This window comes from Rhododendron vialii, chromosome 10a (genome assembly GCF_030253575.1).
Source record: "Rhododendron vialii isolate Sample 1 chromosome 10a, ASM3025357v1".
NCBI classification, from domain to species: Eukaryota; Viridiplantae; Streptophyta; class Magnoliopsida; order Ericales; family Ericaceae; genus Rhododendron; species Rhododendron vialii.
In genome coordinates, this window is record NC_080566.1 from 31505841 (window position 1) to 31576634 (window position 70794).

At 40.7% G+C, this 70794-nt stretch overlaps 7 protein-coding genes across 7 annotated transcripts; 3 read left to right on the forward strand and 4 right to left on the reverse strand.

Moving 5' to 3' along the window:
• The first annotated feature begins 9614 nt into the window (after positions 1-9614).
• Positions 9615-11488, forward strand: LOC131303947 (uncharacterized). Its single transcript, XM_058331018.1, has 2 exons — positions 9615-10672; positions 10752-11488. The coding sequence occupies exons 1-2, from the start codon at positions 9756-9758 to the stop codon at positions 10828-10830; spliced, it is 996 nt and encodes a 331-aa protein (XP_058187001.1). The 5' UTR covers positions 9615-9755; the 3' UTR covers positions 10831-11488.
• A 6943-nt stretch (positions 11489-18431) lies between these two features.
• LOC131303117 (bifunctional dihydrocamalexate synthase/camalexin synthase-like) lies at positions 18432-19410 on the forward strand. Its single transcript, XM_058329911.1, has 3 exons — positions 18432-18661; positions 18899-19228; positions 19296-19410. The coding sequence occupies exons 1-3, from the start codon at positions 18432-18434 to the stop codon at positions 19408-19410; spliced, it is 675 nt and encodes a 224-aa protein (XP_058185894.1).
• Positions 19411-20342: 932 nt separating this feature from the next.
• Positions 20343-22260, reverse strand: LOC131303946 (uncharacterized). The gene has a single exon (XM_058331017.1). The coding sequence runs from the start codon at positions 22170-22172 to the stop codon at positions 21018-21020; it is 1155 nt and encodes a 384-aa protein (XP_058187000.1). The 5' UTR covers positions 22173-22260; the 3' UTR covers positions 20343-21017.
• Positions 22261-32232: 9972 nt separating this feature from the next.
• Positions 32233-34462, reverse strand: LOC131303118 (uncharacterized). The gene is made up of 3 exons (XM_058329912.1): positions 34346-34462; positions 32576-33104; positions 32233-32456 (listed from the first exon to the last, which is right to left on the reverse strand). Exons 1-3 carry the CDS (start codon positions 34460-34462, stop codon positions 32233-32235), a joined length of 870 nt encoding a protein of 289 aa, XP_058185895.1.
• A 2026-nt stretch (positions 34463-36488) lies between these two features.
• On the reverse strand, positions 36489-37043 carry LOC131303119 (probable LRR receptor-like serine/threonine-protein kinase At3g47570). The gene has a single exon (XM_058329913.1). It carries the CDS (start codon positions 37041-37043, stop codon positions 36489-36491), a length of 555 nt encoding a protein of 184 aa, XP_058185896.1.
• Positions 37044-45133: 8090 nt separating this feature from the next.
• LOC131303950 (putative receptor-like protein kinase At3g47110) lies at positions 45134-48860 on the reverse strand. The gene is made up of 2 exons (XM_058331022.1): positions 45974-48860; positions 45134-45855 (listed from the first exon to the last, which is right to left on the reverse strand). The coding sequence occupies exons 1-2, from the start codon at positions 48660-48662 to the stop codon at positions 45425-45427; spliced, it is 3120 nt and encodes a 1039-aa protein (XP_058187005.1). The 5' UTR covers positions 48663-48860; the 3' UTR covers positions 45134-45424.
• Positions 48861-57530: 8670 nt separating this feature from the next.
• Positions 57531-59161, forward strand: LOC131303120 (uncharacterized). The gene is made up of 2 exons (XM_058329914.1): positions 57531-58236; positions 58680-59161. The coding sequence occupies exons 1-2, from the start codon at positions 57531-57533 to the stop codon at positions 59159-59161; spliced, it is 1188 nt and encodes a 395-aa protein (XP_058185897.1).
• The last annotated feature ends 11633 nt before the right edge of the window (positions 59162-70794 follow it).

Sequence of the window (70794 nt, forward strand, 5' to 3'; positions counted from 1 at the left end):
TTTATCTTTGACCCTTGTTCAGGGTTTCTCTTTGACGAAACCTCCAGGTACAGACATGTCTCTCATCTCACATCAACCGGTAATTACCGGACCTAAGGCCTAATGGTAACCTCAAGGGAAAGACTGAAGTGTGACTGCTTCTGAAGACATTGATCTCAATTCCAAATGAAGACCATCAAAGCATCACTAAATGCAGTTTTCTTCAACTGAAGAATTGAAGGGAATAGGGGAAAGGTACCAGCAACTTACCCTGTTGTGGCAAGTCATAATGGTTTTGAATAACCACAGATTTATTGCATTCGGTCATCGGATTGAACCTTTGTATTAGCTGTATGTTTTTGTTCACATTTGGGTTATTAACAAGTCCTTTCGACTTCACCTGTAGTTAGTAGGCCATCGGAATTCTTGCCCCCTTTCAATGTGGTTACAATAAGAAATCCACTAAAACTATACTTGATTTTTTGTTTTAAATTTCGCTCTGTTATTGTATTCAACCATTTACTTGCACAGCCTATGCTCGTAGTTTGTGCGTGGTTGGAAGTAGAACTTTATTTATCTTGAGGCGTATCTGTTATTCAATCATTGCTTTCCAGATATTCAGCAGACAATCTTATTCTCATATTCCGTATTTTCGGATAGCATGTGCGCATACACATGCAAACGGACACATAAAGAGCTACAACTCCCAACTTTCACCCGGGTATTCACCCTTGATGCTGCATTTTATAGCTGCGGGGGGAAATATTGCTGCGTGGAATTTGAGATATTTGTAAGATAGGAAATTATTGCATATCGGCAGAGGAATTCCGTTCTTTGATTGAAACGAAACTTAATGCTGCGCATAATTTGAGATATTCGTAAGATTGGATATTATTGCATATCAGCAGAGGAATTCCATTCTTTGATTGAAACGAAACTTTTTCTCCGCTCCGGACTAGACTACTTCCCAGTTTATGTTCCAGCCTACTGCTGCTTTCATAAGAAACCTGAGAGCGAAAGCTGCAAATTTGTTTGAATGGGTAGAGTATTAGCACTCCGTCCTCTATAAACTTTATCTTGACCATCTGATAGTTTAACGGGATGATTAATGCTCTCAGACTACTGCCCGGTTAATGATCCGGACAGAGATTTTTTTTTGTAATGGTTTCTTGGCAAGGAGTTTTTTTTTAGGAACTTGTAGGATGGCTTTGAGTTTGAATCAGAATCTGAAACTACAAATTCGTAAACAGGATACCGGAAGAACAAAAGCTGGTAAAGAAAGCTAGATCCATATGAACCCAAACTATAACTGCTGATCCGATCGACAACAAACCTTAGAAATGCATGAAAAACCCAAAACGAAACGAAACGGACATGAAACTGACTTCCAAGATAAAGATACTCTAAGAACCTTGAAATTGCTAAGTTCAATTATAGATGACGAGATGGTTGAGAAGAAGTTGCGTCTGCTTTCTGGCCGACCTTGGCAGGCACATCTTTGTAGCAAATGTGAAAACACTGGCAAACAAACTGGTTGTCATCTTGGCATTTCCCCCACCCTTCTGGGTGCAGCTTCTCGCAAAACTGTTCACAATTTGGTTGTTTGCAGGAGAACGGTGGCCGAGAGCGCTTCTCATCCTTGCATATGAGTGTCACTCTGTAACTTTCACCTGCGTGGAAAAGAAATTCAGAAACACCAAGACGAACGAAATAGGATACATTCGGGATAGTTTAAGTCTTAAGTTTTTGAAACCGAGTTACTTCTTTGTGTTTCAGAATAGGATGTTAGAGGGGCAAAATGAAGGGATCGATACTCAAGACTCTTCCTGTTCAAAAACCCCAAAACTAAAAACATTCGAGAATGTGTCTGTACCATAATGCAATGAGATAATAACCATGACAAGGACTAAAGCTGCTACAAAGGGCTTCATCTTCTATGACAAGATTTTGTTCAGAGAGAGAGAGAGAGAGAGAGAGAGAGAGAGAGATGAAGCTTTAGTCAAGGGATGAGAGAAGAGGATGAGCTTGTTGATATATATCTTCAGATTTATCACTAGAGAAGTGGAAGGGTCGTATCAACCAAATAATGGAAATTAATGCGAAGTAATGCGTTTGCAGACTAAGGGAAGTGGAAGGGTCATATACGATCAACAAAATAATGCATGGTTTTATTGGGACTAGGAGTTTCTGTGGTGCGACACTGCACTTACAGGCTTGTAGGGCGGCGTTCCGAAAGCAACATTCGGCAAACGATCATATCACGGTCCAATTTTGTCATTGTATAGAATTTGCTAAGAATTTTATTGTTGTAAAAAATCAAATTGATCAGATAGCCACATTATCAGAGAACACATGCTTTTGAAAAATGAACGGTTGGTATGATTCAGAGAATGAACCGTAAAACAAATCTAACTTGCTCATATTTTAGAAATGTCTTATGAACTTGATTTCTTGTACAAGTATAGTGTTCCGCAAACTCTAAAAGATGGCCGATACGGATCCTGAAGATTATCTCTAGAAAAGCCATATTTTTTGTGGTCGTGGACTTTTTGTTCGCAGATAAACAAATAAATCAATTTTCTTCTCATTTCTCTCGTCTCTCCTCACCATTCAATCCAACATCAGTAGTCTCATCGTTACAGCACCAAACCTTCAGCATGATTGAAATTCACATAATATGCTGATTTGAGGAACTTCCAAAACAGTACAGATCTCGATCTGTCTCCTGCTCAGCTTTGAAATTGTCAATGTAGTTTCTCTTTAGTTATGGTTGTTCAGCCTTGTTGAGGTTGTTGATTTTAAAATTTTTGCGAGAGTGATGAGACAGGTGGAACCGTGGAGGGACGAAGAAGACGCGCGGTGACAAATTGTATGATTTTTTTTTTGTTGATGCTCTGTTCATTGTAATCGAAGGGCAGTATAACACAGAATTAGTCAGTTTTGTTGTTTTACTTTTGGTTCTTCAGTCCATCATTGTTCATGCATGTAAAATGGTAACATGAGTCACGAGGATAATGTTCATTACATTAGAAGGTGCCACAGTGGGATGATCATTTGCCACAATACAAGATAGAAAAAATTACTCACTCCGTCCTCTCTTTAGAGTCCAAGTACACCATTTTAGGTTGTCTCTTAATAAGACTCCATTTTGTAAAGTTAGTGGGTAAAAGCCGGCGGATTTTCCATTTCGCCCGTAAAAGTAGATTCTATTTTGAAAAATTAATGAGTAAAAATGTAATTATGATATCTCCATGAAGGGTAAGTAGAGAAAGTGGACGTAAAAGCTGATGTGAAAGATATAATTATGATATATCCTTAATAAATTGGAGTTACGAAGCTAACACTTAAAAATGGATGGAGAGAGTATTCAGTTTCCTTGGGACACCACCAAAGGTGTTATAGGCCATTCCTGAGCACACATACATGTAGGGCCAATATATCGGTGCCAACTTATCATCCTCAGCCATCACGCCCTCCACGAAACCATTCCTCCACCATTGAGCCAATGAAGCCTTCCACCACCCACTCCTTCCCCAACACAACCACCACTGCGACACATCCACCTGAAACCCTTGCCATTGAAACCACCACCTAGACCCCCACTCTCGATACACAACCACTACATGAACTACCACTAGAACACTTGCCCGGGTGCCTGCGAACTTCCGAAAAATACTCACACCTATCGCCATTCACAAATCCGAACCTAATTTTGTTGGCATCCAAACCACCCCATTGTAGCCTCAATCTAGGCCCTAATCCCTACCAACGGCTCACCACAAAAATAAATACTAGCAATTATTTAATAGTCCAAGAGTACTGCCTCGTGATACTCTAGATCACTTTATGACCACTCGTTCTCATGGGATCCATACACTTAGTGGTAAACCCAACATGATTGTATGATTGTAAAGTGGTTTGAAGTAACATGTGGCGGTAGTCCCGAATTATTGCATAACTTCACATAAATAAAGATGAGAGATAAAATCCATACAAGATTGGACCCAATATCGCTGGCCCACCTGTCTAATGGACCTATCTAATGGAACAAGAAATATCAAGGAGGACCTTTCTATCACATTTTTGCTTTTTAACAAATTTCTTGTTTCAAATGAACACATGTAAGAAAATGCTTTTTGTTTTCCTTAACTTTTTACGATTTCTTCGAAAACAATTTTCGTGCAATTTCTTGATAAGTAAACAGAACCAATAGCATCTCCAATACAATCTTTTAAAACATATTTTTGCCCTAAAAACACCTTTTTGAAATCAATTTCTCAACATTAAAGGAAAGATAGTGCTTCAACCTATTCTATATTTGAGAGGATTGTACATTCGTACTATGTATTAGAAGTAGGGGTGTGCACGGGTCGGACGGGTCGGGTTCGGCCCCGGCCTCGAACCCGAACCGACATGCTGGGTATCAATGTTTTTGGCCCCGAACCCGAACCAAACGAGTGGGAATAACCGTCCGCGTGCCCGATTTTTTTGGTCGGTCGGGTCCGACCAAAACCGAAGTAATCTATATGAATTGGTCGGTTTTGGTCGGGTCGGGTAAGAAAAACAGCACCCCGAGCCCCGAATTGAAAACTGATTTTTTACAAAAAAAAATGAACTCGTACCCGACCGAACATGTGAACCACATGTTCGGTCCCGCCAGAGACCCTTCGGATTGGGTCGGGTTCGTCGGGTCATGGGTTTTTTTTGTTGGGAAAAATTCGGCAATAACAGAAATTCCAGAGAACAATCTCATTGATAACAACATGATTACATGAACGAATCAAGTTACAAAATACATAACAGTAGACAAATTGTAAGTACGAGATACAAACAAAATTTTCGGATCAAGAATCGAGTCCTGTGCGATACCACAGTCACCTTAAGAAAGATTCGCCGCCTACCGAAGGTGTTGTAGGTTACGTCGGCGTCTTCCTCCCAGGGTTGGCTCGGCTAAACTGCAAGCCATCGGAACACCACCGTTGACCGCCTTGGCGAACTGACTACCGCCTGCCTCTCTCTCTCAAGAACGAATTTCAGAATTTGCTGGAAAGTTGTGAGTTTGCTTATGCTCCTCCAAAACGTGGAGCCTCAATTTATAGGGTGGAGGAGGGCTGAATAACTCCTGCAATGAATTCTGCCCATTGAATTCTGAATTGATTTCTGCCATCAAGAGGGAGGAGTAATGCTGCCATCAAGGTGGAGGGGTTACGGGAGTTACGATTACACACATCAATACGTCTATTGATTGTGGTGCGTCTAGATTCAACGAACTCGGGACCGATTGCCTCGGAAGACCCTCCAAAATCCCGGTTTCATTCACCCGAAATTCCATAAATTTCCAACATTTTTCACACCCCTAATTAGAAGGATGAAACAAGTTCATATTCCATATTTGAAGGATTGACAAAAAAATAATTTGGGGATGCGTTTTTATGAAATTGAGAGAAATAAACAAATCCTAAAAATACACCTTTGTAGCTATCCTCCAATTCCAAAAAGAACTTGTTCACAGCCCTAACTTCAAAAACCCTAAACCCTAACCGATCTCTCTTCCTAACAAAGATGCAAACTCTCTTCTTAAAAAGTCTATTCCCTAAACCCAACAAATCAACCTTCCTCTGTTTCTTCTCTTCTCTATCGTCTCTTACTAACTCTCGTACCTCAAACCCATCCCTCTTCAATTTCCTCTCTAAAACCTTGCAATTCTCTGAACCACAAGCCATTTCTATCTCCAAACGCTTCGCATCGAGAAAATCCCTAGAAAAGCCACACTCCGTGTATCAATTTCTCAGACAATTCGGCTTATCCGACGTTCAAATTCAATCTTCCGTTCGGCTCACCCCAAATATCCTCTTCTCCAACGTAGACAAGACTTTGAAACCCAAGCTGCAGTTTTTTCAGTGATCCTGACAGTAACTCTCTTACTTTTATAGGAGTTATGCCATTGTGAAAATACGATATCTGGGCTCATATTTTTTGTGTCCCAAACAAATGAGGAATGTTAATATCCATTTGCTTATATTTTTGCCCATAATTAGCTTTGACTGTTTGTCTATGTTATGTTTTTCTATTTTTCTCAAGTGGATGTGCCTCACTTCAATAAGACTCACACCTCGCCTTGCTCCTAATAATGGATTTTTGGGGCCTCAGTGTGCACCTAGCAACGAACTTTTGGGACCTCATTACTATGTTCCATTCTCGTCCATTGCTGAGTAAGGAATATCTTTGCCTTCAACCTAACAATGAACTTTTGGGGCCTCAGTGTGCGCCTAGCAACGTACTTTTGGGGCCTCATTACCATGTACCATTTGTTCGTTGGTAATTGAGGAATATCTTTGCTTTATATGTGACATTTAATTCCCTTTACTTAATCCTGGATAGCCTACATCCTCGCAAACATAAAAAACATACACAAAGAGGCATAGTAGTGCAAGTGGAATTCCAACTGCTCGCACTATCAATATATATTGCATCATGCATGTTATTTGAGATATTTGTAAGATTGTAAGTAATTGCCTTGAGCAAAGTACTCTTAGGAATTGCATTGAATTTTGGTAACCTCCGTCTGGAGGAGAGTCACATCCGTCAAGGTTTGCATGCGAAACTATATTTTATTTGTTTGGATCCGTGGCTTAAGTCTGTTCGGATGCTAGGACACGAAATTAACGCCGTTAAGTTAGTTTGACGGTTTGACCTATTTTCCAGGCTCTGCCATATAAAGAGACGTTGGGGAGTGCTAGGCTTTTGTGCCTTGGGTGAGATATTAGGGTTTTGGGTTTCTCTTTGGGTTCCACTAGGGTTTTGTTTCCCTTTGGATTCTGCTGGAGTTTTGTCGCTAATATTGTTTGGTGCTTTTTGAGAGTTACGGATATAGCCAACTCTTTGTCATCTATCCTCGTTCAGGGTGAATCCTCTCTTGCTCCTTGCATGTGGAGTACGTTTATGCTTATAATCAGGCGGAACCATGTAAATCTTTGTGTCCTTGTTTGATAGCTTGTTGGTTTTTTTTTTTCTCTACTTGTCAATTGTCATAACAAAATGGTATTAGAGATCAGAGTTTCATCCTAGGCATTCGTTTGTTCTACTTGTACTGATTGTCAATGTGGACTTTGTAACTTGACACCACATACTTGGAGAAGTTGGGTTTGGGTGTTTTTTAGATCAAATTTTAGATTCTAACTACTTGAAAGCCGGTTTTCATCTTTTATTGCAGCATGTTTATTTGCTTCTACTCAAGTTTAAAATCTATAATCTGCAGCCAAATTTGAAGTTATAATCCAAAATATGTAATTATAGCTATCGTAAAGACGCCTTTAGGTTCCATGTTTTGTAAAAGTTACTCCCTCCATTCCTTTTTAAGCGTCAAGTTTCTTAATTCCAACTTATTTAAGAGACATCACCATTACACCTTTCATATACAACTTTTACCTTCACTTTCTAAAATTATTGTTCACTTTTACCTATTAACTTTTCAAAAGGATAAAGTTATAGTTGCACAAATTTTTACCCAGTAATTTTTTAAAACTGACTACTCAAATTGGAATACTTGACTATTATTTGGGAATGTAGGGAGTAATTTTTTCAATTTTTTCTCATTTAAACAGAGCCAGTTTTTTTTTTTTTTTGCAGCTTAATCATAATAGCATATATATGTTTATCTGCTTATACTGTAATCCAAAATCTACATCTACAGTAAAGGTAAGATAAGAGTCTCTTAATAAATATAGTCACCGGGTCATGCCCACATGGGTTGTCAGAGAAGGAGCTCTCTGGATATGGGGTTGTCGGAGATGGAGGATTCGGAGGGGGAAAGGTGTTTTGTCAGAGAGAGAGAGAGAGAGAGAGAGAGAGAGAGAGAGAGGAATTCCTTTTATATTTAAACTCAGTCATTCATTTTCAATGGCTGAGAGCCTGAGACGTTGTGTTAAATGTTGTAGTGTCTACGAAACCGGCGCCTAATTTATTTTGCAGATACGGAGTGGATTAATTATATCATTGTTTATTGATTTTTTGGAGAATTGTTGTTGTGCTAGACTTTTGAGGATTTAGGTCCATATCAGTTATACTATGAGAAAGTCTACTCGCAGAACTCCAGATGCAACTGTATCCTGAGTAATTATGTCCAGAGTTGTGGTCGAGAGTGAGTTGTATACGTAGCTCATTTCACATAATACTATTGAGGACTCATTTGTATTTTCGAGGTAGTAGTGCACTATTTAAATTTGTCCTCTTCACTTGTGCTGATTCTTTATTTCTCTGAAATCAGACATAGCACAGCTAATCCTGTTGTATTACTTGTCTTCTCAACCGGCCAACAATTCCACGATATTCAGTTCTCTGCTGAACAAATCAAAAATCATAATTCACCTCTTTATCTTCTCCTGCTTTCTCTACTCTTGATAAGTATGGTAATGAGTTCATTTTCATCCACAAACCAATTAATCCTTCCTAGGTTATCGACAATGCTTCAACATCACTGACCAATTGGCAGAATGAAGTTACCACACGATGGAAACCACCGAGAAGAGGCGCTGTGAAAATAAATTGTGATGCATCCATGAAAAAGAACAATACCACGGCGTCTATAGCAGTCATTCTACGTGATTGGAAGGGAAGACTAATAGATGGTTTTGCAAAAAGAATTCATGCCACCTCAATATTCTACAAGCTGAAGCAATGTCTATTTGATATGTGCTTGTGTTCTGGCAAAAGGCTAGGAACTTGTTGAGCATTTAGATCCAGGGAGACAACGAAGAAGTTATTCAGCTCTGCATCTTGGGGGACGACCCTCCATGGGAGTGTGCCCCTATAATTTTCAATATCCGAGAAATGGCGTTGGAATCTAAGTTCTCTTTCTCTTGGTGTCCAAGGAAAGCCTAATGAAGCTGCAAATGTTGGCAACTTGTGGTCGTATGATATCCCTGTTGTAGTGAGATTTGCGTTAGTGGTTTGCGCAATTAGGGTGCACAGTTTCATTCAGGAAAGACTGAAGTGTGACTGCTTGGGATAATTAATTGCTGAAGAATTTATCTCAATTCCAAAAAAAAAAAAAAATGGAAATCAAAGCATCACTAAATGCAGTTTTCTTCAACTGAAAGGAGGCTCTCTGGCATTTCATCTTCGGGAAAATGACCGTCCAGGATGCATTTTGATAATTAATATCCGTCACGGACATAATGAGAATATTTGTTAATATTAAAATTTTAACTTTTTAACAAATTTATTGTTTCAAACAAACACATGTAAGAAAATGCTTTTCCTTTTCTTTTCCTTTGTTTTTTTTACGATTTCCTCGAAAACTGTTTTCATGCAATTTCTTGACAACTGAATAGAGCCAATAGCATCTCCAATGCAATCTTCTTAAAACACATTTTTGCCTTCCAAAACATCTTTTTGAAATCAATTTCTAGATTTTGAAGAAAATTTGTCTGAAAAGATTGTACATTCGTCCTATATATTTGAAGGATGAAAAAAAGGTCATATTCCTTATTTTAAGGAATTGACAAAAAAATATTTTGAAGGATGAGTTTTGAGAAAATTGAGAGAAAAAAAACCAAACAAAGCCTTAACTTCACGAATAAAAGAAACAAAGCCTTATAATTTCGGAAAACCCTAAACCCTAATCTCTCTTCCTGCAAACCCAACAAAGATGGAAACTCTGTTCTTAACATATCTCCACCCTAAACCCTAACATATCTCTCTCTCTCTCTCTCTCTCTCTCTCTCTCTCTCTCTCGCGGGATATGTGAAATTGTGAATCAACAAGTTACTGCGAAGATGCAAAATCTGTGCAGAAAGGTTTCGCTCTCACATTTCCGTTCAAGAACTCTCTTCTGTAAGCCCAACTACTCGCCCTTCCTCTGTTTCTTCACTTCTGTTTCGTCTCCTACTCACTCTCGCACCTCAAATCCCTCCCTCTCCAATTTCCTCATTGAAACCTTGGCATTCTCTGAACCACGAGCCGTTTCCATCTCCAAACGCTTTGCATCGAGAAAATCCCTAAAAAAGCCACACTCCGTGGTTCATTTACTCAGACAATTCGGCTTATCGGACGTCCAAATTCAATCTTCCGTTCAGCTCAACCCAAATATTCTCTTCTCCAAAGTAGAAAAGACTTTGAAGCCCAAGCTGCAGTTCTTTCAGGATCTGGGTCTCACTGGTCCTGAGTTGGGTAAGTTCATTTCGAAGAATTCTAGCGTTTTGAATGCTAGTTTGGAGAAAAAATTGATGCCCTGCATTGATATGATCAAGAAAACCCTCGTAAACGATAAAAACAATCAGCATTTGATTCAGGTTCTGCAGAGGTACCGTCAGGTTGTCTCCAAACCTGAATCGATGAAACACAGCATTGCCTTCTTGGAGAGCTGCGGCATTGTTGGGTCCCAGCTCTCGACGCTTTTGAGGTGGCAACCTTGGCTTTTCTTTCAGAAAGAGCCGGCTCTTAGGGACCTCATTTCGCGAGTTTTAGATATGGGGTTTTCTGTTGATTCAAGGATGTTGGTTCATGCTGTGATCGCAGTTAGTTGCATAAGCGGTGAGAATTATAGTAGGAAGTTTGAAATGCTGAAGAGTTTTGGGTTCTCAATGGATGAATGCATGGATATGTTTAGGAGAGCTCCGAGAACATTTACGGTTTCCGAAGATCAGTTGAAGTTTAAGATTGATTTCTTCTTGAATCATATAAAGTTGGACAGGTGTGCATTAATCAGTTGGCCTATATGTTTGACGTACAGCATGGAGAAGAGAGTAATTCCTCGTTATAGAGTTTTACAGGTTATCAAGTCCAAGAGGCTGTTACAGAAGGGGCCAAGTTTTCTTAACTTACTTCGTTATTCAGAAGAGGACTTTCTAAGGAAATTTATGTCAAGGTTTAGAGATGACTGGGAGGAACTTTTGGTGATTTACAAGGGCAATCCTTTAAATTCTTGACTCTTCAGTATAATAGGAAATATGAACCCTTAATTCATTCATATTTTAAACTATCATGAGCAATTTCTCCATCAATGTTGTACTTTGGCGTTGCTTAGCGGTGAGAAACCTCCCTAAGCGAAAGCCATGGGCACCTCTGGAACCACAACTAGAGTCAGAACTCGGGTTTTCACCACATATTTCCCTCAAGGCTGAACTCCGAGTAACTCTTTTGAAAAATCGTATTTTGGGGTTTAAAGTTGGCAAGTTCTAGCTTTATGGTATGCAGTGTACTGTCGTTGACAATTTTTTTAAACATGATAGCATGGTTTAATAGCCATAAGCAATTAGGGTACACTGTGTAGAACCATATGGGAATGAGGCAGGTTAAGGGTGACTTAGTTCGATGTTTAATTTGCTGAAGAAGTGGTCTCAATTTCCTGAAGATTGACAACAAGTGGTGCGTTTTTTGTTTTTAAGTAAAGATTAAACTGGATATGAAAGGTACTTCCTAGTTACCCTTTTGTGTCATGGTCTTAATATTTTTCTGGCAACATTGTTCTTATTTGTTTTGTCATTGGGTTATAATATAACCGTTATATTATTCATGTTTTTTTTTCACGTTTAACCTGTGAAACTAGACATTGGATTTCATTGGTATTTGCCTAGCTGTAGTGTTCCCTTTTCAATGCTACTATATGAAATGAAACATTGCATTTCACTGGTAGTTGCCTTACCGTAGTTGTTTAAGGCACACATAGGCGAGCATGGTGTACCCATACCCGAAGGCCAAGCCTGATTTTGCACCTCACCAGGGATGGGGCATGGCGACGTGAAAGAAACTCACCATAGGCTTCTCGTTTAGGTGAGAGGTGCTCTGAAAAGTAGTAAAGGGGATTGAAATATTAACCCTGAAAGCAGAAAAGTGGAAGCTGAGTTCCTCACATCGTATCAGAGTCTTAGCAATCCACAAACTTCACACCACTAACCACCAAATTTGATTGAAGTCTTTGGTAATCACAAAGTTGATTGGATTGCCAGTCGAAGTCTTGACCTGTGTTGATCAATTGAAGTCTCCTCTCTTCTTTTCCTCGTCCCCTATCCTTCTTCTTGCTTGCTTGCTTTTTTATCTTACCAAATTTTTTGTGTTTAATTTTTGGAGTTTTGTTTCTATTTTTCTACAATGTGGCATTTGTATGGGTATTCGGTTATAGCATTGCACTTGTATAGTCATTATTATACACGAATTATTTGTCCTTTTGACAAACACTTAAGTGATCTTAGACCATAGTAGCAGGGTACTTCTAAAATGGGTGCGCTCCCAAGACAGGAGCTTGAATTGTCGCTCCCAAGATGGGAACTTGATGGATGCTCCAAACTAAGCCGGGAGCTTATCGGGTTGCTAAGGTAGTAACTCTTTTACTTTTAAGAGAGTTATGCCATTGTGAAATTAAGAATACGGAAATCGTATCGGCCAAGAAGTTTTGCAAATTGAAAATATCTAACTTTTAAAATTACCCTTTAAGATTGGAAAAATTCTCAATAAGTATGGCTTTTCCTTTAATGGTTAGTATTTAAACATATTTTATCCACATGTTCATATAATCTATATACGATTCTTAGGCGCTCCTAGCTTTTTGATGCCTTTGCTCCCCCGCACAAAGCATCACTAAATGCAGTTTCTTCAACTGAAAAATTGAAGGGAATAGGGGAAGGTACTAGCAACTTGCCCTTTTATGGCACGTCATAATGGTTTTGAACAACTGCAGACTTCACCCGTTGTTCTTTGTTTTTGAACGGGGATTTCACTGGTACTTGGCTACCTGAAATTCTTGCCCCCTTTAAACGTGGTTTTAGGATAACAAAAGGTATGCTTGATTTTTCATTTTAAATTTCGCTCTGTTCTTGCATTCAACCATTTACTTGCACCGCCTATGCTCGTAGTTGGTAAGTGATTGGGCGTAGAAGTTTATTTATCTGAAGGCGTATCTTTTATTCAATTGTTTGTTTTTCCCAAAACTCCTTTTTTATCTTTGCATTGCTTTCCAGATTTTTCGCCAGACAATCTTTTTCTTATATTCTGTATTTTCGGATAGCATGTGTGGATACAGATGCAAACGGACACAAAGGGCTACAACTCCTAACTTTCACCTGGGTATTCAACCTTGATGCTGCATTTTTTAGCTGGGGGAAAAAATATTGCTGTGCGTAATTTGTGATATTCATAAGAGAGGAATTCCGTTCTTTGATCGAAATGAAACTTTTTCTCCTCTCCGGACTACTGCCCGGTTAATGCTCCGGTCCAGCCTACTGCTGCTTTCATAAGAAACCTGAGAGTGAAATGTGAACACTGGCAAACAAACTGGTTGTCAACTTGGCATTTCCCCCATCCTCCGGGGTGCAGCTTCTCGCAAAACTGTTCACAATTTGGTTGTTTGCAGGAGAACGGTGGCCGGGACCGCTTCTCATCCTTACATATGAGTGTCACTCTGTAACTCTCACCTGCGTAGAAAAGAAATTCAGGAACACCAAAATGAATGGAATAGGATACATTCGGCATAGTTGCTTCATTGTGTTTCAGAATAGGATGTTAGTCTAGGGGCAAAATGAAGGGATATCAAACACCCAAAAAATTAAAACATTCGTGAATGTTTCTGTACCATAATGCAATGAGACAATAACCACGACAAGGAACTAAAGCTGCTACAATGGGCTTCATCTAGAGAGAGAGAGAGAGAGAGACTAATGCAAATAATGGTTTTGCGAACTAAAGGGTCATATGACTCATATCAACAAAATAATGCATGGTTTTATTGGGACTAGGAGTACCTGTGGTGCAGCACTGCACTACGGGCTTGTAGGGCATTCTGAAAGCAACTTTCGAGAAATGATCATCACAATCCGATGCCGTCATTCTATAGAATTTGGTAAGAATTTTATAGTTGTAAAAAATCAAATTGATTGGAGATCGATAGCCAATGATCAGAAAACACGTGTTTTTGAAAAATGAACGGTTGGTACGATTCAGAGAATGAACTATAAGACAAATCTAACTCGATCAAGAAAGGTCTTATTAAGTGAATTTTTTTGTGCAAGTATAGTGCTCCGCGCTCCGCAAACTCTAAAACATGTGCGATTCGGATCCTAATGAACACACTACGGCGTCTGTAGCAGTCATTCTTCGTGATTGGAAGGGAAGACTAATAGATGGTTTTGCTAAAAGAATTCAAGCCGCCTCAATTCTACAAGCTGAAGCAACGGCTATTCGATATGCTTTGCGTCTCAGAGGACTACCCTCCATGAGAGCGTGCTCCTATAATTTTCGATATCCGAAAAATGGCATTGGAATCTAAGTTCTCTTTCTCGTGGTGTCCAAGGAAAGCTAATGAAGCTGCAAATTGGGTAGCCAAGACCCTTACCAACTGTTTTTTACCTCACTCTTGGATATCCTATCCTTCCGGGGATTTTCTTCGCGTTCTTTCTTTTGGGTAGCCAAGACCCTTTACCAAGTACTATTTTTGACTCCTAGTTTGTGGTCGGCTCCCAAGTGATCAAAAGTGAGTTAATTTTGTCTTTGACGGTCTGACCCTTGTTCAGGGGCTCTCTTTGACGAACCCTCCAGGTACAGACTGTCTCTCATCTCACATCAACCGGTAATTACCGGACCTAAGGCCTAATGGTAACCTCAAGGGAAGTGAGGAATGAAATATCAGGCCTTGGGACACCCTTTGAGTTTTGGACCTTGTGGATTTGGGTGCTAAATGCTGGCAACTTGCGGTCGTATGATATCCCGGTTGTAGAGAGATTTGCGTTAAGCAATATAAAGGGTGCACTGTTTCATTCAGGAAAGACTGAAGTGTGACTGCTTGGGATACTTAATTGCTGAAGAATTCATCTCAATTCCAGAAAAAAGACAATCAAAGCATCACTGAATGCTGTTTTCTTGAACTGAAGAATTGAAGGGAATAGGGGAAGGTACTAGCCAGTTACCCTCTAGTGGCACGTCATAATGGTTTTGAATGATTTATTGCATTTGGTCGTCGGATTGAACTTTAGTATAAGCGGTATGTTTTTGTTCGCGTTTGGTTTATTAAACAAGTCCTTTCGACTTCACCCGTACTTCTTTGTTTTTGAACTGGGATTTCACCGGTAGTTTGCTATCTGAATTCTTGCCCCCTTCCAATGTAGTTTTACAATAAGAAATCCACTAAAAGATATAGTACTTGGTTTTCGTTTTAATTTTTGCTCTGTTCTTGCATTCAACCATTTACTTAGCACAGCCTATGCTTGTAGTTTGTGCGTGATTGGAAGTCGGAGTTTATTTATCTGAAGCCATATCTTTTACTTGATCATTTGTTTTTCTCGAAACTCCTTTTTATCTTGCATTGCTTTCCAGATTGTTCAGCAGACAATATTATTCTCATATTCTGTATTTTCGGATAGTATGTGCGCATGCGCATGCAAAGGGCCACGTAAAGGGTCACAACTCCTTACTTTCACCTGGGTATTCAACCTTGATACTGCATTTTATATTGCTGCGCGTGATTTGAGATATTCATAAGATAGAAAATTATTGCATATCGGCCTGAGGAATTCCGTTCTTTGATTGGAATGAAACTTTTTCTCCACTCCGGACTACTGCCCGGTTAATGCTCCAGCCTACTGCTGCTTTCATAAGAAACACGAGAGCGAAAGCTGCAAATTTGTTTGAAGGGGTCGAGTATTTGCACTCCCGTTCTCTATAAAGCTGGAGTAGTAGTAACCAAAAACTTCATCTTGACCATCTGATTGCTTAATGGGATGATTTATGCTCTCAGACAAATTCTTTCAGACGGAGTTTCTTTTTGTAATAGTTTCTTTGGCAGGGAATTTTTTTTAGGGACTTTTAGGATGGCTTTGAGTTATTAATCAGAAGCCACAACTACAAATTAATTCGTAAACAGAATACCGGAAGAACAAAAGCCAGTCGAGAAAGCTATATCCATAAGAACCCAAATTATAACTGCTGATCGGATCGACAACAAACCTTAGAAATGCATGAAAAACCCGAAACAAAACAAAACGGACATGAAACTGACATTGAATATACAGATACCCTAAGAACCTTGAAATCGCTAAGTTTGATTATAGATGACGAGATGGTTGAGAAGAAGCCGCGCCTGCTTTCTGGCCGGCCTTGGCAGGCACATCTTTGTAGCAAATGTGAAAACACTGGCAAACAAACTGGTTGTCATCTTGGCATTTCCCCCACCCTGCGGGGTGCAGCTTCTCGCAAAACTGTTCACAATTCAGTTGTTTGCAGGAGAACGGTGGCCGAGTCAGTTTCTCATCCTTGCATACAAGTGTCACTCTGTAACTTTCACCTGCGTAGAAAAGACATTCAGAAACACCAAGACGATGGAAATAGGATACATTCGGCATAGTTTAGTCGCCTTAATTTTTAAAACCGAGTTGTTTCATTCGAGAATGTGTCTGTACCATAATGCAATGAGATAATAACCATGACAAGGACTAAAGCTGCTACAAAGGACTTCATCTTCAATGACAAGATCTTGTTTATGGTGAAGAACAGAGAGAGAGAGAGAGAAGAGGATGAGCTTGTTTATATATATATATATATCTTCAGATTTATCAGTAGTGAAGTGGAAGGGTCGTAGCAATCAAATAATGGAAACTAAGAGCATCCGCAATGGTACTAATCAAAATCAATAATCAAAATGTGTCACGTCAGCATTTGATTATCTATTTAGTCCATAATCAAACTTAACAACTTCTACCTCCACATTGGTTATTTTTGTATTCCTAACAAAAAAAAACCCCACAATACACAATGCACATTTGTCCAATCGCAAACGAGTTTTAATCACGCACCTGACCACACCAAATTATTCGTCTCGATGAGACGATTCCAATATGTGGTGTTTTTGAGTTATTGAGTTATTGAGTTTAATTGTTGAGTTTGATTATTGAGTTTTGGTTATTGGTAAAAGCTGTTAAGTTTGGTTATGGAATGGGTGGAATTTGGTTATTTACTAAAAGACTTATAACTTTGGTTATTACAATGTGGGGTATTTTTTGAGCATTGTTGTTAAATTTGCTTATTCACATCCATTTGCTTATTACAATGTGGATGCTCTAAGGCGAAATAATGCGTTTGCAAACTAAGGAAGTGGAAGGGTCATGTGACTCATATGATCAACAAAATAATGCATGGTTTTATTGGGACTAGGAGTTCCTGTGGTGCAGCACTGCACTATGGGCTTGCAGGGCATTCCGAAAGCAACCTTCGAGAAATGATCGTCACGGTCCGATTCTGTCATTGTATAGAGTTTGCTAAGAACTTTATTGTTGTAAAAAATCAAATTGATCAAAGATTGATAGTCGCATGATCAGACAACACGTATTTCTGAAAAATAAACGGTTAGTATGATTCAGAGAATGAACTAATAAGACAAATCTAACTCGATCATGTTTTTAGATATATACATCTTATTAACTTGATTTTTTGTACAAGTATAGTTCTCCGCACACTCTAAATGATGATTGATTCGGATCCTGAGGATTATCTCTGGAAAAGCCATATTGAGGCACACTACAACCCTGTAGTGCATTTGTCGCAGTACAAGAACCAGATCCTGTTAATAATTGTGTGGTTACTACATGAAAAAGAACCTGAACATAGGAATTAAGTACTCACTAAATGTGTTGATTTATATTTACTTAATTGTCTTGTTTCATCACTTTCACGTTTTGAGACCAAGTGTCCAGATTATTAGAAGAAAAAGAAGATGAAGAAAGAAGCTGATGAAGTTATTATTCAAACAAACAAAAAAAACTTACCAAAAAAGAGCTAGGTTATTCAAAAGACAAAGTAAATTACACAAATTCCCCCCTGCAGCGACTTGCCAAACTAATTATAACAACCGAAACATGTCGTTTAAGGGTTCGGATCCTTTCCAGTAATTATACTGTATCGGATATAGTTGAACAATTAATTTACTCACAATGCAGGAGAGGAAAGCTAGGAGTTGGGGGCCGCGGCTTCCTCAAATTTCATCACATCCGGTACTTCATCCGTTGTTGAAATCCATATATGCTTCTATTGTTCTGATTTCGACTTGCACTACGTACTCATCCAAAAAAACAGGCTTACCCCATCCGAAATCTGACTCATAAAACGGAAAACCTACACCAACTAGAAAATAAGTGAATCCACTTCCTTGTTGGAGGACGACTCCATCGCCTTCTTAACAATCTCTCACAACCATATCATGATATCCATCTTCCCCTTGCAACTCTTCCAGGTACTTGCAGTCAATTTTCCCAACTGCTTCCCCTCGTCTTCCTCACCAGTTCACCCGAATCCATCTCGCTGTTTCCCAATGCACCCGCTCCCAGGCTGAGGCTTCCCAATACATATTCCGACAAAAGCGGGTCCATCCTCCACCCTGCTGCCCAAACATTTCTTTGGGTGGAAATTAGAGAGAGAGAGAGAGAGAGGATGCGATGAAACTCGGAGCCACTGTATTGGTATTGGCACGAGCCATGGCTGCCCAAGTCTTGACAAACATGCTTAAGGTGCATGCATCGGCAATTCTATGGCAAAGAGTTTATACCAACGGCTATACCTCCACAGTTGAACTGCGTACCCTAATAGAACACCACCACTCTCTTCACTTGTGCTTCGAACAAATTGAGTCAATACTTTCAACTCTTGGCAATTCGATGATTCCGGACAGGCAGGCCGCAGGCTTCAACTCGATTGAGATTCTAAGGTTTTGTTCTTGTGAACTTAACTTAAACTTAATTTAAATCTGAAAATTGTCCTTATTTGAATTTTTTTGCATTTGTTAGTTTTGTGCCAAACTTTTATGAGTTAATGATTCGTCTCGACGAGAGGAATTGGAAAAGTAATTTTTTTTTTTACTTTTACCAAAGTATTTTGAGAAATAACCACTTTTTAGCGCAAAAAGTGATTTTTTTTTTTTTTTGATGCTAAAAAGTGCTTGTAGCCTCAATGGATTGGATTCTCTCAAACCTATTACAGTTAAAACATCCAAAAGCAATGAAAAAGGTACGAAACGTATTATAAGAAGTGGTGGGAAGGAACAGGATGGTGGAAGAATCAGACTTGGAAAAACTGGAATACTTGTACATAGACTCATAAAGGAATCTTTCAGGCTCCACCCAGTGACCCCTCTTCTTCTGCCCCATGAAGCCATGCAAGAGTGCATTGTCAACGGTTACCATATACCGCGAAAGGCACAAGTTACCATAAACGTGTGGGCTACTGGGAGAGACCCAAATGTCTGGAAGGATGCAGAGGAGTTTATACCAGAGAGGTATATTGGCACTAGCAAAGATCTCAGGGGGCATATTTTTCAACTTCTTCCTTTTGGCGCTGGCCAGAGGCGTTGCCCTGGATGCAGCCAGGGCTATTGACGGTTCGGCTTGTGGTGACACAATTGGTGCTGCTTTGATTGGGAGCTGCCGGAGGGCATGTTGCCAGGGGACTTGGACATGATTGAGGAGTTTGGCCTAGTGACAACCCGGGCTAAGCATCTCCTAGCCGTTCCAACTTATCACATTAACAAATGATAAGTGCTCTAAACAAGCAAAGCTATGCGTTGCAAGATACTTCTTAATACTACATTTTGTCATTTCCGTATGTCATGGCATTATATTCAAGATAAATATCCCAAATAAGGAGGCCATCATACTTCTCCTAGCAGGCAGGGATGCAAAAAATTTGTGACATGATATTTTCCGAATTTGATTTTGCTGTTAATTTTTCTTGGACTTGCAAGATTACCCACAATTTGTTTCTTTTACCAATTTGACTTGGTATGTTTTTTCTTTTTCATTTACCAATCTGGAGAAGGAAATAAGGGAGAAAGAAGGTGGGATTCAGACTCAAACCCGTGGCCTCATTGACTATTTTCATAAGAAACAAGAGTCGAAAAAAATGACTAGTTGCTGAGTCCAAGAAGAAAAGGCTCCTTCCTTTCATCAACAGAAGAGGTCCTTTTGCATTGCTCGTCTCCAAGAATTTGGACATCTCGAGAAATTTCAGCTTTTTATTAAAGTTTGTGAAGTGATATGAGTTCTTTCCTCTTGGACAAGCTAGAGACAGCTGAGGACACACAAGGGACACATTGGGAGGTTTTTCAAAAGTAGGGTGAGCGTGAAAATTGAAACGGACTATTGGCTCATGGTTACTTAGTTGTGTTGATTTAAATCGTCACAATGTTGGTACTGTTTGTTATTTTATCCTACCAATTTTCACAGAATTGGTTTCCTATATAACCCAATAAACAGCTCGAAAAGCCAGCTGCTCAGTCTTTGTATGGTTTTATTTAAAATAAACCTTCAAAAATTACCTTAACTACCAATAGTATGCAAAATATGAGCACAAGTTGTGATTAATGACAGCAAATATAAAGCACAAAAGCAAAATTGGAGATCAACATTCTCTTTTGAAATATTTCATCTCATGTAGTCACATTGAAACGGGAAGACTCCAGCTAGGCAACTACAGATGAAATCTGGTGACTCGTTCCATAAGTCAAATGTGAACAACAAACCGGATTTATGTAACCCAATGCCAACAAAAAAAACTATGTTGTCAAAAATTATATTAACAACATGACACAAAAAGGTAACTAGCCAGTACCTTTCATATCCATTCAAATCTTACTCGAACAAAAAAGGCATCAGTTGCAGTCGAGAATCTTCATCAGCAAATTAAGCATCCAAGTAGTCACCCTGCACCTGTCTCACGCTTGTATGGTTCAACACAGTGCACTCTAATCGCTTACCGTAGTCAAACAATGCTATCACGCTCAAGAAAATTGACAACAACAGTGCATACCATAAAGCTAGAACTGGCCAACTTTTAGCACCAAAATACCAGCAATCTGTTCAAACCAAACTTTAGCTTTGAGGGAAATGAGTGGCGAAAACCCAAGTTCTGATTCCAATTGTGGTTCTGGAGGTGCTCATGGCTTTCCCATAAAAAGGTTTCGCGCCACAAAGTACTCCTAAAGTCTGACATCCATAGCGTAATTGGTCATGACAGCTAAAATCAACAATCACCGAACGGTTCAGATTTCCTATTCCATCGAAGAGTCACTAATCCAAAGGATCGCCCTTGTAAGCCACCAAAAGTTCCTCTGCATCATCTCTAAACCTTGATATATATTTCTCTAGAAACTTCTCTTCCGACAAATCCAATACGCTAAGTAAAGTTGGCTCCTTCTTTAACAGCGTCTTGCACTTCATAACCTGTAAAACTCTATACCGAGGGAGGACTCTCTCCCTCATGCAGTACATCAAACACGTAGGCCAACTAACTAATGCAGACCTTTCCAACTTGACATCATACAAGAAGAACTCCATTCCAAACTTCAACTTCCCTTCAGAAGCCCCAAGTAATGCCGGAGCCCTCCTAAACATATCCATACATTCATCCTCCGAAAACCCAAAAGTTCTAAACAATTCAATCTTCCTACTAAAAGTCTCACGACTCATGCCACTAACTGTGCCCACAGCATGAACCAACATCCTTGAATCAACAGAAAAACCCAAATCCACAACTCGTGAAACGAGGTCCCTAAGAGCCAGCTCTGAAATAAAGAAAACCCAAGGTCGCTTCTTCAAAAGCAATGAGAGCTGGGGCCCCACGATGCCGCAGCTCTCCAAGAAGGCAATATTGCATTTCAATCTCAATACGGGTTTCGGAACGACCCAATAGGACCTCTGCAGAACCCGAATCAAACCCTGATTGTTCTCGTCATTTCCGAGGATTTTCTTGATAATGTCAACGCAGGGTATCAATGTTCTCTCCAAACTGTAAAGCAAAACATGAGCATGAGTTGAAATGAACTTACCCAGATCAGGACCAGTGAAACCCAGATCCTGAAAGAACTGGAGCTTGGGCTTCAAAGTCTTGTCTACGTCGGAGAAGAGGATATTGGGCTTGAGCCGGACGGAGGATCGAATCTGGGGGTCGGAGAAGCCGAGCTGTTTGAGAAATTGAACCACCGACTGTGGCTTTTTGAGGGTCTTTTTCGATGGGAAGCGGTTGGAGATGGAAATGGCTTGTGGTTCGGAGAATGTCAAGGTGTCGATGAGGAAATTGGAGAGGGAAAGGTTTGTGTTTGTGGTGCGTATCCGAGGGAGAGAGGATAGAGAAGAGACGGAACAGACGAAGGGTTTGTTTTTGATGTTGGGTTTAGAGAGAGAAGGGAAAGGGGAGAGAGAAAGGAATGGGATCTGGGTTTGCATCTTTCTTGGCTTTTTTAGATGTTTACACAGAGATGGGAGGAAGAGAGATCGGTTGGGGTTTAGGGGTTTTTGATTATTTTGAAGTTACCACAGCATGGGTTTTTAAAAAGGCTCTCTTTCACTCCGGTTCGGTTCGATCCCTTTCAGATTTAAAGTTTCGGTTCGATTTGGTTGAGCTTGAAGTGAAAAGTCAAGTAACCCGAATCGAATCGAAAATTTCATTTTTTTTCTATTCCAAAACCAAAAACTGATTGGTATCGAGCTGAGACTGACCAAAAACCAAAAATTTCAGTCAAATGTTCGTCAGTTATATTTTCACTCCTAACTCAGGACTCGAATGAAACTGCGGATTATTCTTCTAGTATTTCCTCCGTCCCCATTTTTTAATACCGATTATCACTTTTTACTGTCTTAAATTTTTTGTCCCACTTTAGAACTAAATGGCTAAAAAGAAGAATTTTCCATTTTATCCTTTCTAAAAATCAATTCTGCTAAGTACTAACAAAAAAGGGCAGATTCAAGAGTAAAATTGAAAAATCAAATAATCAAACATGCAATTATTATGTCTTCTTATTAAGTTAGAATCTCGAAAAGTGACTAAAAAATGAGGACGGATGAAGTATATGGAAACTGGAAAGCAATTCTAAGATCAAATGAGTTCCAGAATATCAATTTTGTACCGTACATTTCGAAAGGGGTTTTAGTAGATTATTTACAAGACTATGGTTGGCGGCAACCTAGCTAGTAGAGTGAGCAATGGTCATTCACAACTATTCAAATACATAAAGTGAACCTTAAAAAGGTCCTCATTTACAATTACTCCATTTGTCCCTTTTTTAAGTATTAATTACGTCCTGTATGCTATTTTCAATGCCTTATATCTCTCAACATAAGTTTTGTTTTATGTTTATAAAATCATTGTCTTATAAAAATAATTGAGATCTGCAATATCAAATAATATTTATATTGCATATTTTTAGCTATATACATTAAGAGATATAGGCATTTGAAAATGACACGTAGAACCGTTGTGGACATTAAAAAGGGAAGGAAGGAGTACAAGGCAATGAACACAAACATCACCAAAACAGAGCTATTGAGAAATAAGCAGAAAATAATTGGCCATACTACAAAAGCATCGCCAAAGACAGAGCTACAACCGATGAGCGTATCCATAATTTCATTTAATATAAATGCCTCCAGAAAAACCTTAACGACCAATCACTTTCAAAATATGACTACACGTTATAAGCAACTGGCGGAAATATGAATCACAAAACAAAAATCCGAAAATCGAATAATCAAGGGTCTTATTAGTCTAAGATAACAATTTGGCACCAAAAGATGGATTAAGGACAAAGGAAGAACGTATATGGTCATGTTTCTAATCCAATTTCATCTAAGCCAAGTTAAGGTAATCATACTACCCCTTTATAAAATGTAACATATAAACACAAAACATATGAGTAGTAAAGACTTCTACCATAAACTTTCTATTAGTTCGCAATCATAAAAAATAAATCTTGAGAATAGGTTTAGTCTTCTTCCTTTTTTTTTCCTTTTTTTTATCGGCAAATGTAACATTTTATTATAAAAAACGTGATCAGGATACATCAGGCTAGGGAAAGGGAGGGGGGTTTAGTCTATTTATGCTAATATAAACTGAATTAAGATCTGAGAATAGATTTCCAAACTTCAATTATTGTCCTAGCTAGAACTCCTCAGTCAAGAAGTTGCATTAGGGCATTTTTTAGTATAATATCCTACAAATCGTTCGAAAAAAAAAAAAAACCATTTAAATGCCTACTAAAAGTGAACAGACAAGACAATTAAGTAAATCTAAATCAACACATTTAGTGACTACTTAATTCTCATGGTTAGGTTATTTTTCACATATTAAACTATACAATAAACCCTCTGATATGACCCTTCCACTTCCTTAGTTTGCAAACGCATCATTTTGCATTAGTTTCCATTTTTTTTTATGTTAATACGACTCTTCCACTTCACAAGTCCTCTCTTACGAATACAAGAGTAATTGTTCAGCGCTCTCGGAATACCGCCTGGCATTGCTTACGTGGTGGCACTCATAATACGTCGCGACAAATTATGCGGTGAGAACATTATTGTTCACTTTTGTTCAGGAGACAATGAGTCACCCACATTGTGTGGTGGCGATTTTTTGTTTTGCAGAGATTGCCTTGTGGTACTCCATGAGTACCCAATAATTGGCCCGAAAATTTATTACTGATAAAGTCTGTAGATATATATATATATAGACACACACACACAAACAAGCTCATGGTCTTGTCGCTCTCCCTTGACAAAAGCTTTCTCTCTGCTCTCTCCTCTCTCTAAACTCTACCCCCTCTGTAGCTCACCCATAAACTAGATCTTGTATTAGAAGAAGATGAAGCCCTCAACTTTGGTCCTTGTCATGGTTATTATCTCACTGCATTATGGTACGAAACTACAAACACACTATCAAATGTTCTTATTTTTTGGTGTTTTTGAACTGGAAGAGTCAAGTATTGTCGATCCCTCCATTTTGCTATTTATACTTGTACAAGATGAGAGATTTGCCCCTCTTAACATTCTCTCTTAAAAAAAACTCAGGTTTTAAAAAATACGACTACAGCATGCCGAACGTCTCCTATTTCATTCATCTTGATGTTTCTGATTCTTTTCTACGCAGGCGAAAGTTACAGAGTGACACTTATATGTAAAAATACGACTATAGTATGCCGAACGTCTCCTATTTCATTCATCTTGATGTTTCTGTTTCTCTTCTACGCAGGCGAGAGTTACAGAGTGACACTTATATGCAAGGATGAGAAGAGGTCTCGGCCACCGTTCTCCTGCAAACAACCAAACTGTGAACAGTTCTGCGAGAAGCTGCACCCCGAAGGATGGGGGAAATGCCAAGATGACAACCAGTTTGTTTGCCAGTGTTTTCACATTTGCTACAAAGATGTGCCTGCCAAGGTCGGCCTGGAAGCAGACACGGCTTCTTCTCAACCTTCTCGTCATCTGTAATCGAACTTAGTCTAGCTAGTGATTTCAAGGTTTTTATAGGTTGTCTTTATCTTCAATACCAGTTTCATGTCTCATTTGTAATCGTACTTAGTCTAGCAATTTCAAGGTTTTTAGGATACCATTATCTTCAAATTTCAGTTTTGTGTCCGTTTCTTACGTTTTTGTTTTGGATTTTTCATGCATTTCTAGGGTTTGTTGTCGATCGAATCAGCACTTATAATTGGGGTCCATATCAATCTAGCTTTCTCTATAGGCTTTTGCTTTTTTGGTCTTCCGTTTATTTGTAGTTTTGGATTTTGATTAAAAACTCAGAGCCATCCTAAAAGTCCCTAAAAAAAAACTCTCTGTCAAAGAAACTGTTAAAAAAAAAAAATCCGTCCAAACGAACTCGCCTGAGAGCATAAATCATTCCATTAAACTATCAGATGGTGAAGGTGAAGTTTTAGGTTACTTCTGCTCCAGCATAATAGAGAATGAGTGCGACCGGGCAGTAGTCCGGACCGGAGAAAAAGTTTCCTTCCAATCAGAGCGAAATTCCTATGCCGATATGCAATAATTTCCTATCTTATGAACATCTCAAATTTCGAGCAACAATGTTTTTCCCCAGCTATGAAATGCAGCATCAAGGGTGAATACCCAGGTGAAAGTTGGGAGTCGTAGCCCTTTATGTGTCCGTTGGCATGTGTATGCGCGCGTGCTATCCGAAAATACAGAATATGAGAACAAAAATCATCAGCTGAAAAATCTGGAAACGAATGAAAGATAACAAAAAAGGAGTTTAAGAAAAATAAGTGATTGAATAAAAGATATGCCTTCAGATAAATAAACTTCTACTTCCAAGTTCCAACCAAAAAAGGGAGCGCGAACATCAATTTCCTTCAATAAATCTACGTGCTTATTCCAAACATCATGACAGGCCATAACTGGGTAAGTTGCTAGTACCTTCCCTTATTCCCTTCAATTCTTCAGTTGAAGAAAACTGCATTTAGTGACGCTTTGATGGTCTTCATTTGGAATTGAGATCAATTCTTTAGAAGCAGTCACACTTCAGTACTTCCAGAATGAAACATTGCACCTTAATTGCTTAACGTTAATGCAAATCCCTCTACAACCGACGATGTCATACACCACAAGTGGCCAACCTTTAGCAACCAAATCCACAAGGTCCAAAACCCAAAGGGTGTCCCCAAGGCCTAATATTTCATTCCTCGCTTCCCTTGAGGTTACCATAAGGATTTAGGCCTGGTAATTATCTGTTCACGTGAAATGAGAGGCTTGTATGTACCGGTTGGATTCATAAAAGAGAAGGGCTGAACACCCTTGTCAAAAGACAAAATGAACTCACTTTTGATCACTTGGGAGCTGACCACAAACTAGGAGTCAAAACTAGTACTTTCATATTCAATCCAATCTGTATAGCATCATATTCATTACCACCTTTATCTATAGTACAGAAACGAAAGGGAAGATAAAGACGTGACAATATGATTTCTGGATTTTTTCAGCAGAGAACTGAATATCGTGAAATTGTTGACCGGGAAAGAAGACAAGTACTACAATAGGAATAGCTATGCTATGTCTGATTTTAGTTGAACTAAAACCAATGTCCTAGTTTAAGAATCACGGCCATGTTGACTGGCCCAACATGTTACTGTCATAGAAAGACACACTCCGGACACGCTTAAGCCTTAAATATATGTCCAACTTTTCACTAAATATATTTAACTCGGACAAGCTGGAGACACGCTGAGGCCACGCCACGGAAACATTAGGAGGTCAGATGAAATTTTTAGAAGCTGCGTGGAAATTGCAAGGGACTCTTGGTTAATTGATCCTTATTTTGTGAGTGTTGATTTAAATCGTCATAGACTCATAATGTTGGTATTTCTTTGAAGTCCCTTTCTCCTAATTATTTTAACTGAATCTCTTCCGCATTTCCACCTAAATACTTAACATCCACCTATAAATGACATACATTCTATGTTCCCCGTGTCCCTAGCGTGTCTGTATCCTAATTTTTTGGAGGAAAAAAGAACTTGTCTACGTGTTTGTGTCATGCCATGTTCGTGATTCTTAACCGATGTTAAATTGCGCACAAATGCCAGACTAAGGGGATGAGATATTGAAACATAAACATGGATTACACATACCTACAGACTTTCACCTGATACCGGAGACTTCAGATGGATTCCATTCATCATAAATGGACCAGCTGTGACCTCTTGACCATTAATCCGAGGCCCTAGAGAAGCTATAGTTAATGTCTATACTGTTATAAACTGGATGAAGATTTGAGACTACGAATCTAAACCGGTAAACCCTAACTTACAGTGGATTCAAACTTGGAGTTCAAGGTTACGCTCAAAACCTCGAGAAGTATACATATTCAATCATAAAGATAGGTTTCAAAATAACTAGCTTGTATTCCTCACCAAAGAACTTTTTTCAAGGCATTGTAAGCAAGAATATCCTTTCAACACTTTGAAACAACAAAATTAAATTCAAGCCAAAGCATCTAACAAGCCATTGAAGTCTGATAAATCAAATTTATGAATCCTTAATTCCCACGGTCAGGTTCTTTTTCAAAGTCCAATTGCTCTTTTTTAAAGTCCAATAAATACAATAAACTCTATTTATTTGCTTACATCTTCCTATTGTGTTAAACGGCCCTTCCACTTCATAAGTTTGCAAACAGGACAACTTTTTCAGGGACAGCCGTTTCGATTAATGATGGATAACTCCATCTATATAAACTTTTTCATGCTCTTTTACTTAACCACATAGTTTCCTTCTCTCTCCTCTGTGTAAATTTCACCTCCTCTGTTCTTCAAAATCTAAATTTTTCCAATTGAAGATGAAGCCCATCACACTAATTTTAGTCCTCGTCATGGTCATTATCTCATTACACTACGGTACAAACACATTCTATAAGGATAGATTGCTTACATGTAGTTTCATTTTATTTACCAGATGTTTTCATAAATAGGCAAAGGATCACCAATGGGTCATCTATGGACCCGAGTAGTATCCCTCCAGTTTGCTATTTATTTTCTTCTCTCTCATAAGCATGTTTACAAGGACAGACTTGTAGGTTTTGACATTCTATATGCATAAACACCGTGAAGAAAGACAGTAATATTAAGATCCAAGACTAGTAGTAGATTTTGTATATGCCAAACTTCCATTATTTAAGATATTAATCTTTCGGACTTTGTCTCCCCCTCAGGTGAAAGTGATCGATTGATAACTTTATGCATTGATGAGAAGAAGTCTCAGCCACCCTCGCCCTGCGAACTGTCTGACTGCGACCAGTTTTGCAAGAAGTTGCGCCCCAAGGGATGGGGAGTATGCCAAAACGACCCGTACGTTTGCCAGTGTTTCCATCTTTGCTACAAAGATGTTCTTACCAAGACGGCCCCCGTTGCAGACATAAGAGCTTTAGGGCCTTCTACATCATAGGTGATCATACTCTACGAATTTCAATGTTTCTCGGGAATTTATCTTCACTATCAGTTTCATCTCTTTTTCGTTTTTCTTTTTTAAGATTCTAATAAATACGACATTTCCAGTAATTTGCCAATGCTGCATAATGTATTTCAAGTCTCAAGGTTTTATTACAAGGATTAGCAGTTTTAATTTCGGTACTTTTGGATCAAGGCAACTACGTGTACAATGTACATTAATTTTATATCTCAGAAGTATCTCAAAGGATGGTGTTTTATTTGTCTGCTATAAAATGTAGCAGTAAGTGGTTATGGCATGTGGAAAGCAATTCAAGATCAAAATGAGTTCCAGAATGTCCAGTTGGTTGACGGAGTATGGTGTCATGTGTTGCCACGGATATGTCTCCCTCTTCAAAAACGAATATGGACCCGAAACAGAAAGGATCCAAGTTCCCAAATAATGCATCAAGAAAACAATTTCGAAACTAGTTGATATATATATGAAGCAAAGCAGTACAAATCACATTTGGTACAGTACGGTTTGGGAAGGGGTTTTAATTGATTAAAAGATGGTTGGCAACCTAGTTGGGCAATGGTCATTCACAACTATTCAAGTACATGAAGAGAACATTATATGGAGAACAATAGAATCAATATCGATCAACAAATAAAAGGTCCCTATTTACTAAAAGGCAATGAGCAAGTCAAGAATGTTGACAATTGAGAAAGAAGCAGAAAATAATTGGCCATTGCTTTCAGAAGCATCACTGAAACAGAGCTAAAACCGATGAGTGTCTCCATAATTTAATTTCATAAATGCCTCCATAAAAACCTTAACGACCAGTCACATTCAAAAAATGAGCACATGTTATAAGCAACTGATGGAAATATAGAGCACAAAACAAAAAATCTGAAATTGAATAATCAAGGCTCGGTTAAGTCTTAATTGTGTCTGTTGTTAGAGAGAAAGGGACATACAATTGTATTTGTAGTTATAGAGACAAAGACAATATGACAGCTCTTGTACCATCAGCTGTCGGCTCGTTGGTATGGCGAGAGCTTCAAGCTTATGAGAGAAGAATAGTTTCTCACTCAGTACTTACTACTAACACGCATATAACTTCTAACAATTTAATTTGGCGCCCATACCCCCAACGATTGGAGACTACATGGGTTCTGTTGTTGTTGTATAGGCGCAATGAAAAGGAGCAATATGTCAGCAAGCCAACTACTGGTGAAGTTCAAATTGCACATTCTGAGCATGTCCTAACAGTTGATATTTCATTCATCCCTCTCTTTGAGGGAACCCAGTAGGCTTGGCCTATGTAACCCGATTTTGGAACTACATGTACTTAGAATATTAGATGGAGCGAAGCCCTGTAGCCCTCGCTGGAAAAGAAATAACAACTCACTTTTGATCAGCTTGATGAGAAAACTGGAATCTTGGCAATATGGCACGTTGGATATTTCTCATGGAGTACCATATGCTCCCCAAACACAAGAAATAATGATATAGCTAACAAGGATTTTCAGAGCTCCAGACCGTTGAGGGCACAAAGTAAGTGAAGAGAGCATTTTAGAGAACCGGCCACAAAACCAGGAGTCAAACTTGTATTTAAATCTTCAGCACGAGTCTATACTTCTATATCCATTACCCATTTTACATACAATACACAAAAGTTGGAGCAGGTAATGCTAACACATACGAGTTGACACAATGATTACCAGATTGGTATAGTAGAGGATTTTGGATATCATTGTATTGTTGATGGGTGGAGAGTAAATAAGTAATTCTGGAGATTAGTTATGTTGCACTCGACTGTGGTGGAATAATAAATGAAATAAAGAGAGAACGACATTTTTAGCCATTGGATAAAGAGGAGGGATGACCCAGATGGAAGTAGTAGCTAACACCAAAGATTTCTCCTTGATTCCAAATGTCAATCTAAAGCATAGTCTCGGGCTAAGAAATACGGGCATGTAGGCCTGTGGGTCTCACGTATCCATATTTGTGTCATGTCCGGCACAACAAAATGATTCCCTCTTTCCTCTTAAATATGCATCAATGTGCACAGCACTTGGGTGCTATCATATAGCTTTGTATAAGCTAAGTTCACCAAATGGTCAATCAAATTTTTATTCAACCCTATAGAATTAAGAGCTTATTTGTTTGTTTTGATTAAAGAGAAAATAATGAAAGAGACATTCATATGTGCGCTGCACTCGCCATACACTTCTGCCATCAGATGGTTCGCTTCCTTGGCAAACGCACATGTTAGAAGAATTGTGTCATGAGACCTCACTAGTTATATATTGTTTCATGAGACATGCCAGATATAAAGCCTTAATTTAACTGGAGGCCCTAGGCCCCTAACGAATGGTGGGTGCGTGGAGAATGAAAATCGAAAGGACAAGGAAAAGATAGTAGAACGAAAGGAGAAAACCACATTCTAAATATGCTTAAATATGTGTAGACTACGTATCATATTCTTGACAGTCGGACAAGTTGGAGACACGTTGCGTCATTGTGATATGCTAAAAACACATTAGCAAATTTGTTACTTCTACAATTTGCGAAGGGGTTTTGACTGATCAGAATGTTGTTGGGTTTGGCTACCTCATTGTGAAAGGATATCAAGAGAAAGAAAACCAAATAAGAAATATCCAAAGTGAATAAGACAACAATAAAACCTAGTCAAGAACTTGGAATGTTGATAAAGAAGCTGAAAATAATTGGTCATGCTCATGCGAACATCAGAATAAAGCACTCCAAAAGCCAGCTGCTCAGTCTTAGTATTTCAGTTACAATACACCTACAGAATATATACCTTAACAACCAATTTCACGCAAAATAAGAGCACAACATGCAATTACTGATACCAATATAAAGACAAAAGCAAAATTGGAAACGATTTTGAAGGGGGAAGACTCCAGCTAGGCAACTACCGGTGGATTCCAAATGACTCGTTTCATAACTCAAATGTGAACAAAAAAACAAGTACACTGCCAGATTTTTCACCCCAATGACAGAAACCAATACAAAATAAGTTGTCAGTAGAACAATTAAAACATGCTGCCACAAAAGGGTAACTAGCTTGTACCTTCCATATTCTATTCAATTCTCAACTCGAAAATAAAGGCATCCCTTGCTGTTGAGAATCTTCTTCGTCTGAAAATTGAGACCACTTCTTTAGCCAATCAAGTGTCCAAGCAGTCACCCTTCACCCGTGTCATTCCTGTATGGCTCAACACAGTGCGCCTTAATTGCTTATGGTTATCAGACCATGCTATCATGTTGGAGAAAATTGTCAACAACAGCCCATACCATAAGGCAAACACTTGCCAACTTTTAGCACAAAAATACCAGCGATACTTTCCAGAGAGCACATTGAAAATGAGGGAAATGGGTGTCCAAAACCCGAAATCTGATTCTAGTTTTCGTTCCAGAGCTGCCCATGGCTTTCCCGTAGGGAGGTTTCTACCCGCAAAGTACTCCCACAGGACGACATGGATGGCCTAGTTGGTCATTACTGCTGAAAATAACGATCAACTAGGGTCAGATTTGCCACTCCAGTGAATAGTCAAGAATCCAAAGTGATGCCCTTGTAAGCCACCAAAAGTTCCTTTGCATCATCCCTAAACCTATATTCCAATTTCTCTAGAAACTCCTCTTCCGAATAATCCAATACGTTAAGTAAACTTGGCTCCTTCTCTAACGGCCTCTTGCGCTTTATAAGCTGTAAAACTTTGTACCGAGGGATGATTCTCTTCCCCATGCTGTACGACAAACAAGTAGGCCAACTAACTAAAGAAAACCTTTCCAACTTGACAACGTATAAGAAGAACTCCAACCCAAACTTCAACTTCCTTTCGGAAGCCCCAAGTAAATGTGGACTCTTCCTAAACATTTGCGATTTTGCGTACACTCATCCTCTGAAAGCCCAAAAGTTTGAAACAACTCAATCTTCCTACTAAAGGTCTCACCACTCATCCCACTAACAGTAAACAAAGCATGAACCAACATCCTAGAACCAATCGGAAAACCCATGTCCACAACCCTCGAAACCAGGTTCCTGAGAGCCGGCTCCTGCAAAAAGAAAAGCCAAGGCCGGGTCCTCAGAAGTATTGCTAGCTGGGGCTCAACGATGCCACAGCTCTCCAAGAAGGCAATGTTACATCTCAACCTCGATACCGGTTTCGCGGTGACCCAATAGGGCCTCCGCAGAACCCGAATCAAATCCTGATTGTTTCTATCGTTTACCAGGGCTTTCTTGATAATATCAACACAAGGTCTCACCGTTTTCTCCAAGCTGTAACACAAGAAATGAGAATGCTTGGAAATGAAGTTACCCAGGTCGGAGCCAGTGAGACCCGGTCCTGAAAGAACTGCAGCTTGGGTTTCAACTTTCAAGGTCTTGTCCAGTCTACGCTGGAGAAGAGGACGTGGGATGTTCTAAGTATCCAGAAAGAAAAAGAAAAAGGAACCTACATGTCCAAAACTGTCCTCTTAATATTTTCATCCTTCAAGTGATGTTGGTTTTAACTTATAAGGATCCCGGAAAAGATAACAATAAAAAGAGAGAGAAAGGAAACTGCATGTACAAGACCACCCTCTTGTTAGTATATGAGAGACGAGCTGCCAGTGTACATGTCTAATGACTAGCACTGCTTTAGTAGTGCTTGACTTTTTGATTAGTGGACTTGACCTGGAGTGCGTGAGGCTGTTATTTAGAAGCAATCCATTGTCCCACCAAAGAGTAAGTTTGATGTTTGTGAGTCGGTCTTTCCTGAAAGATCTTTCTTGAAATGCAACGTTTTTATTAATTGAGACCACTATTTTGACACATGTCACAATGCAATTAATTTGGAGGAAACAAATGTTTACACCAACGGTGTAAAGAATTTATTCTCTTCTCACATTCTCTCACATATTTATGCTGTGTTTGTGTAGAGACCCGGATAATTTTTTTTTTCTTTATTATTGAAATGTTTATTCAATGACTAAATTGGAAAAGTAGGAATTATTTAGTGGTTATTTGAATTGAGGGTTGAAGTGAAAGAGTAGAGACTTGAGGGAGTGTGAGTGTGAGTGTGATATAAAGATATGAGAGTATAAATAGAGTGGGTGTGTGTGTGTGTGTGTGTAGGAGATTATAGATCTCCATATATCTCTCTCTCTCATCCGTTCTCTCCCTCTCTCTCCACCGATCTTCTCTCTCTCTTCTCCTCTCACTCAAAAACTCCTCAAATACCTCAAGAACCTTAAGGATCAACCTCCCTCCGGCCTTCCAATCGCGTGCTCGAGCTCAAAATTTTGTGGGTCAAGCTTGGAGAGAAGCTCTCATCGATTTCGGAGTTCGGGGAGGCTAGGGCTCGACCAAATTGTTTGAATCTCGGCCATTATTGCGAGGTAAAGACTTCTTTACCTCTTCTATGTGTATATATGTTGATTTGGTGTGTGGATCGTTCCCCTTTGGTGCTTCGAAAGTTTGTCAAAACTGCAGAAAATCGCCTTGAATCTGCGTGGTATTGATACCTAAATAAGGGGTATTGATACCCCTTTCGTTTCTGGAAATTCAGCAGCCGGGAGATATCAATACCCCTCCCTTTTCTGGACAGCTTGTGTTGTTTTGGTGCCTCGTAGATCGTATTGAGCTCCAATTGTCCCTAAGCCCCTTTCGAACATTTTTTAACCTTTCTCACATGCTCAATTGACCTTGTATGATTAATCGTTGCTAACCATGATTCATTGGACTCCGTTAGTAAAGATCGAATAAGGATTGTTGTGATAAAAGTTTTGTTAAAATACATTATGCTGGTTAATTGATTACTTGATAATGTTAGTGGCATGATATTGGCGTTGTTGGCATATCGTATGACGTTTCATGTGAACGTGTGACTAGTGTAATGTCATAGCTTGCGTGTTGAGTACGAAGGTAGGTATGTGAGTCGGAAGTTGGATTAGGAAGTCTCGTAACGCAAGGGGTGGTAATACGAAGACTTAGAAGGTCTCGTAACGCAAGGGGTGGTAATACGGTGACCAGAGTTGTTAGGGATCACCGTGACGCAAGGGGTGGTAACATGGTAATCCTCGTGGTGTTATACGGTAACGCAAGGGGTGGAAATACCGATGGAGGTGATTGGCAATAGCGAGTTGCGTCGAAGTTACTTGAGTTGTTTAACTTTGTGTGAACTTGGTGGTACATTGAGCTATGGGCATGCGTTAGGATGATCTTATTGAACATTGGAAAGCCTTTGAATCAATTGTTATCTATTGATTAAGCCGTACTTTTTGTCTTCATTTCATCTGCACATTTCATCGTGTTTACATATGGAATCGGTAAAGATTTTCCTACTGGGCTAGTGTAGCTCAACCTAATCTTTCTTTCAGGACAAAATGCTGGACGATAGACTGTATGCATTCGTGTGCTTGGGTATGAAGACTTTTGGGAGCTAATTCCGTTTTAGTTACTTAAACATCTTGTATTGGTTTTCTTTTGACAAAGATGAGTTTGTAACTAATTGTACTTAAATTCTTCTTGATTATAAAGTATGTAATATCTTAAACAGGTTCGTACTTGTATTTAAGTTGATTTGGGCCGTAGTGCCAAAGTTGTAATTACTTAAACTTGGGGACTCGTTTGTAAAGTTAAACTGTTGGGAAATCTTTTGGGTAATATTTATGTTAAGCAAGGATATTTTATTCAAATGGATTATTTATTTATGTTAAAAATCGAGGGCGTGACAGTTTGGATGTGTTTTTTGAGAATTTTTGAGTTTGATTTTTGGGTAATGAGTGGAGATAGAATTAGGATAATGATTGTAGAAAGTGATAATGAATGGAGATATATAGAGAGAGAAATGAAAATAATTATTGGAAATATGAGTAATGAGTGAAGAGAGAAATGAGAGTAATGATTGAAAGTAGAGGTAATGAATATTTTTTGAGTTGAAGAATTTTTTCCAAAAAACAAACCAAACAAGGCATTAATCATCCAAACAAGGAACAGAAAATCAACCTTTAACCATCTACTTAAAGCAACCCTAGCTCGACCTAATCGATCTTAAGCTAAACTCATTTTTTAAATGAGCCGAGCTCAAATACTTCAAAAGTTCAGGTTGACTCAGCTTGACTATTTATACGACAAATATTTAGGCTATGCTTGGAACTTAATTATGGAAAGGAAAACGAAGAGAAAAAAATGGAGGGAAAATTAAGAGGAAATCGTAGAGAAAATTGAAGTTTTCCAAACTTTCTCTTTTCTTTCTCTATAAGCCAAACAATGGAAAGAAAGTTTTTAAAAAATTTCCCTTCTTTTTACCTTTACATATCTTTCCACAAGTTCCAAACACACTCCTTTAGACGAGTGAAGGATTTTCTCTGGATGCTATTTGTTGTAGCCATATTTAAGTCAAGGAAAATCAAGCATGATCCTATTTTGTCTTGTCTAACTCTTTCGTTCTGAGCATCCATATCAGCTTCAACAGGTTCCTGTAGTGGCATGTGCGAATCCACAATCTCCATCACTCTCTTTGGCAATGCCAAAAAACTGAATTCATGAAGGCTTTGTCCATTTGTAAACAATTCATTTGTGGCTCTTTTTCCTGTCAGCATTTCCAATAAAAGAATCCCATGGTTATAAACATCTCCTTCTGTAGACGTCTTCCTTCCAATTCCATTATTCTACAATTTAACAGGGAAAAGGAAACAAAAGTTCTATTTGTATGGAGAAATGTACGCTTCTATATACAAATGTCGGAAAGGGGAAAAGTAAAGAAGAAGAAAAAGAAGTACAATTAGTGACTCCTTACCTGGTGCAACATATCCTACAGAACCTTAGATTGAAAGTGAATTTGTTTGCCCACCATCACTGTTACTGCTATTTACGGTGAGGAACTTGGCAAGCCCGAAATCTCCCACATGGGCAGTCATGTCTTCATTGATGAGAACGTTGGCTGGCTTTAGATCACAGTGAACAATTGGAGTTTCACAATGTTGATGAAGGTATTCCAATGCACATGCAACATTGATCGCTATATTTAACCATTGGGAAAGGCTTAAGTTCCGTTCTTGGTGTGATGTATCTTCTCTTGAATGCAACCAGTCCTCTAAACTTCCATTGGCCATGTACTCAAAAACTAGTGCTTTAAAATCATCACCTGCATGGTTCACACTTGAACACGCTGTTATAATCTTTAGAACGTTTCCGTGCCTTGTTTTCCTCAAAGCTTCACATTCGGTCACGAAGCTCTTGGAAGATCCTATCTGTTCAAGATTGAGCACCTTGATTGAAATGGGTTTTTCGCCATCCGAGAGAATTCCTTTGTACAGGGTTCCAAAACTTCCAACACCAATTAAGTTAGATGAAGTGAATCCATCAGTAGCTTTCATGAGCTCATCGTACGGAACCCTCAATAAATCATCTCCAAGTGATGATAAGGTGGTAGATTTGTCTTTTTGTTTTCTTTTTCCAAGAAAAAAACCAACAGTAGTATCAGTGTTCCAACTACCACCGCGCAGGTAATTGAGACGATAATTTGGAAACCAAGGCGATTACCCTTCTTTATGGGATTTGGGCAAGCAGGTAACTGTGCATTTCTGTAATGCCTCCACAAAGCCCTTTGTTTCCAACAAGAAATTGTACTCGAGTTTCCGAAGACACCTTTTGACAAATTGGCCGGAATTTCCCCTTGGATGAAGTTGCCACTGAGATTTAGATGCTGCAGCCGGAACAAACGGCTGAGGTCTTGGGAAATTTCGCCGTTAAGTTTGTTGTCTTGGAGGTTAATGGATCTCAGGAAAGAGAGGTTTCCAAGGAAAGGTGATATGATCCCACTCAAGCTTTTTCCCCTCAAGTCCAGAACAACTACTCTCTGATGCTCGCGACTACACGTTACTCCATCCCATTCGCAGAGATCGAGTGAAATGTTCCAGGAACTTAAGGAGTGTTTCTCCACAAAAAGTGCAAAAACCAAATGGCTTGGAATCGCGGGCGTGCCAGGACTGGATTGCAGTCCAAACTGTATTTTCAAGGCCTTCGTGCCTCAAAAATCTGACTTCTTTCAAACGATGGTGCTAGGCCCAAAGGGTAAGGCCTCGTGATGGTTCGTTGTTCGCCTTTGCTGGATAAGGACTTAAATATTTCCTAACCGTTGTTAGAAAATGGTTAAAAGAAAAGGAAAGGACTGGAAGGTAATGAAGGAACGAAAACAAACTTTATTAATCGGTTAACAAAGTTTGGGTACAAGGAAATAAAATGACATAAAATCTAGTCCGTGCTAGATTGAACGGCAAAATAAAGACAATTGAAAGATAAATTGGGTAAGCCGTGGGCTTGATTGGTCGTGGACCCTGGCCAAGGCCTTCAGAACTGTGATTTATAGGAGCTACAGGTCTTGAGCTGCTTCAAAAATGCTCCAATGCATGGCTGCCAAGTGGCCTTCTAGCAAAGGCTTGGGCTTGAGCAGCTCCAAAATGCTCCAATGGGGGGCTTCTTCCTGAACAAAACGTGCCTTATACTCCAAGAGTATGGCAAAGGCCTGAGAAGTCCTCCTTTTTTGTGCAAATCTCTGGAAAAGGGCATAAAGAATCTCAGGCCCTGCAGCACCCAGACCATTTTGAGCTGCTTCAATACTCAAGCTACTGCTTGCATGGCCATCTTCCGGGCCCACCATAGCTGCAGGCTAAAAATACCCCAGGCCTTCCCATCATTTTATTGGGCCTTCAACTCCTTGTGGGTCCCAAAAAACCCTTTGAGCTTAATTCTTTACGGAAGAAGGATCGAGAAAAAGATCAAGCAGGCCTGGGAGAGCTGCTTGTGAGCAGCTTGCTTAGGTCTGCAGGAGTCATTCACTAGAATCTCCATGGGCTGCATGCTCGCCACCTGTTGCTAGCCTCTGCATTATCCTGAAGAATGGGGTCCCGCCACTACAGACCTTGAACTGCTTGTGAGCAGCTTACCCAGCCTTGTCCAGTAAGAATATTCTAGGCCTTTGAGCTGCTTGTGAGCAACTTCGAGGCCTTTGAGCTGCTTGTAATCAGCTTCGAGGCTTTTGAGCTGCTTGTGAGCAGCTTGAGGCCTTTGAGCTGCTTGTGAGCAGCTTGAGGCCTTTGAGCTGCTTGTGAGCAGTTTGAGGCCTTCAAGCCGCTTGTTGAGGGCTTTTAAAGATGTTTTCTTAAAGCAGTGGGCCTATTCATCAATTGGGCCTGGACTTGTGGTAAATCATGGGCCTTTGTCTATTGTAAGCCTTCTGAGCCCAAGCCTGGTGAGAAATCCAAGGCTTCTACCAATTTGGGCCTATTTTGTAGGCCTTGTTACCTCTAGGAATTTGGGTTAGGCCTGGACGAAATACTCAGGCCTGGTGGACTGATTCAAGCCTTAGGCCTTTGACTGATTTAGGCCTATATGGAAGGCCCATCATTTCTTAAGAACCGGCCCTAATTCGTGGGCAACTGGTCGTAAGGTCTTTCAAGGCTAGGGCCTCGACCCTCGAGGCTACCTTTTAACCCGTAAATTTGCTTCTTGATTTTTGGCCAAAAATGGTTGTAAACATTGCCCCCCCCACGCCTTGATTTTGTTCAAAAATTTGAGGCGTGTACAAGTTCCATTTTGGCCTTTCTGTAGTTACATCGCATCAGGACCTCCTGCAAGGCCTTCCTCCTTTACATAGCCTTCCATGATGGAAAGTTGGTGCTCCTTGGCCATGGCCTCCTTTGACAGAATAAAAACCATGTTGCAAGTCTCCGAAAAGCCTTGAGTGGGCCTAAATTCCTTAGTCAAGGGATTCAGGCCTTACTTGCCCCCCGAGGCCGACTCACTGCCTAAGCTTGGGCCAGAAGTAGTGGCCATGCGATCAGACCTTCAAAGGATTCGTACCTAGCTAGCATGGAGGTTCAGTTGGAGCCTCCTCCACCATTTTCTCTTTGGGCTTGCGTTCTTTTCTAGGCCTGAAAGCCTCGTCTTCCTCTGAACATGAAGGGCTTCTTTGCACAGGCATCTTCTCTTTGCCCTTTCTACTGCTCATGAACTCCATCGCCTCATGAAAGTCCATCTCTATGTCACCTTGCTTTAAAGCTTCCAGGTCTTCTAAGGGATTCCCCTTTGGCATATTTTCCAAGCCCACTTTCTCTTGAGCTCTCCTGGTGGCCTGCCTAAACCTTTGGTAACGCCGCTCCCGTGACCTGGATAAAGGCGGCCTTTTTGCAGGGAACTTGGGATGTTCTGCCGTGAACCACTCATTTGGTGGAGTGTTTCTAGGCTTCACAGCCCTTGGCCTCTTTTCTATCGAGGAAAAGGCCTCAAATTCATAGTTGCGACTTCTATCATTGGCCTGGTGTGACTGGAGGTGAGAGAAAACGGATGGATGTCGGTGAGTTTCCTGCCTTTGGTCAAGCCTAGCCTCCGGAAGCCTTGCCACGACGCTCTTCAACTGCGGTCTAGTTAGCTTGATCGTCTGCCCACTTTCGTTACAAACCAGAGAGCACCTCGATTGGAAGACCTCCTTAATTTCTGATGCAGGCCTATTCCATCGTGATGGCCGCTGTTCAGTCCTACTCATGCGACAAGGCCTTCTTCTCTCCTCCTCAGAAGATGGGTCTTCATAGACAGGCCTTCGTGCTTGTCGACATGGTTCTCCTAAGCTGATCTTAGGCCTTGGAGAACTCCTAGGCATGCTCCTCATATTGAAGGATACCATATTAGTACTTAGGCCTGATGGAAATGGATTTGCATCTACTCCCGTGGCCCTCTTGCCCTTGGGCTCAAACTTAAACTCTCCACATTTGATCTTGTCCTGAATATCATTCCGGAAGACAATGCAATTGTTGGTGGCGTGGCTCCACGAGTTGTGATATTTGCAATATTCTCTGCCCTTCATTTCTTCCGGTGAAGGGAACTTATGGCCTGGGTGGAGTTTTACCAGCTTGTCCACCATGAGCTGATCGAATATCGCCTCAGCCCTAGTGATGTCGAACGTGTAAACCCTGTTTGACTCACCCGACGATGTTGCCAGGTCTGCCTTTTCCAACCTGCCAGCCTTTAAGAAATAAGGCTTCTTGTTGATCAGCTCCGCGACAACTGCCTCTAATTCATATCCGGGTTCCATTATGGCCACCTCATAGTTCGGGTTCCTATAATAGGTTCCTTTCGAGGCGGGCATACGGTCTTGCTCTTGCCTTAAGATCCGCTCATGCCTTGCTGCCTTGGCCGATAGCTCAAAGAGATCTCTGAACTCCATCTCGTAAAACTTCTTCTTCAACTCGAAGCCCAAACCATTCAAGGCCAAGCGCACGTATTCTCTTTCGGGCAGGGAAACTTTGCACTTAAATCTAGCCTTCTTGAATCTGGCCAGATAGGTTTCCACTCCTTCGTTTGGCAACTGGCAAAGGCCTGAAAGGTCTGCCATCGTGATCTCTGGCTCCACCTTGTAGAACTGTTGGTGGAAGGTCTCTTCCATTTTTCGCCAGGTCTGAATGAAGTTGGGAGGCAAATTGATGTACCAAGTAAAGGCAGTGGCAGTTAAAGAGTTGGGAAACAACCTCAACTTCCACTCGTCCCTAGTCCCTGCCTCCCCACATTGGACTAGGAACCGAGCCACGTGCTCCACGCTTGATTCTTTGGCATCCTCACCAGAAAAGGTGTGGAATTCAGGCACTCGAAAGCCTTTTGGGAACTGCAGTTGGTCGACCTCGTCTGAGTGGGGTTTGGTGTACATAGGCCTTCCCATAGGCCTAAATTCTGGTCCTAGCTGCTCCTAAAGCAGCGCTATGATCTGGTCTCGGTCGGGAACTTGCTCCAGGGGAGGTGGCCTTTCCTGCTCAACGTGGGCTGGTTGTTGCTGGCCTTGCCATGCCCCCCGAGCATCCGCATTTGGTGCCACATGGGGATTATGGCCTCCCATTGGAGGAGGACCCCTGTCTTGGTTTCCGATGTGAGGTCGAGGAGTGGAGTTTCCCCCTAGCAAGAGGAGTTTCCCCCTAGCAAGAAACATCTCTCCAAATTTTCAACAGGCCTTGGCTGGTTTTGGCCTATTGGGTCTTGAGCTGGATGGTGCATTCCACCATGAGCTGGGCCTCCACCAGAACTCGAGGCCTGGAATCCAAATGGTGTTGGTGATGGGTAGCCCACAAGGGGTTGGCATCCAGAGAAACCGTTAAACACCCCGAAATGAGGCATCACCGGTGTTCGCGGGGGAAGGTCGGGAAGGCCTTTCTGCTTCCTTTCCTCCTTCATCATCTCCACCAAGTCACTCATGGTTGCGGACATCGTGTTCACGTTGGTCATGAGTGACCTCATGGAGGCTGCAAGGTGCAAGTTTGAATCTCGAATTTCCGTCATTGCTGAACCAACATATTGGGAAATCTCCTGTGACATCTCACGGTTGGCCTCCAGCATATAATTTCGTACATTGCCCATAGACTCGTTCAGGTCTTGGGCGCTGAGGAGAGGCTGCTCAAGGCCTCTGCCTGGTTCTTCATGAGTTGTTTTCTTCACCATGATCACCCTTTAACGATTAGGGTCCCACCGGGCGTGCCAAAATGTTTCTCCACAAAAAGTGCAAAAACCAAATGGCTTGGAATCGCGGGCGTGCCAGGACTGGATTGCAGTCCAAACTGTATTTTCAAGGCCTTCGTGCCTCAAAAATCTGACTTCTTTCAAACGATGGTGCTAGGCCCAAAGGGTAAGGCCTCGTGATGGTTCGTTGTTCGCCTTTGCTGGATAAGGACTTAAATATTTCCTAACCGTTGTTAGAAAATGGTTAAAAGAAAAGGAAAGGACTGGAAGGTAATGAAGGAACGAAAACAAACTTTATTAATCGGTTAACAAAGTTTGGGTACAAGGAAATAAAATGACATAAAATCTAGTCCGTGCTAGATTGAACGGCAAAATAAAGACAATTGAAAGATAAATTGGGTAAGCCGTGGGCTTGATTGGTCGTGGACCTTGGCCAAGGCCTTCAGAACTGTGATTTATAGGAGCTACAGGTCTTGAGCTGCTTCAAAAATGCTCCAATGCATGGCTGCCAAGTGGCCTTCTAGCAAAGGCTTGGGCTTGAGCAGCTCCAAAATGCTCCAATGGGGGGCTTCTTCCTGAACAAAACGTGCCTTATACTCCAAGAGTATGGCAAAGGCCTGAGAAGTCCTCCTTTTTTGTGCAAATCTCTGGAAAAGGGCATAAAGAATCTCAGGCCCTGCAGCACCCAGACCATTTTGAGCTGCTTCAATACTCAAGCTACTGCTTGCATGGCCATCTTCCGGGCCCACCATAGCTGCAGGCTAAAAATACCCCAGGCCTTCCCATCATTTTATTGGGCCTTCAACTCCTTGTGGGTCCCAAAAAACCCTTTGAGCTTAATTCTTTACGGAAGAAGGATCGAGAAAAAGATCAAGCAGGCCTGGGAGAGCTGCTTGTGAGCAGCTTGCTTAGGTCTGCAGGAGTCATTCACTAGAATCTCCATGGGCTGCATGCTCGCCACCTGTTGCTAGCCTCTGCATTATCCTGAAGAATGGGGTCCCGCCACTACAGACCTTGAACTGCTTGTGAGCAGCTTACCTAGCCTTGTCCAGTAAGAATATTCTAGGCCTTTGAGCTGCTTGTGAGCAACTTCGAGGCCTTTGAGCTGCTTGTAATCAGCTTCGAGGCTTTTGAGCTGCTTGTGAGCAGCTTGAGGCCTTTGAGCTGCTTGTGAGCAGCTTGAGGCCTTTGAGCTGCTTGTGAGCAGTTTGAGGCCTTCAAGCCGCTTGTTGAGGGCTTTTAAAGATGTTTTCTTAAAGCAGTGGGCCTATTCATCAATTGGGCCTGGACTTGTGGTAAATCATGGGCCTTTGTCTATTGTAAGCCTTCTGAGCCCAAGCCTGGTGAGAAATCCAAGGCTTCTACCAATTTGGGCCTATTTTGTAGGCCTTGTTACCTCTAGGAATTTGGGTTAGGCCTGGACGAAATACTCAGGCCTGGTGGACTGATTCAAGCCTTAGGCCTTTGACTGATTTAGGCCTATATGGAAGGCCCATCATTTCTTAAGAACCGGCCCTAATTCGTGGGCAACTGGTCGTAAGGTCTTTCAAGGCTAGGGCCTCGACCCTCGAGGCTACCTTTTAACCCGTAAATTTGCTTCCTGATTTTTGGCCAAAAATGGGTGTAAACAAGGAGCCAATCGGATCCTCGGTTATAAGGTCCTTGAAGGAAAGCTGCTTGCTGATCTGTTTCATCACTTAATCTGCCAGCTACTTTTGTTGCTACGCTGAAAATTAACACCGAGCTGAGTAGCTTGATCTTGTGAATTAACAGAGATGACATGAATTCAAGGGATGCCGATACTGCAATTTTTTTAGTCTAAAAAGTTAGAACCAGCCAGCATATGTAGGAAATTTGGGTCTTCTGCTGATGACTTCTCTTACCTTTCTCTAAGATACTAAGTAGGTGTTGGTGCAGGTGAAAAGGGTTGCTGATGGCTTTTCTATTAGGTTTTTTTTTTTGGATCCGCGCTTTTCTATTAGGTTACAGTTTATTTGATAGAAATCATCAATCAGTATAATAAAACTGCGAGTACGTAGAATATTGAGTAGCTGTTGTACCTAACTCTTTTACAGTTATTGTACTCGATCTGAACTTGCCAATTGATAGGTCTATTTGGAAGACTAAATTCTCCAGCTGCGTCATCTTTTATAGGTACAAAAATGAAAGACAAGAGAATGGCTGGCTAGTGGAGAGGGGCCAAAGGTCAAGAAAGCAAGAGGTAACAAAAACTTTTTTGATATACATATACCATTATTAGGAGCGCACTACATTGACATTAAGATATTGTTTCTTAGCAAATATAGGTTTCACGATAAATGTGGACTCCGCGACCTTCTTTCTTTTTTTATAACTCAGGATGTCCGAGACAGTTTGCGCGCATCTCGACCAATGCCTGGAGGACCAATCCCAAAGGCCATTAGTGGAGGGTTCGATTAGAGACGGAGCAAATCGCCATATGGACTGGCTTCATAAGAGTTGATATCATTTTGGAGGTTTTCAACTTGAGACCTACGAGGAAGGAGCCAGTCTCATGATTGATCAGATCAGACAATCAAACTATGCGAGGAGCCAGCTCCTACAGATCAGACAATCAAGCTACACGAGAAGCCAGCTCCTATAGTCAGCCTTGCAGCTCTATGTCACACTGTATTTTCAAGGAGAGGACTCCTCTTTCACAACTCACATTTTGATGGCCAAAGACTTGGACCTTCCATTCTCCTCGAAAAACTTAACTGTCAGGAAAACATATTCTATTCGCATAAGCCCAAATGAGACAATTTCATTCCCATAACCAGCATTTGAACCACAAGTAAACTATCAGTTTAAGTTAGTAACCAATTCTTTCGAAGCCCTAAGGATTTAGCGAGATAGATGTTTCTTCTGAAAAGCAGAGACCAAAACCATTTCCATCAAAAAAACACATCCATTCCAAAGAGAGAGCGTTTTGAAAATGTTACTCCAGTACTATTTGTTACCAAACCAATAAAGATGCTACTGGCACATTCTTAATGCCTTAAATATAACTATTTAGGGGGAACTTACATGCATACAGAATTAAATATGCACAACTATGACTACTTGAAAAATAAAAACTATATATGGGAGAGAACTTTCACCTTCTCTTTTATTCTTCTTAACTTACATGATTAACAAACCAGCCTGCATATTTGGGTTTTGGCCTTTCTAACTAAGTGATTGTGCTTCAAACCTTCCAACCAGTCTCCGCAGTCAATTCCTCTAGTGGCACTCTTAGTAGCTATTCTCGAGACGTTCCTTCACCGGTGAGTCGCATCCTCAGTTTTCTCCTCCTATGGATACCTACTCCGAGAAATACTTCCTTTATTTTCATTAATCCTATGATCACTTCCTTGATGTTCATCCTTTCGCCAGGTGATTCTACAGAACATGCAATTCCAATCCTCACAATGGATACTAAGCATTCTCTTATTTTGGCATTTCTTTCGTTCTGAGCATCGTTTTCACCTTCAGTAGGCTCTTCTAGTAGCATGTGTGGATCAACAATGTCCATCACTCTCTCTGGCAATGCCACCTTGCAAAATTCATGAAGGCTTTGTCTGCTTGTAAACAATTCATCAGTCGGTCTTTTTCCTGTTAGCATTTCCAATAACAAAATCCCATAGCTGTAAATATCTCCTTCTGTAGATGTCCTTCCTCCAATTCCATATTCTGCATTTAAATAGGTAAGGAAACAAAAGTTATACTAAACAAAAGAAATGTAGGTTACTATATAGAAATGTCTGATAGGGAAAAAGGAAAGAAGAAGAAAAATTAGTGATCCGTTTACCTGGTGCAACATATCCTATTGAACCTTTGATTGCAAGTGAATTTGATTGCCCACCACCACTGTTACCGCTATTGATGGTGAGGAACTTGGCCAGCCCAAAATCTCCCACATGGGCAATCATGTCTTCATCGATGAGAACATTGTTTGGCTTTAGATCGCAGTGAACAATTGGAGTTTCACAACAATGATGAAGGTATTCTAAGGCACATGCAACATCGATCGCTATATTTAGCCTTTGGGAAAGGCTTAAGTTCCATTCTTGTCTTGGTGTATCTTCTTTTGGATGCAACCAATTCTCTAAACTTCCATTGGGCATGTACTCAAAAACTAGTGCTTTAAAATCATCCCCTGCATGGTTTGTACTTGAACAAACTGTTATCATCTTTAGAAGATTTTTGTGCCTTGTTTTCCTCAAAGCTTCAGACTCAGCCAAGAAGCTCTTCAATGCTCCTCTTTGTTCAAGATTGAGCACCTTGACTGCAATTGGTTTATCCCCTTCATAGAGAATTCCTTTGTACACGGTGCCAAAACTTCCAGCTCCAATTAAGTTTAATGAAGAGAATCCACCAGTGGCGTTATGGAGCTGATCATATGAAACCCTCAAGAAATCATCTCCTATGACTGGTTGGGTGAGATATTTGTTATTCTGTTTTCTTTTCCTAAGAAAAACAACCAAAAGTAGCACCAGTGTAAGACATGGGATTATGCAAGCAATTGGAACAATAATTTTGAAGCCAAGGCAATTCTCCTTCTTTATGGACTTTGGGCAAGCAGGTAACCGCATTTCTACAATACCTCCACAAAGCCCTTTATTTTCAACAAGTGAAATCGCACTCAAGTTTTTGAAGACACCTTGCAAAGGCACCTCACCAGCCAAGTTGTTAAAGGACAAGTTCAGATTCTTTAAAAGACCGAGGGCAGCTAGATCTTCTGGAATTTGGCCGGACAAGTTATTGCGCGACAGATCTAGAACTTGGATTCCTCTCAAAGAGCTTAAAGAGGGAGGAATACTATCCTGAAACGTGTTACCCTCTAGAAAAAGGCCTTCCAATTTCAAGCAATTTCCTAGAGTAATAGGAATATGTCCAGACAACTTGTTCTCCGAAACATCTAGTTCCTGGAGATTGTTCAATTTACCGATTTCGAGTGGCAGGGCACCCATAAAAGAGTTATTTTCCAAATTCATGAAAGCTAAAGTGGAGAAAAGGCCAATTGATTTGGGTATGGGACCAGTTAAGAAATTATGTGAAAGATTCAAGGTTTGCAAGCCCAGGATGTTTTCAATACTTGAAGGTATGGTTCCATTCAAGTTGTTGTCATCCAGGTATAGCAGAAATATTCGAGTGAGATTCCCAATGCTTTCTGGGATGCGGCCGGACAGTTTATTTCTACTGAAATCTAGTCCTTGCAGATTTCTAAGCTTCCCTATTTCAAAGGGAATGACACCTGATAAAAAGTTTCCTTCCAAACCCAAGACATCTAAGTTGACGAAGTTGGAAATTCCCGCGGGTATGCTTCCAACCAGCTGGTTTCGTCCTGCTAATAACCTATTGAGGAGACTTGAGAGATTGGCTATGGAAGTAGGTAAAACACCACCAAAACCATTTGCATAGAAATTGAATGATTGTAGCATGCTACAGTTTGTAAACGAATCGATGAAACTCAAGTCATGAGCATCCCCAGAACCTAAATTGTTTCTACCCAGATTTAGATAGAAAAGATTCTTCATCTTTCTCCCTATGTCAAAACGAACTCCCCCCGAAAAATTGTTATCTGATAGAGAAAGGTATTCCATTCTAGATGCGTTAGAAAGAGAAGCAGGAATTGGTCCCCAAAATTGGTTAACCGCAATGCTAACAAATATCAGGTTGGGGAGTCTAAGACCAATATCTTGGGGTAAACTGCCTGTAAGTTGGTTACCTGTCGTGATTAGCCAACTGAGAGTCGAGATATTATAAAGTGCGGGAGGGATAGTGCCTGACAATTTATTCGATCCAACGCCAAACCTATCAAGGTTGCTAAGGCGACCAATGGAATGTGGAATATTTCCTGTGAGACTATTCCTTGCGAAACTTACACTTTGGAGGAGGGACAGGTTACCGAGAGAAGGTGGAATCCCACCGATGAGGTGGTTGGACGTAAGGTCAAGATCAGTGAGCTTGGAGAGAGAACCAAATGAGGCTGGAATTTTTCCAACTAGATCATTATGTCTTAAAAAAATGATACCGAGGGAGTTTGACAAATTGGTTGGAATTTCCCCTTGGAGAGAATTGCTACTGAAATTCAAAAGTTGTAGCCTGAACAAGCGGTTGAGCTCCAGGGGGATGTTTCCTTGGAATCTGTTTTCCTGGAGGTATAGGGATCTGAGAAAAGAGAGGTTTCCCAAGAAAGGTGACATTGTTCCCCTCAGACTTTTTCCCCTCAAGTCCAGAACCACTACTCTCCAATGCTTGTGACTGCATGTTACTCCGTCCCATTTGCAGAGATTGAGAGAACTATTCCAGGAATTTAACGAGCCAAGCGGATCCTCGGCTATTAGTTCCTTGAATGAAAGCAATGCTGATCGATCCGTTTCGTGGCTCAGTCTGCACGTTACTTGTGTGGCAGTGGAGAAAAATAATGCCAAGCTGAGTAGCTTGATCATGTTAATTAACAGAGATGATGAGATCAGCGTCATCAACTTTAGCATTCTATATAAACAAGGGGATATTTGAATTACTAAGAAGAAGAAGAAGGTGGTTGTTTACTTCAAGGCATGCCAATACTGCAATTTATAATGCAAAGATATTCAAGTAGAGTCTCCTCCTCTGCTTTGCGAAATTACCGCAAAACCCCACAAACCAAAGCAAGCTAGTGTTTAAAAGGTAGGGGTATTTCGGTCCGATCCAGCATCCTTTAGGCAAGCAAGCATGGATAAAGACTCCTCTTTCACAGTAACAGTCCAAACTCTTGATCACTTTCAATGCAGGTTGGAAAAGGCCATGCAATGAAGTCCTCTTAATTACTTGTCGCACCATGCAGTTCGGAATCTGACTTACCAATACGACACGGCATGATATGTATTGGACACGCCAAAGCGAAGTGCCCAACCAAAGCTATTACTAAATTTTAGGAGGGGGGGGGGGGGGGGGGGGGGGGGGGGGACCCTACGTGTCACTATATTATGAACTAAACATTATAAATTTGATGGTTGGATTCCATCATCTTTTAGTAAATTGAAAGTTCTCTTTACCGATATATAATTGGTCTTTATCCGATTTCAAATGAGAGAGGTGCGAGCATTATACCGAAATGATTTAGTTTTCAAATCACTGAGGGTAAATTGGTCATATCATTATATATACCAAAAATTATAGACTCCAACTACTTGGGTTGGAAAGTAGACTTAACAAGCTTTTTAACGGTTCTAACCTTGCAAAAAACGGAGTTCGGGAGTGTCCAGAACAAACTCACAAAGTTTGAGGAATTTGTGGAGCTTTGTGTGCCCAGGAGCAATTCCATGCGCCCCGGGCGCACTTCATTGCGCCCCGGGCGCACTTCATTGCGCCCCGGGCGCATCATCGAAATTTCAAGACCGACCTAACTTTACGGTCTTGCCATGGATACTCCCGAACTCCGATTCGCACGTGGTTTGAATTGTTTTTTTTTGGTAAGCAAATTTTCTTAAACCACCAAAAGCGCAAAAAGGTACAAAAGAACAAAGGGCATTCCCCCGAAACAACAAAAGCAACAAAGCCTACAACCGGCCTAAGAAAACTAGGCAACATGCACAGAATTGTTAAGTGCAAAAATACTATAGAGTCCAACAACCAAGTATCACAAATCTGACGATTCTAGGCAGAAAACTTGATGGTAGACCAAGAGCTTGCTTTAGCTCTAACCGAGTTGAAAATTTCAAAAGTCACCCTATTCACATCCCTAGATTTGTTTTGGAAGATCCTAAGATTTCACTTCCGCCATAAGACATAAATGGAAGCTACTAATGACAACTTATAAATTGTATTTCGAAGACTTTTACCCTCCCTATTCTGGGCAGCCCATTCCAACTCTTGAGATAATGGCAGAAGAGGCCTATCCAAACCATTCCGGGAAACCTGAAATTTTTAGCTTTTTCATCTCTAGTGGATATCTTTAATCTTTTAGTGTAAACAGTACATATCTGATTCTTATCAGTCAGAAAAGTAAATTTTGGTTTGAAACCGCAAAAATTCACTCAAAGATGAAAATATTCCTAAAAGACTGTCTTTTTCACAACATACCAAATAATACTAATGAACTTCATGCTCTATCTACATCCCCTTTGTTTTGATTATCATTTATAACTTGATACAGGTGAAGATCGTGGAGTTGATTGATGAGTTTAACAAGGCGCAGGCCCTACGGCAGTGTAAAAAGTTAGAACCATCATACATAGGAAATTTGGGTCTTCTGATGAGTTCTCTGACCTTTCTCTGAGGGACTAAGTAGGGGTTTGGTGCAGCTGAAAAGGGTTAGTCCTGGCTTTCCTCTAGGTTGGAGTTCTGCGACAATTTATTTACTGGAATCAGAATAAGAAAATTGGAAACAAGTTAAACATATGCTCTTGGGATTCCATTATGTTGCATTTATACAAGTGTTGTTCTTGAACTTCTAGATTCAACTCAAACTTTTCTTTTTCTTTGCCAGTTGAATGGTCTATTTGGAAGACTAATCCTCCCCCTGCGTCGTCTTTGATTGGTAAAGGTCTGGAGCCATAAAAACGGAGGACTTAGACTAATTCAAAATCACTGCTACACCACTGGTGAACTACTCCATATTGGACGTTCTATCAATTATTATGATATGATATTAAATGCTGACAGACATCAACCTAACTTAATTGTTGTTATTAGCACATACTGGTTTCATGAGAAATGAGGACACTGCAACCTACTTTTATGTTTTTGTTTTTGATATCTCAAGCTGTCTAGGCCAACTTGTGAACACACGGGAACCAATTCCTCTATATGGACAGACCTCATAAGAATTGATATCACGTAGGAGGTTTTGAACTTGAGATCCAAGAGGGAAGTGCCAAAGACTTAGACCTTTCATTTTCCTGCAAAATGTAGATTGAGAAGGTGTTCAAGTTGCCATTACCTTCACAAAATTACTACAATTTCTACTTTTACCCAGAAAGAATTCTTGACTCCAGATGTGATGAAGATATTTTTTCGATCCCTCTTTCACTCTTGTGGGGGTTTGGAATCACTGCTCATGACATTGGAAGCTTACAATTTGCCCACACATGGGCCTGTCTTTTGAACATTTGGAGTAGTTATTTATGGGGCATGTAGGTTGCAATATTATCCTCTCCTCTCTTTAACTAAAAAATACTCCCTCTGTCCTTTTTTTAGAGTCCAGTATTTCATTATGGGTTCTCTTAATAAGTGTCTATTTTGTAAAGTTAATGGGTAAAAATTAGTACATTTTACATTTTGCCCTGAAAAGTAGATTCAATTTTGAAAAATTGGTCATTGAAAGTATAAAGATGATGTCTCCATAGAGAGTAAGTAGGGAAAGTGGAAGTAAAAGTTGATGTGAAAGTTGCAATGATGATTTCTCCTTAATAAAGTGGAGTTAGGAAGCTAAACACTTAAAAGGAGACGGAGAGAGTATATGTTATCCTCTATCTTGGTGGTTGTGACTTGACTTGAAAAATTGCCTAATTTCAAAGAAGGGTTTGGAATCACTGCTCATGACATTTGAGGTTAAATTGAACTATTCTAGCATGAAATATATGCCCAGATGGGCCTGTCTTTTTTAAAATTAGTCACTTGTGGAATGAGTCTTGGTGGATGTGACTTGAAAGGGCAAAAAGACAAGAATTTGGAGCAACTCCAACCATTCAAGAGGGTTGAGCGTTAATTCCAACCATTTTGTTTTGTAGACTTTTCTATGGTGACAAAGTAGTAGGTTGTATCACGATGGAAAGCTCTGTTAGCTGGATCTTTTTGTCAGATTTCTTTTACAGAGAACTGCATTTCCCTGCTTGATAGGCATTATAATTTGAAAATTAGTCACTTGTGGGATGAGTCTTGGTGGATGTGACTTGAAAGGGAAAAAAGACAAAAAATTAAACAAAAATTTGGAGCAACTCCAACTTCTCATTCAAGAGGATTGAGTGTTAATTTGACGGCCAACCATTGTGTGTTGTAGACTTTTCTATGGTGATCGACAAAGTTATAGGTTGTGTTACGGTGGAAAGCTCTTTTATCTAGCCCTTTTTCTTGGACTAGTGAGATGCCGACGTGCGCAACATTAACAAACTAAGGAATGTGTTGCCTATAGCAACTGTGAAACAACACGCCAAACTTAAAGCATCATGCAGAAATTATTTGATAGATTAATAGGAACAATGTAATGATGCACTATTTTGTGGGAGCATGTCAAATCGAACAATATGTTGAGTGTGGTTGATGTTTTTTCCAACATAGAAACGAATTATAGTGCAGAGATAGCATGTAGTTTTTGCGGAGTTTAAATCACAACCACCATAGTAGGCCTTATAAGGCGGAGCGAGTCATTTACAAAACATCGTCTCTGCAAATATCTTTGTAGATGTTCAAAGTCTATAACTCTCTTGAAAACAGAGGAAGTTTGTACATTGCAAACCATCAGATCACCAGATATTTTGGGGAGTCATACTAATCGTAATCCATTTACAGCTACGTAATGCCAAAGCTTACAGCTTTTAGAAGTTTTTCCCTTTTGTTTGTTTTTCGTGATGTTTAAAAAACCCCTGAGGGTAAGTAGGGAAAGTGGAGGTAAAAGTTGATGTGAAAGTTGCAATGATGATTTCTCCTTAATAAAGTGGAGTTAGGAAGCTAAACACTTAAAAAGAGACGGAGAGAGTATATATTATCCTCTATCTCGGTGGTTGTGACTTGACTTGAAAAATTGCCTAATTTCAAAGAAGGGTTTGGAATCACTGCTCATGACATTTGAGGTTAAATTGAACTATTCTAGCATGAAATATATGCCCAGATGGGCCTGTCTTTTTTAAAATTAGTCACTTGTGGAATGAGTCTTGGTGGATGTGACTTGAAAGGGCAAAAAGACAAGAATTTGGAGCAACTCCAACCATTCAAGAGGGTTGAGCGTTAATTCCAACCATTTTGTTTTGTAGACTTTTCTATGGTGACAAAGTAGTAGGTTGTATCACGATGGAAAGCTCTGTTAGCTGGATCTTTTTGTCAGATTTCTTTTACAGAGAACTGCATTTCCCTGCTTGATAGGCATTATAATTTGAAAATTAGTCACTTGTGGGATGAGTCTTGGTGGATGTGACTTGAAAGGGAAAAAAGACAAAAAAATTAAACAAGAATTTGGAGCAACTCCAACTTCTCATTCAAGAGGGTTGAGTGTTAATTTGACGGCCAACCATTGTGTGTTGTAGACTTTTCTATGGTGATCGACAAAGTTATAGGTTGTATTACGGTGGAAAGCTCTTTTATCTAGCCCTTTTTCTTGGACTAGTGAGATGCCGACGTGCGCAACATTAACAAACTAAGGAATGTGTTGCCTATAGCAACTGTGAAACAACACGCCAAACTTAAAGCATCATGCAGAAATTATTTGATAGATTAATAGGAACAATGTAATGATGCACTATTTTGTGGGAGCATGTCAAATCGAACAATATGTTGAGTGTGGTTGATGTTTTTTCCAACATAGCAACGAATTATAGTGCAGAGATAGCATGTAGTTTTTGCGGAGTTTAAATCACAACCACCATAGTAGGCCTTATAAGGCGGAGCGAGTCATTTACAAAACATCGTCTCTGCAAATATCTTTGTAGATGTTCAAAGTCTATAACTCTCTTGAAAACAGAGGAAGTTTGTACATTGCAAACCATCAGATCACCAGATATTTTGGGGAGTCATACTAATCGTAATCCATTTACAGCTACGTAATGCCAAAGCTTACAGCTTTTAGAAGTTTTTCCCTTTTGTTTGTTTTTCGTGATGTTTAAAAACCCCCTGATGTTGATTACCAGTGACCTCCAATCAAGTCCGTGTCAAATATAGTGTCGTGTATTAGCCTTTGCGGCTATATAGTGAGATGTCTACGTATTAGTCATTATTGATCGCTGTATTGATTGATAAATAATATTCATATTAGCGGTCTTTATCTAGTGAGGGATCCCGCAACGTTTTACTGTGCGGACCTCGCTTTTCCGATCAAATTTTGATGATCCGATCCGCTCAAAATGATCAGAATGTGATTTTAAAGGTACTATCAAGAAATCGGCGAAAAAAATGATCGGAAAGAGCTTGATCGGAGCAGTTTTGATTGAACGGTTCAATAAAAAACTGCTTAAATCAAGCCTTTCCCAGTCATTTTTTTTGCTGATTTCTCGTGGATACTCTTAAAATCACATTCTGCACACTTTGAGCGGCTTGGATCATCGAAATTTGTTCGGAAAATAGGAAGTCCGCATGGTAGAACCGTAAGAGATCCTTCACTGGATAATTTGTGTTCATATTAGATAGCCAATCGACAGAAGAATGATGGATAATAATAGAAACACTTTTGTGAAATTTGGGACAGTTACAGTAGTTCTACTACAATATTAACTAATTACCAATGCATGCAGAACATGGAGTACAATTATGGTAATTACGATTATGCATTGGCGATGATTTCACTCCAAATTATCCAGTTCCCCTAATGCAAGGCTCTCCTCCAACCCATCTTGATGTATTAGGCCTTTACCCTCATTGACGAAACTGCACCGAAGCTGCTGTCAAAGGTTGGTATTCACCGACAAGAACCCAACAGAGAAGGAAAGAGAGAGTAATTATAATCTTTCACCTGACAAATAATTGCAAATTACACAAGGGCACCGATAGTTATCCACAAGAAGAAAAAAGACAACAATACTACACGAAGAAAGTCGCCCGTTAAAGATAAATGGAGGAATGTGAAACATATATCACAAAAATGAAGGCCAGAGAATTTCGACTTATTCCTTTGTCACCTTGCCCCTTATCAACACAAGAAAAGAGTTAAATTAAAAGACGCTCGTAAATCTAGGTGGTGGAAGCGTCACTATCTGTGTATGCTTTCACCATCAGCCGTATTCCTGTTACAATTGAAACTGAGGATTGTAAAATGCAATTTTGAGTGTACATGAGTTTCGCATTTCGAACATCCTTGAGGATTTATACTCGAGAACTACTTTGAATGAAAAACTCTGCAAACTATATGCTCCTATAATTCTACACAAATGTCAATTCATAGGAATAAAATTGTATTATTATTTTTCTTTATCATACTTCCTCATTGTTTTATAGACTTTTCTTTCCCCTTGAGCTATGAGAGTGGTTCTTATCATCAATGTTAATTCCATCCACCCCACGTCCTTTCGTTATTGGCTTGTTAGGGCTTTCTCTTGCAATGCCTTAAAGGCGTTTGGCAGATGTTCCCACTGGTGAATTTTTTTTTTCTCCTGGTACTTGTGTCTTGCAGCTTAATTAAGGCTCTTTTCTTCCTTTTCCTCGGTCTTCTTCCTTTTTTGTCGAATCCAGGGTCCAGGTGGAGTCGTTTATTGCATTTGCAGATGAAGCTGTCGCCGTTGAAGGGTTCCAAATGTTGAATTTTGTAGTCCGTCGCCACAATGGAAACACGCCACAAAATTAAATAAGTACAAAGAACAGAGAGTTCATGTGGTTCGGTTTTAATACCTATTCCACAAACAAAAAATAATTCCACTATATTGATTAAGTACAATGAAATAGGAAATATATTAATCCCCAAACTCACATTCACTAATATTTCTCACCGATAATGCCACGAAAACTACTTTGTTTAGTGCCACGATGTTTTGAGAAGTCGTACAATTCTAGCCTTTGACCATTCTCCTTGTCTCTCATCATTTACACCTTTGTTTACATACTTCAAACGCTGCCGACTGCACCAGTTTTGTTTCACCCTTCTGATTCACTTCTTACTTTGCATTCTTCTAGGGGGCAGTCGTCGGAGATCACCACTTCAATGGCTAGAGTTTGAGGTCTCCAGTTAGACACAACTTCACCGTCCCGGGTATGACTAGAATATTGGACTTATCCCTCGTAATCGTCGAATTGATAACTGAATTCCCCATGCCTAAAACTAAAACTCTCTCCGTTGATCTATATTTGTAGATGCAAAACATAAAAATTTAACCCACCCAAAAAAACACGAACACACTCACGCGCGCAAAATTGAAAGATTTGGAACAGAGAAAATAGTGGAAATAGATTGCGAGATCTTTAGAAAGAGGGTGGCGGGGGGTTTCAATGTCGTTCGGTGTTGGTTGATTTCGACTTTCAAATTACAGAGGCTAGAGGAGCACGGGAGAAAAGTGGGTCCCATGGTGCATGGTAGTGAATTGAGGAACATCAAATTGGTCTACAGTCCATTTTGGACCGGCCCATTTGGATTCTAGCCCAGCTTCTTTTACCGTGCTGAACATGGTTGATTATATTGTTTAATTTGAAGTCTAAAGTCCTTGAATTTACTATTTTAGCCTTTTGTATTTAAAACTGGGGCCAATTTACATTCCAATCGCGCGCTATCTCTAATTTTCAAATGGCGCGTTGAATGCTAGGGCTGGCGATCGTCTCTCTCTCTCTCTGGATCTCTCTCTCGATCTCTCTCAGGTACGTCTCTCTCTCTCTCTCTGTGTGGATCTCTCTCTCTTGATCTCTATCAGGTACGTCTCTCTCTCTCTCTCTCGCATTGTTGCTGCTTTTTTTTGCAAGTTATGGCTTAGTTTTGAGTTTGTGCGATGTTGACTCCGCAATTTGTAATTGTGCTATTTTTTGGAGTTTTGCAAGCTGTCATTGTTCGGTAATGCTGTTGTTGATTTACTGGCACAATGATCATTTGTGTATTGGCATATTTGTATCTGTTAGTCTTTCTGTGTATCTGTCATGTTGTTTTTGTTCGTATGCTGTATTTGTATCTCTATCTATCAGCGTGATTTTATTGGCATGTTTGTATCTGTTAGTCTCTCTATGTTTTTGCATGTTTTTGTTCTGTATCTGTCAGCATGTTCGTGTATCTGTGTCCCTTTGTCTCTCTGTTTTGTTTGGTATATGCGTTTATATTTGTCCTGTTATACCTTTGTTTTCTATTTATTTTTGCAGAGTAGGATTACTCTATTTCAATGGCTTCTTTGGTTATATTGATGTGCAAATATGGTGAAGTTACTCTAGTTGTCATGGCTACAAGAGGTTTTGGTTTCAATGATCTGGTGGAAAGCATTCATAAAAAGTGGCAGAATTTGGGTAGTTTTGAGCTTTTTTATGCTGTTGCTGACCATCATAATTGCATTCTGGACAATGATGAAGACTTTTGTAACATGATTGCATTAGCTGCTGCGTTTGGTGTGACTTGTGTTGATGTATCTGTTGGGGTTATTTCTTCTTCTACCATTGAATGCGGTAAAAGTTTGGGTGAATGTGTTAGGAGTTTTGAATATGGTGAGTTTAGTACTTTTCAAGGAGAGGAAGAAGATCCGCTTGATAAATTTTGTCCTCATCATGAGACGATGCGTCTTTCAGCCGATTGGGTTAATTTGCTTAAGTGTGTTGGTCAAGAGTTCAGAGATGGTGTAGATGATTTTAAGGCTTGTTTGTCCAAATATGCCGTTGAAGTTGGTTTCAAGTATAAATATCTGAAAAATGACAGATCAAGAGTAACGGCCGAGTGCTGTAAGAAGCTGGATGGTTGTACATGGTTTATTCACGCAACTTTAGAAAGATCGAATAATTTTTTTGTTGTTTGGGAGTTTCACAAAGAGCACAACTGTCTTGGTACATTTTTTAGTTCAAAAAATCCTCGGATGACCTCAAAAATTATTGCCAAAGAAATTGTTGAGGAGATTCGTTCGAAGCCATCTTATACACCGATAGAGTGTTTGAAACATTTTGAGGGACGATATGGTTGTTTGATTGGTTATTACCATGCATGGTTAGCAGTTGAGAAAGCAAATAATGAGCTATTTGGTGATTTTCAATTATCTTTTGACAAACTCCGCTGGTATGCTGAGGAATTTAATGAGAAAAACCCGGGGACTGTTATGGATGTGGAATATTGCAATGAGACTAATCGGTTTATAAGGTTTTTCCTGGCTTTTGATGCATGCATTAAAGGCTTCAACTATTGTCGTCCTATTTTGGCTGTTGATGGTACCTTTTTGAAGGGGAGATACAAAGGAACGCTTCTCTCAGCTATAGGAAAGGATGCCGATCAAGGTTAGTTACTGTTTTTTGTTGCTTGTTGTATCTGTTAGTCTCTTGGTATCTCTGTCAGCATGTTCGTGTATCTGTTGACATGTTGGTTTTATTGGTATATCTGTGTATCTGTCTCTTTGTTTTGGTATATCTGTTGTTGATGCAGTTGATAATGTATTTTATTGTTTGCTTTTGTTGAAGGATTAGGTTTTGTTGGTATATCTGTCTCTTTGTTTTGGTATATTTGTTGTTCAAACATTTGATAATCTTTTTTTTGTTGTTGCTTGTTTTATCTCTTAGTCTCTTGGTATCTCTGTCAGCATGTTCGTGTATCTTTTGTTGATTTTGTTGTATCTCTTAGTCTTTTGACATATTGGTTTTGTTGATATATCTGTGTATCTGTCTTTTTGTTTGGTATTTCTGTTGTTGATATTGTTTTTTGTTGTTGCCTTTTGTTGGAGTAGGATTATTTCCTCTTGCTATCGGTGTTGTTGACTCTGAGACAGAGTCAAATTGGCAATGGTTTTTGGAGAAGCTGTCGACAGTTATTACGTGTTCTCGGCCTCTTACGTTCTTTACGGATCGTCACTCTGGTCTTGTAAAGTATGTGCCTTCAGTTTTCCCAACTGGTTATCACTCTTACTGCTTGCAGCATTTGAAGGGAAACCTTAGGGATAAGCTTTCAGGTCGACTCTCGAATGAGTTTAGGGAGAAAGTAGTCAATCTTTTCAATGATTGCGCACATGCTCCTACTGTGATAACTTTTGCCAAGGCTCTTGAAGAGCTATGTACTGTTGGTGGAGCGAGTGCAAAGAATTTTGTTGAGTCATTGCCGCTTAAGAGATGGGCAAACGTGTACTTTGAAGGTAGACGATATGGTGAAATGACTTCAAATGCAGCTGAGTTATTTAACAACCAGATTCTTAATGGAGAAAAAATTGATTGACCGTTTCAATAAAGGTCGAACTTGGCATGTGGCAGCACCAAACGATGATATTTTTGAGGTTTTTTCTTAGCCGACTGTTGTGGTTGATCTTAAGAAGAGGACATGCACGTGCTGTCGTTGGCAACTTCATCTTTTTCCATGTGTGCATGCTGTTATAGTAATCAAAAGACAGAAAAGCAAATGTACGATTATATTGATCCCTATTATACCATCGAGGCTTTCCAATTGTCGTATGAAGGAATCTGCCATCATTCTTCCTCCTAAAACAAGGAGGCCACGTGGGAGGCCAAAAGTTAGGAGAATCTGATCAAGGGGTGAGAAAGTAAGGCAAATGTTGTGCGGGAGGTGTGGGAAGTTAGGCAAACACAACAGAAGGACTTGCAAAGAGGCTGTTGATTGATGATTCTTTAATTGCTATTCTTACGTTTTCTAGATATACTTTGTAATTGACTTTCATTTGGATATAAATCGAGGTGGTTCATTTACTGCAGTCATTTTGTGTATCTAATTGAATGTTGGTATAACTGTATCTGTTTTAAAAAGGTATATTGGTATAGGTGTATCTGTTTTATGTTGGTGTATCTGTTTATGTCTTTATGTTGGTATATTGGTGTATCTATATGTGTATGTCGGTATATCTGTTGGTGGTATGTCTGTATCTGTTGCTGCGTTAGTGTATCTGAAAGATTTCCCTCAAACCGTACATACGATTTTCATCATTGTCCAGAATGCACTTTGTAATTGACTTTCATTTAGGTATATCTGTTGGTGGTATGTCTTGCATAGGGACAAGACATTCCAAATATGGTCAGGTGGATGCCTAGTGAGAATAATTTTACAAATGAAAAACGAGAGATATAAAGATTAATTCTACTTCAGTAAGATCATAACCATTGTGGTCCAATTGTTTGGACAACAAAAAATATGTACAACCATTGATATGGAAAATTCCAATTGTTTGGAGCCGAGCATTCATATATACAGACTAATTCTACTTCATAACCCTTGTCGTCCGATTTGAGGATAACAGTTTACCACCGAACACCAAAAAAATATGTACAACCCTTGGTATGGACAAAAAAACTTTAATTCTTGAGCAAAAGTATATGCCTAAGCTGTCATTCTGTGCATTAGCTGGTTGCTTTTCCATTCTTCTATTGACCATGTTCTGAGCTTGTCATTCAAGAATATATGGACCAATTCAGCTCTGAATTTTTTCAGATTTTCCACAGTGAGATATGTTGGGACGAGCTTCTGTTCTTCAAGTTGTTTAATGATATAGCACATAATTATTCCACAATTAACCCTGTAGAATTCATAGAAAGCAGGTTGAAGAAGAGAAGAGTTTAGAAACACGACGACGGTGACAGATACAGGGACAGATACACCAACATAAAAATAACAGAAGCTTACGATCCAGGTTGTTGCTGAGGCGCATCATCAATGGAGCTTATTGGAGCACTGAGTGTGTTGGTTGGAAACAGTGTTGGTTTAGGTGTACAAATGAGTTCAAAGCTTGGTGGTTTACTAAGAGTCAACTTCCTCATTTGCTCTTCCACGTACTCTTTCTACAATTTGTAAAAAACAGCAAAAAATTTTTAATGTTATGATTGAGGGATGGACTACCAAATTAAAGGTAAAGTTATGTAACACAATGGAGGCATCTGTCAAGTAAGGATCTTTCTTTTTCTTGGGCTTCGTCAAAGAATTATAGTGCATCCATTGTTGCTTGGAAGTATCGTAGACCAGAAGAGTCCAATGGTCAGGAGCTTTCACTTTTCTGCCTCCCATTGAATTCATCGGGAATATGAGATATTTGTAGAATGCAACACCATTTATGTCGATAACTTTGTCCAGTTCTTTCAGCTTTTCATTAATTAAGTTTGTTCTTGCATCAGCTTTTTCTTTGATTAGTGTCTGTCAAAAAGAATGTATTTCACATATTATCAGATATTAGGATAACATATATCTGTTCTCAGTTGACAAAGATAGAATACTGAACAGTTTGCATATCAACAGGTGGATGTAATGTAGAAGCAGTTCCCCTGTGTTTTTGCTGTCTTTTCTTTTTGTCTTTCCAAAATGTAAGTGAGCCCATCAATGCACTGAAATAGTTATGTCTTGATGTTAGAATTGAAGTTGATAAAAAACAGATGTACCCATAGACCTACATGGTTCCAAAATACTAAACAGATGTACCAAATATGCTTAAAACAGATATACCAAGTGTACTAACAGATACGTTGTTCCAAACAGACCTGTATTGTTCCAAACTACAAAAACTACCAAATAGATGTACCAAACATGCTTAAAAATAGATATACCAAGTGTACTAATAGATACAAACCTATATTGTTCCAAACTACAAAAACTACCAAACAGATGTACCAAACATGCTTAAAAGATACATACCAAGTGTACTAAAAGATACAGATATACTAACAGACCAGCATTGCTTCAAACTACAAGAATCGAACTGATTTACCAACATGCAGATATACAAAACCAACTTAGAAACCAGCGGATATACAAACGTATTAATAGATACACTCACATAAAATCAGATACAAATAAAAATAGTTTCTTTGGTGTTACCGTATTTCCAATATCACCCTCGTTCAACAGATTCAGAACGTCTTCGATTGTAACTGTATTATTGTTGATTGGGTTGTACCAGATGAAAGCTCTGCGATTGCTAGAAGAAAAGATGTATTAAATGGAATGAAATTTGTGAATTTTACTCGATACAAATCTACCTTTGCTGATTTCACTTACTTTTTGTCTTCTTTCTCAAATTCATAAATTGTATCTAGTAGATCCATATCTTCCTGCGAAATGTAATTGAACAGCTTTGTCATTTCAAATGCAGAATTGCTTTTCTTTCTTTTCTTCTGGTTTCTTTGATAGTAGATGAACCCTTCTTCTATCTTCACTATTCTGTCATCTTTGCCCTTCAGATCTTTTACCATTGACGGCGGGTCAATATCATCTTGTTTTCTCTTCCTTTTCTTTTCTTCCTTCCTTTCTCCTTCCTGTGTGTCTTTGAAGATTTGGCAGATCGTTTTGTCATTGACTTCGTCAGACAAAATTTCATCATGCAATCCAGTTGCTATCTCAACTCTTTCACTGATAGTTTGATCAACTTCTCCTTCCTTGCTCTGCTCCTCTTCTTGCATTTTCTCTTTGTCTTCTTCTTTGTCCTGACAAAGTGAATTAGGCAATTATGATTATGATTTATGTGCGTAACTAATGTACAGATACACATATGACAAGGTATACAGATATACCAAAAGACTAACAGATACAGATATAACTAAACAAATACCAACAGATATACAAACAGATATAGCAACATACTTATGAAGAGATGTTTTTCTTACATGGTATTCTTGTGTAACCATATGGGTTACCATGTCATCTAGGCCATCTTCGAAACTGGCTTTGTCTTTTTCAGATTTTTCAAGTTTTTCCTCTAATAAGTCGTTGCTGATGTACAAACCTCCTATCTCAACCTCCTTTTGCACAATTTCTTCCTGCATGATACCCTTTTCAACATGTACCGTCCCGACTTCTATTTCATAGTCAAACATTTGCTTAGTGGCGTCTTGATACGGTACATGGTCCCTTTCAAGTTCAGCTATTTTTTGTTGCAAAGTTTGAATTACTCTGTCCTTTTCCTTCGATTCTTCCTTCAACCTGTCAATTTCTTTGAGTAGGTCGGAAATTAGGTTGTTGGTATCATTGTTAGTCTCCTCAACCCCTTCGTCCTTCTCAGATTTCGATCCATTGTCGTCCAAGCTGCACTCCCGAGCATCATCATCCTTCACATCACTCTCATTTTCAATTTGTTCAAGAAAATGCAACAACTTTTTCTCTTTCTCGTTGATGGGCTCCAATTCTGCATCCTTTACCATTTCTGGATTAAGGGATTCCAATGGTGTTCGTGCCAACGCTTCTGGTAAATCACTCATATCCCACTTCATAAACCTTGGACAATTATCTTTTGATTGTTGCATATTCATTATGCTTGTATGCTCGCAGAGCCAATACTGCATTCAAGCAAAGTAGCTATTACCGTAGAATTCTAATATAAAGCAGATACAGGTATAGAAAACAGATACACATATAAAACAGATACAAATACAGATACCAATATAAAATAGATACAGATACAGATACACAGATAAAACGGATACACATATACGGATATACCAATATAAAATAGATACAGATATAGCAACAAACATGACATTAAACTACAAATAGAAGAGATATTCACCAGTAGTCCAAGTACACATCCACCAACTGTTGTTGGATTTGTATGCTTTGTATCAAGCTCTTTGACCAAGTGCTCTATAATGAATGTTGACCATGCATACGTTGTGGATGTATTGAGATCCTCGATGAATGGACAGTAAGCCCAGCTTAATTTTGGTTGTGAGAGTGGGACAAAGATTGTCGCGAGAACCAACATCATTAGCACACGTGCGATGTCCTACGCACTTTCAGTAGAATCTTCTGTAAAAGCTTTTCTCAAGAATATCTTCATCCTTGAAACTAATATTTCCTTTTGTTTTTTGAAGACTTTGTCGAGAAAATCTGAATTTGGCCTTCTCGGGTTCCCCTGGAGGTGTATTTTGATTGGTCCAGATTTGATTCCAAAGATAAGTGTCAAATTCTTGACACTTATCTTAACTAATTTGCCACCAAGATCAAAGTATCCCTCCCCTTTGTACTTTTCGACCAACTTCAATGTAATTTCATCGTTTTTCTTCACGAAAAGTTCATTAATTTCCGGTTTGGTCATTGCAAACAAGAGATTTGCAAAAGGGGTTTTTTTTTGATCTCACGAACTTGGAGAGGAATGAATTTTCTGCATTTCAGAAGCCGTACAAGGCTGACGACATTAGACATGTAAGAGATTTGTACATATGAGATAATGTTATACAGATAAACCAACATAAAACAGATGCACCAATATAAAAACAGATACACCAGTAATGTAACAGAGAAACCAACATAAAACAGATGCATCAATATAAAAACAGATACATCAATAATGGAATAGATACAGAGAAACCAATATAAAAACAGATGCACTAGTAATGTGTAGACACCCCATTCTGGACCGTCCAGATAACGTTGTTTGTCGATCTTTTTATTTCCCCAATGATGATCTTAGTCGAAAACAGTTTAAGGACGAAAGGGTGGTTGAGCTTTGAGCGTCCCGAACCTCTCTCAAAACACCTTTCAAACCCTTCAAACCAGAACCAAACAGCCCCAGCAAAACCCAATTTGACATACGCCAGTGTCCTGGAGGCGTACGCCAGTCACCTGCCACGTGTCAGTCATCGACCAGTGGCCCATCTTTTACTGGCGCACGCCAGTTACTAGTGGCGTACGCCAGTCAAACCCAGTCAAATCAACTTTATTCAGCCACTTGGGCTGGACTTTTGTGCCACCCTGACGTCGGCCACAGTGTCCCTGATGACCGCTTTCGGCCAGGCTCGCTCCCCCTCTCTCCTACACCCCCCATCAAGGCAAGTCCCATGCATTTAATGCATGGGAGGCTCCAACCTTACCTAAAACGGCCAAACAGGGCCTTAGACCAGACTGATCTCAGTCACTCCCCCTCTATAAATACCCCCCTTGCATTCATTTGCAAGGGATTGGCCTCATTAAGAAGCACAAAGCTTTCTTCACCTCTCTTTTTGCTCTCTATTTCTCTTCTTCCATTGAAAGAGAAAGGAGAACAACCCATCTCCATACACCCTGCTGACATACAGCCACCTTCTTAGCCTCCATCTTCAATCCATAAGCTCAATATCTCCTCCAAACCTCCATACAAAAAGGTATACCACCTTTACGTTCCTTTCTGTTTTCGATCCCTGAGGGGAACCAGCAGGGCCCAGGCTAGTAAACAATACTAGTCCTGGCCTTGAAATGGTAAAAATATGACAATCGTATCAGATGAAAAAAATGGCGCACGCCAGTACGTCTATGCCGTACACCAGTCATGGAAGTATGGGCACAACTGGCGCGGGGATCATGGATCGTCATTCCTCTTATTTTATCTTTCTGTCGATCACCTTAGCATGCTAATAACCGGTTTACTGCTTTCCATATTTAGAACTGTTTAGTGGTAATATCCTATCTTTTTCATTTCTGTCATATAAAGGCCTCTGGGATCCTTCTGGTCATGTTCCAGAACCCAGATGATGCAAAGCCAAACACTGGAATCAAATGACAAGTGGCGTACGGCAGTAACACACTGGCGTACGGCAGTAGTCCTCTGGGTCCAGTGACTGGCCCTTGCACCTGAAGCGTAAGCTAGGCCTATCTTATGTCCCACACTGTTTTGGGGCGTTCTGCTTTCTTTCACGGCCTAAAGCCATTCATTTTGCCTGTGACAGTGTATATTCCGCTATATTAAACTGCGTGGTTTGCCCTGGGTATGCGCTGGTCCCTTTCCAGAGCCCAGAGGGTTGCAAACAAAGACTGAGAGATCCAAAAAGTGGAGTACGCCAGTTTATATGTGGCGTGCGCATGTTGCGTCACCATGCAGTGGCTCGACCAGTGCATGTTGGCAGAATCTGCTCACGTCACCTTGTGACAGCGTACTGCAGTTTGCTCGGGATACTCAGTGCTTGTTCTCAATCTATACTTAGCATCGCAATCAAACCATTCATACACATTTTGCCATAAATCACAACTTGTTACAGCTTTAACCCCCGTTAACTGTTCCCCCGCCCTAACTGGCTGAAAAATGATTAAATGAGAGAAAAATGCAAACGTTTTTATAAAATGCCCGAGTAGAGACCGATCTCCGGATTGGGCGAGAGGGGTGCCATAAAACCCTTCCCCTCTCGTAACCTGGCTCCCGAACCTCAGATATCGAAGGTGACGACGGACCAGTCTACAAGCCTTTTCAAAATCAAACAAACGTGGCAAACGTTTTCGAGTTCGGTTCCTTGGGTGCTTTCACCGCTAAAACCCGAGTGGCGACTCTGAATCGAAGCGTTTCGCCGCGCTTTTCAAAAAGGGGGCCGCGCCCAATCTTTTAAAAATGGACCCAATCGAGCATTTTTGGGGCGCGTGCCCACAGTGGCGACTCTGCTGGGGACATTGCGTTGGTTGATGTTTGGCAATTAAAACATAACTGAACAATTCTCAAAAGCTTGTCAAAACAGTACGCTTCGCGCTGCTGAAGAACGGAATGGTAACGTAACAGGATCTCAGCATCCGACCAATCCGAACTGGGGCTGTTTGCTATTGTTCTCTTATGTAGTTTTCTCCAAGTATCAATTAACAAAAGTGAGCCAAGCTTCAAAAGGGCATTTGTTTTCAAAAGTGCTGCATTTTCTCTCATTGAATCATTCTTCGGCATTCTCCGTTCGTATCGATGGTTGGTCAGCCCCGTTGAGGTGTTTTGGGTAACCGGCACAGTTTACTGGAGCCCGGGGTCCTCGAACGCCCAACAGCCTTGGACGATGATGAGTCGTACTACCGTTCGACCATTGCTTTGCTCCACGCGTTGCAATGGGAGGTATATCGCGGCTCTAGTCAGAGGAACCCCTTTAAGCCAAAACCGGCCTCTACAGCGTGTACAAAGCATTAGCACCTTTCAACCTAAGACAGGAACCCGCAGGGTAGGATTACTTGCTTCTAAACCCATATCCTGTCTATGTGTTACCGCTTTCCATATCGCATGCCTGTACATACATTCATGATCGTTTTGCGTAGGAGCATGCTAGGGCGGCTTTTAGGATATCTTTTGTCGAGTCTGTCTTGCGTCCATTCGACGTTGCCTTGGACCAATGACGAGTCGTGCATCTCGATGTTGCACGTTACTAAAAATTTTCAAATCCTTAATCAATGAGACTTCGGGAAATCAATACTTTCTAAGCCCTTGTCTAAAACCCCATCGAGGTTTCAAACCGAAAACTAGGAACAACGGAGAAAATGGCATGATGCTTGCACCACTCAGGTTAAAAGTGCTAGTCACTTACACCAGGCTCCGGCACAGTGCTGCCTATGCCACTTCGGTTGCGGTATCATGACATCTACACCGAGTTGTTCCAAAATCAAACTTTGAAACTTCGAGAAGGGAGAAGGTCAAAGACTTAGGCTGTTTTGGCATCCCTTAGTAGCATTCGATTCAGTCAAGGATACCCCATCGAGAAGAAAATCCGAGGATTCCATGGCAACTGTCCGAGTGGCGTGAAGCAGACTCCCCCTAGCTGTAGAGTCTAGGAGGACACCGACGACGTTGGCATGATCATTTTTTTTTTCAATTCCCGTCTATTCTTTCAAATAAAATGACTGCAGGCTGTCACTGAGCTCTTGTACTTTGCCGTCTAGTCATGCCGATGTCAAAGCAGAATTCCGAGATCAAGAGCCAAACCTACTTGGGACCGTCCGTCAAGTCTGTTTGAGGATCTGATTTGGGGTTCGTTTTTCAGTCGACCGCAACGGAAGCTCTGGCCTGCACTGTGTCACGAGAGGATTCGCCACCGACTACTCCGCACGAGTCCCCTCCGTCTACTCCATCTCCGCCAGCATCTCCCAAACCTGTTAAAATAGAAGTACTAGCCATGGCGGATGTCCCACCTCCGAATCTTGCAATCGTCCTAGCCGATCTACAGCGCAACCTGGCCATCATGCAACAGAGGGCCGACCAGGCCGACGCCTCTATGGCCAATCTTCAAACCCTAATCGAGGAGCGACTTCCCCTGGTAGCCGGAGGGGAAGGCGGTGAAAGGCGTGAACAGGGAGCCGCCGGCCAAGAGGAACCACTGGTTGAGAATCCCGCTCCAAGCCCAGAAATGGCAGCTTTGGTTGCCAAAATGGCCAAGTTGGAAGAGGCCGTCGCCAAATCTGAAAGAAAAGGGTCGGGAGTACTAGACATGGACCGCCTCTGCCCATTTCCGAATGCTCGGCTGCCCGATCGTTTCAAAATGCCCGACTTTGCAAAGTTCGACGGTACTGGAGACCCGAAAACTCACTTGTTGGCCTATCATGGAGCCATGAAGCTGCATGGCGTTGGGGAGGATGCCATGGCTCAGCTATTTCCGCAAACTCTGGCCGGTCCCGCCTTCCAATGGTTTCTGTCCCTCGACATCGCCAAGAGGCGGACCTGGGAGGACATCGGCACGGCCTTCAATGCTCAGTATAGCTACAACGCCCAACTCAAAATGACCACTCGGGAGTTGGAATCCACCAAGATGACTGCAAAGGAGTCCTTTGCAGACTTTATCCAAAGATGGAGAGCCAAGGCCGCTCTCATGCCCGACCGCCCAAGCGAGAAGGATCAGATCCGCATCATCTCCCGTAATCTGCAGCCCGACTTCGCCAAAAACCTTGTGTTGGTTCAGGGCGCAAACTTCGAAACCTTCTATGACTCCGGGCTGGCCATCGAAGAAGCCCTTCAAACCGGCGTTCTGCCAAGGAGTGACAATTCCACCTCCACCTCAGCCTCAAAGTCAAAGCCCCGTGCATACACCGGGAACAGCACTGCTTTGTTCGGTGGCAACAGTTACGCCAATGCGAACTCTGCTAACAACCCCGCTGCCCAAAGTTCTAACCACATTGCCGACATTAACCAAGTTCAAACCCCTCAAAGACCCCGAAACCGCAACCAACCTCGTAACTTCGCCAACTTCGAGGCACCTCTCTCCTCGGTGTTGGAGAAGCTAATCAAAACCGGGCACCTCAGGCCTCTAGCCCCAACTCCACTTCCTCAAAATCCACCCCCTAGCCATAACCCCAACGCTTTCTGTGCGTACCATCAAATGCCCGGCCATTACACCGATTCCTGCTACCGCCTCCGTCATGCGATACAGGATTTGGGGGACAATGGCACCCTTCCAACTCCACCCGCAAAGCCCAATGTCATTTCCAACTCCTTACCCAAACATGACCCTAACCCTCAAGTGAACCAGATAAACCTCAGCTCCACCATATTCAACCCTACCGACCATATTACCTCAACCTTCAACCCAAGACCAATTGTACCCTTTCCCTCCGAGCCAAGCATTAACATGATGGCGGCCGGTTGGGCCATGGAAGACAGAGCCAAGGAATGGGAAGAACTTTGCAGTGATTGGACTGAACAGTACAACATGGGATTCCCCGCGCACCCTCAGGTCAATCAAATGTGGTTAGACCAGTGGCAGGAAGAATGGAACGCGGCGCAGGCTGACCCGCTGGATGGTCTCTCTTTGTTCGCGCTCTTTTACCAACCCGAATTAAACCCCGTCGAAGTGGAAGCCGAGGAGTACGTGTGGGACCCACAGCCTGATGGGTGGCAATTGGGGCAGGGCCTCGAGGCGGATGTGGACCAAAACGACTTTGATGAGAAGTACTGGGACCAGTTCCAAGAGGGGGAGGTTGTGCCCGAAGTTCGCCGGCCGCTAGGCGCCATGTTACCCTTGGTAAATGTTATTGCCGACGCGCTCGACCGCCGCATCCATGAGTGTGATCCTACCCTCGACGTTGTTTCTGTGGAACAGCCGCGTCCTGTCATTGCAGCCCCCGGGGATGACTGCTCAATCATGGTTCTAGATGCGCTTCCGGCCGACCTCTGGGATGCGGAAGAAGCTATTAAGACCTCACCGCCAGCTGATATTTGGGACGTCGACAACATTGTCGACCTAAACATGGGGAACGAAGTGTGGACCGTCAATACTGCCCTTGTCGATGGAGGATTTTGGGACGTTCCGTTCGTCACTAACCCGGGAGCACCATTTGAAGAAGAGGCTGCACAGGATCCCGCCTTTTGGGAGGGTCTAGTGATGGAGGATTTGGAATGGGATACCGCTCTGGGGACAGATTCGACTGCAACGGTGGCATCAACGGACAAAGGGAAGCGCAAGCTGGAAGAAGTACCGGCCGATCTGTGGGATTCTATTGACTCATCATCTTGGTGGGACGTGGCCAATGTTACCAGGAGCGGCCGAGTGTTTCAGCCCTCCAATCTCCAGGCTGGAAGCTCGTCCAATCCGCCCGGTCAGAAAGCCACTATTCCCGCTGCTCAGCGAGCTGATCCGCTCTTTCCGAATGGGGTTCCAGAAGAAGACGCCATTTTGAAACAGCTCGAACGGATTCCTGCCGCCGTCTCTATCTGGGGTCTGATATCGTCATCGAAGGAGCATCGTGAGAAGCTGTCTTTCGCATTGGCCCGGCTCACTGTACCGATCGACATTACCCCCGAGGCCATGATTGCTCTCGTACTACCGCTTCTCTCTAAACACTCTGTCACTTTCACCGAGAGGGATCTGCCCGTTGAAGGAACTGCTCACAACTGCCCGCTGCACATCACCATCAAGTGCCGGGGACATTGGGTGCCAACCGTGCTGATAGACAACGGCTCGGCCATCAACGTTTGCCCGATGAGGGTCGCCTACCGTTTGGGATTCTCAAAGAGTGACCTAACGCCCTCCAATCTGGCCGTCAAGGCATATGACAGCACTCGCCGCATGGTGGAAGGAACTCTGATGCTGAAACTGGATGCTGAGGGTTTCGAAATGGATGTAGAGTTCCACGTGGTCGACGTCCCCGCCACCTTTAACCTGCTGCTGGGCAGGCCGTGGCTTCATAGGGCCGACATTATGGCTGTACCTTCAACCCTGCAC

Excerpts from the sequence above, each read along its gene's own strand:
- LOC131303947 (XM_058331018.1), top strand. The coding sequence starts at position 9,756 with ATGCAAAATCTGTGCAGAAAGGTTTCGCTCTCACATTTCCGTTCAAGA. Across the intron at positions 10,673-10,751 it reads AATCATATAAAGTTGGACAG|GTTATCAAGTCCAAGAGGCT; the intron begins GTGTGCATTAAT and ends AGAGTTTTACAG.
- LOC131303117 (XM_058329911.1), top strand. The coding sequence starts at position 18,432 with ATGGCTGCCCAAGTCTTGACAAACATGCTTAAGGTGCATGCATCGGCA. Across the intron at positions 18,662-18,898 it reads AACTCGATTGAGATTCTAAG|CCTCAATGGATTGGATTCTC; the intron begins GTTTTGTTCTTG and ends AAGTGCTTGTAG. Across the intron at positions 19,229-19,295 it reads GAGGAGTTTATACCAGAGAG|AGGCGTTGCCCTGGATGCAG; the intron begins GTATATTGGCAC and ends GGCGCTGGCCAG.
- LOC131303946 (XM_058331017.1), bottom strand. The coding sequence starts at position 22,172 with ATGCAAACCCAGATCCCATTCCTTTCTCTCTCCCCTTTCCCTTCTCTC.
- LOC131303118 (XM_058329912.1), bottom strand. The coding sequence starts at position 34,462 with ATGTATTTTAACAAAACTTTTATCACAACAATCCTTATTCGATCTTTA. Across the intron at positions 33,105-34,345 it reads CAATTGAGCATGTGAGAAAG|AACATCCCACGTCCTCTTCT; the intron begins GTTAAAAAATGT and ends CTGGATACTTAG. Across the intron at positions 32,457-32,575 it reads TGGGCTTTCAGAGGATGAGT|TTAGTTGGCCTACTTGTTTG; the intron begins GTACGCAAAATC and ends GGTTTTCTTTAG.
- LOC131303119 (XM_058329913.1), bottom strand. The coding sequence starts at position 37,043 with ATGAAAGCTACTGATGGATTCACTTCATCTAACTTAATTGGTGTTGGA.
- LOC131303950 (XM_058331022.1), bottom strand. The coding sequence starts at position 48,662 with ATGCTAAAGTTGATGACGCTGATCTCATCATCTCTGTTAATTAACATG. Across the intron at positions 45,856-45,973 it reads AATAGGATATGTTGCACCAG|AATATGGAATTGGAGGAAGG; the intron begins GTAAACGGATCA and ends ATTTAAATGCAG.
- LOC131303120 (XM_058329914.1), top strand. The coding sequence starts at position 57,531 with ATGCGTCTTTCAGCCGATTGGGTTAATTTGCTTAAGTGTGTTGGTCAA. Across the intron at positions 58,237-58,679 it reads AGGAAAGGATGCCGATCAAG|GATTATTTCCTCTTGCTATC; the intron begins GTTAGTTACTGT and ends TTGTTGGAGTAG.